The 70,956-nt window shown below is 36.7% G+C and overlaps 6 protein-coding genes across 8 annotated transcripts; 2 read left to right on the forward strand and 4 right to left on the reverse strand.

Moving 5' to 3' along the window:
* Positions 1-3,319: 3,319 nt before the first annotated feature.
* LOC126608868 (protein NETWORKED 1D-like) lies at positions 3,320-11,690 on the forward strand. 2 transcript variants are annotated; one of them, XM_050276884.1, is made up of 5 exons: positions 3,320-3,554; positions 3,682-3,705; positions 4,150-4,375; positions 5,142-9,787; positions 10,263-11,690. In XM_050276884.1, exons 3-5 carry the CDS (start codon positions 4,276-4,278, stop codon positions 11,460-11,462), a joined length of 5,946 nt encoding a protein of 1,981 aa, XP_050132841.1. In that variant the 5' UTR covers positions 3,320-3,554; positions 3,682-3,705; positions 4,150-4,275; the 3' UTR covers positions 11,463-11,690. The 2 variants fall into 2 exon arrangements, with proteins under 2 accessions (XP_050132841.1, XP_050132842.1); XM_050276885.1 differs by lacking the exon at positions 3,320-3,554 and having other exon boundaries at positions 3,561-3,705.
* A 2,230-nt stretch (positions 11,691-13,920) lies between these two features.
* On the reverse strand, positions 13,921-16,184 carry LOC126608875 (40S ribosomal protein S3a-2-like). Its single transcript, XM_050276892.1, has 7 exons — positions 16,022-16,184; positions 15,888-15,935; positions 15,624-15,729; positions 14,975-15,112; positions 14,696-14,881; positions 14,294-14,494; positions 13,921-14,175 (listed from the first exon to the last, which is right to left on the reverse strand). The coding sequence occupies exons 1-7, from the start codon at positions 16,030-16,032 to the stop codon at positions 14,086-14,088; spliced, it is 780 nt and encodes a 259-aa protein (XP_050132849.1). The 5' UTR covers positions 16,033-16,184; the 3' UTR covers positions 13,921-14,085.
* A 943-nt stretch (positions 16,185-17,127) lies between these two features.
* Positions 17,128-18,468, reverse strand: LOC126608872 (leucine-rich repeat extensin-like protein 6). The gene has a single exon (XM_050276890.1). The coding sequence runs from the start codon at positions 18,466-18,468 to the stop codon at positions 17,353-17,355; it is 1,116 nt and encodes a 371-aa protein (XP_050132847.1). The 3' UTR covers positions 17,128-17,352.
* Positions 18,469-20,111: 1,643 nt separating this feature from the next.
* Positions 20,112-25,280, forward strand: LOC126608873 (U-box domain-containing protein 70-like). The gene is made up of 8 exons (XM_050276891.1): positions 20,112-20,425; positions 22,003-22,096; positions 22,225-22,275; positions 22,378-22,551; positions 22,878-23,057; positions 23,281-23,400; positions 24,025-24,158; positions 24,692-25,280. Exons 1-8 carry the CDS (start codon positions 20,250-20,252, stop codon positions 24,759-24,761), a joined length of 999 nt encoding a protein of 332 aa, XP_050132848.1. The 5' UTR covers positions 20,112-20,249; the 3' UTR covers positions 24,762-25,280.
* Positions 25,281-25,659: 379 nt separating this feature from the next.
* Positions 25,660-31,285, reverse strand: LOC126608870 (sulfate transporter 3.1-like). Its single transcript, XM_050276888.1, has 12 exons — positions 30,704-31,285; positions 30,255-30,462; positions 29,968-30,139; positions 29,251-29,316; positions 27,937-28,050; positions 27,681-27,797; positions 27,421-27,547; positions 26,934-27,220; positions 26,650-26,840; positions 26,472-26,557; positions 26,297-26,373; positions 25,660-26,187 (listed from the first exon to the last, which is right to left on the reverse strand). Exons 1-12 carry the CDS (start codon positions 31,017-31,019, stop codon positions 25,969-25,971), a joined length of 1,980 nt encoding a protein of 659 aa, XP_050132845.1. The 5' UTR covers positions 31,020-31,285; the 3' UTR covers positions 25,660-25,968.
* Positions 31,286-58,502: 27,217 nt separating this feature from the next.
* Positions 58,503-61,071, reverse strand: LOC126606419 (protein IQ-DOMAIN 19-like). Of its 2 annotated transcripts, none has more exons than XM_050273802.1 (4): positions 60,325-61,071; positions 59,818-60,147; positions 59,005-59,706; positions 58,503-58,915 (listed from the first exon to the last, which is right to left on the reverse strand). In XM_050273802.1, exons 1-4 carry the CDS (start codon positions 60,775-60,777, stop codon positions 58,895-58,897), a joined length of 1,506 nt encoding a protein of 501 aa, XP_050129759.1. In that variant the 5' UTR covers positions 60,778-61,071; the 3' UTR covers positions 58,503-58,894. The 2 variants fall into 2 exon arrangements, with proteins under 2 accessions (XP_050129759.1, XP_050129760.1); XM_050273803.1 differs by having other exon boundaries at positions 59,911-60,147; positions 60,325-61,045.
* Positions 61,072-70,956: the final 9,885 nt, after the last annotated feature.

Here is a 70,956-nt window from a genome sequence, read left to right on the forward strand (position 1 = left end):
CATGATTTTTCCTTTCTATTTTAGCATTATGGTGGGTATGCATTTGCTATCATGCTACTCACTTTCTTTGTACTGCTAGAAACTGTTGATGGATGTGTTCCATCGATCACACATTTTATTATACAATTTGAGTAATCTTCTCGTCTAACGATTAAATACATATTAGATTGTTGTTAAGAGTGTACTGCAAAAGAGAGACTATAAATGAGCGCATTGTCATTTCAACCGTAAGAATATATGTAATATCGAGAGTAAAGCTTAGAAACACAAGGGAGGTACCAACATAATTAACTATTGTAAATTAATTAGTATCCAACACCATTTCTCATATGAATTGATTTATAAACATAAAGTAAAAGTAGTTGTATTGTTAACGTATTACACCTAAGGCAGGAATGGAGGAATAATATTTAGGGTTTATGTGTTTCTAGCAAGCTGGTAATTGCTTCCGCTGTAGGGTTATGCTGTAGCTGTAGAGTTGTAGGAAGGATGGAGACAGGGGGTGGCTGAGGCTCCACCGTCCAGTCCAACCGGTCCACCATGAAAAGCTGACGGCCCACCTGAAAAAAGGTGACGGAAATCCTCCACAATCTAATTACCAATAATTTTATATAAGAATCTGAATGTGGGCTAGTCTAATTTTTCAGCCAACAACAACAACAACAACAACAACAAAGCCTTTTCCCACTAAGTGGGGTCGGCTATATGAATCCTAGAACGCCATTGCGCTCGGTTTTGTGTCATGTCCTCCGTTAGATCCAAGTACTCTAAGTCTTTTCTTAGAGTCTCTTCCAAAGTTGTCATAGGTCTTCCTCTACCCCTTCGGCCCTGAACCTCTGTCCCATAGTCACATCTTCGAACCGGAGCGTCAGTCAGCCTTCTTTGCACATGTTCAAAATCACCGGAGCCGATTTTCTCTCATCTTTCCTACAATTTTGGCTACTCCTACTTTACCTCGGATATCCTCATTCCCAATCTTATCCTTTCTCGTGTGCCCACACATCCCACGAAGCATCCAAAGTTCGTGGGATTGTTTTTCAGCCAAGAGTATCTAAATTCCAAAGTTCCAATTTGGTGTTGTTTGCAACTTTTAGAAGAAAATATCGACAGTTTGCGATTGTTTTAAGCAAAGTTCTTTCATTTTTTTGGTGGGGTGGGGGTCGAAAGTTTCGACAGGTGCACTTGTTCCATTCTTTATGGAAGCTAGCAGGAGCATCCCACATATTTTTCTTTTCCTTTTTTTGTACATAGTTTATTAGATAATTCCATATGTTTATTGTGCCCATTAATTCGTTGCAGTTAGAAATGCATGTGAGCTTTACTAGACAATTACAAATTGTTGATTTGATTATTTGGTTTCCTAAAGTAGTATGATCTGCCATTGAATTTCTAATCTAACAAGACCGCTAGACAAAATTATTGGTAATTAAATAGTTTCATTTCATATTTACCACTTAAATGACATAACTACTAGGGTAGCTAATAAAGGAAAACTATGCATAAAAGTAGTATGTGCATATTTAGAAGATTGGTGCAAAAATAAGACTGGCAATTCAGCCAAAAATTGGAAAATAACAACATACATGTAATTAAGGTAAGAGTTATATAACAAAATATATGGATGTAAATGTGAAAGAATTATTGTATGGTGCTGAAATATTGTTCACATTGTATACTAAATTTTGATTTAGAGCAGTGCTTCATGATTGTCCTACCGAAGAAGAAAAAAAAAACAAAATGAAAAACATTGATAAATATTGTGTTAGGGCGAGACCAACAATTGGCCCGACCATGTAGGATTAATTGCCTTATGTGTGACACTTTTTTTACTACCCTGAAATTTTGTTCCATGTGGTTTTCTTTGGATTTTTTTTTATTGGAGCTCACTTGGTTTTTCTATTTTGTTTCCTATGATACTTTTCGAGCACCATATCATTGTAAGATGCAATTTTTATTCCCGATATTCACATAAGGTTTTAAAGTTGTCATTTCTGACTATCCATTGTACTATCATATGATGCTCATCTAATACTCCAACAAAAAGAAAAATTATTTGAAATTATTAGCCTTCTTAGTGTACAGAAATATAAACTCAAATATATTTTAGTTTATTGGACTTCATTGAACCTGTAGTTGAATTTTAGAGAAAGAATACATTGATCCCGAATTGAGCCTATAAATGGATTTAGAGAACTTATTACGAATTGGACCTATAAACGAATTTTAGAAAAAGAATACATTGATCCTGAATTAAGCCTATAAATGGAATTAGAGAACTTATCATGAATTGAACTTATAAACGAATTTTAGAGAACAAAAAAAACACTTATCATAAATTGAACCTATAAATAGATTTTAGAGATAAAATACAGTTCTGACGAATTGAACCTATGAACGGATTTTAAGGAAAAAATAATACTTCTAGTAAATTAAACCTATAAACAAATTTTATAGAAAAAAATACATTATCGTGAATTGAAGTTATAAACAGATTTAACTTATTGGACTTCGTTGACTACAAGCTTGTTGGACTTTATTTTTGTAATTATGTGATACATGATATGCTAATCAACAACACATATTTGGTGTATTACGATCCCGAAACATAGAATTACAACAAAAGACACCAAAAGTAAGTAGCAAGAGCAATGCAATGATGCCACGAGGAAGAGACGTAAAAGATTAGTAATTTGGTTCCCTTAGACGACAAACGTCAGCATAACTCTTGCAGTATTATATTATTTCTTAAATCATCACTCTGATTTTTCAATTTTCAATTTAGTAGTGTTTTAGTTAATTAGTATTATAGTAAGTAAAAAATTTTAAGTCGATTCTATTTAAAGGTGAATTTGAATCACATTATTGCTAGTCCATTATGAGATTAAGTTTATCCCTCCTCTTATTGTAGATTATATCGTTTATTCAAAATAAAAAATTATAATAGTATCACGATCTATTGTTATTTCTATTCACTTGTAAATTAGATTCTCATTAAAAGTAAATTTGAACCATATTATTACTTATCCATTATTAAGACTTAACTTAACTCCCTTCTTCTTAAAAGAAAATTAAAGATTTTACAGTAAATAATATCATTTATTTAGAAGAAAAAAAATTACAATAGTGTTTCCAAGAGCATGAAAATATTTTCAATTACATTTTTCTTACTTTTTTAACTTCCTCATTCTCTCTTTCTGGCCTTTTACAGTGTCATCAAACAGCCTCGTTCCAAATCTGTCAAATATACTGCACAAAACCCAATAAAGAGAGAAGAGTAGTGACAGAGTTTTCTGTTTGAGAGAGAGAGAGAGAGAGAGAGAGAGAGAGAGAGAGAGAGAATGGGGTGAACTTGTGATGTATGCAGCTGGAGTTTTCCAATCATAGCTGCTGATCAGAATACAAGTTTTTCATTCTTCTGGCATTACTTGATCCAAACAGAGTTGAAAAAATCTATCTTTTTTTTTTTTTTTTCAATATGTATTAAAAAACCCCAATGGTTTTAATGGGAGATTTTGATGTTCTGTCAGAAGCCCACCTCTGAAATCATTCATCGAGTAAGTTTTTAATCTCATGAGTTCACAAAGGTTGAAGCTTTTGCAGTTTTTATGATGACCCATCGCTTAAAACTGATGCATTTACGATGTTTCCTTTGATTTATCACTTGCTGATTGAAAATCCCAGCACCGGCTAGCAGTGAATCTACTGGTAAGTTCTTGATCATATGGTTAATAAAATAGAGGAAACGAAAAGTCAACCCTTTAATCTTTCTCTCTTGTTGTTTTGGAACTGATTTGCAAAATCTCCCATCTTTGATTTGTTCATTTTTCATGAACTCTTTCTGTAGTTGATCTATTGAGGTGGTATATGCTTTTTGGCTTCTTGTTTTATGAATTTTAAAAAATTTAAAAAAGCTGCTGTGTACTGGTTTTCCACATGATTTTTGATTTCTTATACACTGAAGAAAACTTCAGTTTTCCACATTGTTTTTGTTTTTGTTGATGTCTTCTTGGATCAATTGTATCTGTCTAATACAGCAGGCAGTATGCAATTTTGTATCGTTTGTTTTGTCTTGATACCTTCTTGCTGGTGTGAACTTCATTCCATTCCGACAATCTTTGTAAAACTTTCTTTGATGATTTTGGTGTACAGGTGAAAGGAGTGAGAGACAGAACCACACATTTTCGTCTGGAATACTGAGGGGTGGAAGTTCATTGAACTGATAATCTGGCCTTTCCCTACTCAAAACAAGTTCTGTTGTTGTGCTGCGCCGGGGTCATGGCAACCATGTTACACTCCGAGTCCAGACGCTTATATTCTTGGTGGTGGGATAGTCACATTCCAAAGAATTCAAAGTGGCTTCAGGAGAATCTTACAGGTCTTGATATTTTTCATACAATTTTGTTAGCAGGATTTGGATTGAAATCAATTTTGTTCAGATGCAGATATAAGCTCTCAGTTTTATGCACTAAGCATATAGCCTCTAATCATGTCTGATGCCAAGTAATACCAACAAGACACAGCATTTTCGTTGTTATGCATGGTTGCCAACATAGGATCTTAAGTAAAGTAGTTGCCTATATTGTTCTCTTTCGGATGCATGGATGAAGTCATGCCAATAGGATACAGCTTTTTTGTATTTAGATTAAGATGAAAGGGGAGAGAAGAGGTTGACAGATGAGGGACGAGAGTATATAGAACTAACACTAGATACTGAAAACTGTTCTTTGCGTGGCCAGTTGCATTCGCACGCCTGGTTTGTATTTGCTTGACCAACATAGGACAGTATAACTGCATAAGTTTTTCATGTCCAGTTACTTTTCTGTGAAACTACGGTCATTAACATTCACATTAATTTGAACATGAAACTAGATGAAGCTAGACCAAAAATGAACGGAAACAAAATATGGTGGATCTCAAGTTTTGTGATCTATGGTATTAGCATGATATAATGTCAAGCATATGAAATATGTTTTAAAAGAAATTTTGAGGTCAGTGTAGAAAAAAAAATCAGTTTCCTTGGAATTTTGTCATTCGATTCCTCTCTTTCTCCTCAGCATGTGCAATTGAGTGTATTTTTGCAGATGGATGTCCTTGGATTTTTCATGCTACATTCGTAATTGACCCGAAATCTTATTATGCAGACATGGATTCCAAAGTCAAAGCAATGATCAAGCTCATTGAAGAAGATGCAGATTCTTTTGCAAGGAGGGCAGAAATGTACTACAAGAAACGCCCGGAGCTCATGAAACTGGTGGAGGAGTTCTATCGAGCATATCGTGCATTAGCAGAGAGGTACGATCATGCAACTGTAGAGCTGCGACACGCTCATCGAACCATGGCAGAAGCATTTCCCAACCAAGTACCTTATGTATTGGCTGATGAATTGCCCTCAGGCTCTTCTGGCCCAGATGTTGGACCTCATACACCAGAAATGCCACATCCAGTTCGTTCCTTATTTAACCCTGATGACTTGCATAAGGATACATTGGGTCTCTCGTCAACCAATTTACAAGCTTTGAAAAGGAATGGAGGAAACTCAGCAGACTCCAACTCTGGAATAAGCAGAAGGGGTCTAAAACAGTTCACCGAGATGTTCACTCCAGGAGAAGTGCCAAATAGCTCAAAGGGTGCAGTAGAGGGAAGGATGAGAGAGGGCTTAAATTTTCATGAGGAAGAAGATATCAAACATCAGTTCCAAAATGGGTACTTTCAATTAACTAGTGAGAACCACAGTCTCAAGACCCAGGTTCTTTCTCAATCTGAGCGTGCTGCAAAAGCAGAAACTGAAGTTCAAGCCTTAAAGAAAACTCTAGATGAGATACAATCTGAAAAAGACGCAGTCCTTCTTCAGTACGAGCAGAGTTTGGAGAAGTTGTCTACACTGGGGAGGGAACTAGATGATGCACAAACGGCTGTTGGAGGGCTCGATGAACGAGCAAGCAAAGCTGATATTGAAACTAAAATATTGAAGGAAGCCCTTGTGGAGTTAGAAGCAGAGAGGGATGCTGGTCTTCTTCAGTACAATCATTGTTTGGAAAGGATATCTAGCCTGGAGACCATGTTATCATTTTCTCAAAGGGATGCAAAAGGACTTAACGAGCGGGCTGTTAAAGCAGAAACTGAAGCTCAAAAGCTCAAGCAAGAACTTTCAAAACTACAGGCTGAAAAGGAAGATTTTTTTCTTCAGTACAAGCAATGCCTCGAGAAGATATCTGCTTTGGAGACTAAAATCTCAGTTTCTGAGGAAAATGTGAGAATGCTTAATGAACAAATTGAAAGAGCTGAAGGCGAAGTCAAAACTCTGAAAGAATCTCTGGCTATACTGATGGAAGAGAAAGAAGCTGCAGCTCTTCAATACGAGCGGTGCATGGATACAATAGCTAAAATGGAAAGTGAAAATTCTCAGGCTCAAGCAGATGCCAAACGACTAAACAGTGAAGTTTTGACAGGGGCTGCAAAATTGAAGAGTGCCGAAGAACAATGTGATCTCTTGGAGAGATCAAATCACTCTCTGCGGTTAGAGGCGGATGGTCTGTTGAAGAAGATTACAAGTAAAGATCAAGAACTTTCAGAGAAGAATGACCAGATGGAGAAACTTCAGATTCTGATGCAAGAGGAGCACTTACAGTTTGTGCAAGCTGAAGCCACTCTCCAAGCTCTTCAGAAGTTGCATTGTCAATCCCAAGAGGATCAGAAAGCTTTAGCTCTGGAGTTCAAAAATGGGCTTCAAATGTTGAAGGACTTGGAGATACGCAAAAATGGTATGGAGGATGATGCCCAACGGGTTAAGGAGGAAAACAAGAGCCTAAGTGAATTGAATCTCTCTTGCACTGTGTCAATAAAGAATCTGCAAGATGAAATCTTCAACATCAAAGAGATGAAAGAGAAACTTGAACAGGAGGTTGCGGTAAAATCAGACCAAAGCAATGCCCTCCAGCAACATATTTTACATTTGGAGGAGGAAATTAAGGGATTGAATAGAAGATATCAAGCTATGGTGAAGCAGGTGGAGTCAGCAGGATTAAATCCTGAATGCTTTGAATCATCTGTGAAAGACTTGCAAAGTGAAAAATCGAAGCTAGAAGATATATGCACAGGGGAGAAAGAACAAAGAGAACTTCTTTATGAGAAGTTGAAGGATATGGGTAAACTTTCAAAGGAGAATGCTATTTTGGAGAGCTCGCTGTTGGGGTTGAACACTGAGTTGGAGGGTTTGAGAGAGGCTGTCAAACAATTGCAAGCGTCTTGCCAGTTTCTTCAGGGAGAAAAATCCACTCTTGTTGCTGAGAAAGCTCTCCTGCTTTCACAGTTACAAATTATCACTCAGAATATGCAGACGCTTTTTGAGAGGAACACCTTGCTGGACAATTCCCTCTCTGTTGCAAACATTGAGCTTGAACGGTTCAGAGCAAGATCGAACAGCTTAGAAGAGTTGTGCCAGTCTCTCAATAATGAGAAATCCAATCTTCTTAATGAGAGAGGCACCCTGGTATTTCAGTTAAAAGATGTTGAAGAGAGACTGCGAAACCTGGAAAAGCGGTTTACAAAATTGGAGAAGAAATATTCTAATTTGGAGAAGGAGAAAGGATCCACACTCAATGCACTCGAAGAACTACGGGGTTCCCTCCTTGCAGAAAAACGAGAGCGTGCAAGTTATATACGTTCAAGTGAGGCCCGATTCGCAGGTTTGGAAAACAATGTCCATCTGATGCAGGAAGAAAGAAAGCTGGGAAAGAAAGATTTTGAAGAAGAACTAGATAAAGCTTTAAATGCCCAGATCGAGATCTTTATCCTTCAGAAGTTTATAGAAGATCTGGAAGAGAAGAATTTGTCCTTATTCATCGAGTGTCAGAGACACGTTGAGAAATCCAAGTTTTCTAGTAAGCTGATCTCAGAGTTGGAGAATGAAAATCTTGAACTACAGGTGGAAGAACAATTCTTGGTGGAAGAAATCGACAAGTTGAGGTTGGGAATTCGTCAAGTGCTCAGGGCTCTTGAGGTTGAACCAGATAGGCACGACGATAAGACTGAACCAGGGAAAGTAAATATGCCGCACGTTTTGAATACTATCAAGGACTTGAAAACTTCTTTGTTACGTAGCAAGGATGAGGAACAGCAGTTGCTTGTTGAGAAGTCAGTGCTCTTAAGTGTACTTGGGCAGATGAGATTAGAGGGTGCAGAGACAGAGACGGAAAAGCAATTCTTTGAGGGGGAGTATGAGATCATGATAAACCATTGTTCTATGCTACAAAAAGAGAAGCATGACCTTCTAGAGATGACAAGGGAGTTGAGGTTGGAAGTGACCGAGAAAGAGCACAAGGAGGAAATATTAGAGGCTCAACTGGTAACTCTTCAACGTAAGCTGGCAAATTTGGAGAACAATTACGTGGTTTTGCAAGAAGAAAATTACAAGGTGCTTGAAGATAAGAGATCTTTGCTTAAGGATCTTTTGGAACTCAAAGAGGAAAATCAAATGCTTGAAGAGGATAATATTGTTAATTTCCATGAAGCACTAGCTTTCAGCACCCTCTCATTGGTTTTAGAGAGCTTCGCAACCGAGAAAGCTGCAGAACTAAAAGCACTTACTGAAGATCTCAACAGTCAATTTGTAATTAACAACGACCTCAAACAGGCTGTTGGGATATTGGAGGAGCAGTTAGTGATGAAAGAAGTAGAAAATCTGCATCTGAGCGAGACAGTCGAATTGTTGGACAAGGAACTGTGTGACTCCAAGGACTTAAATGGTCAACTAAGCCATCAGATCTCAGTTGGAAACGATTCTCTGAAACAGAAAACCATGAAGCTCTTGGACGCAGAAGAGAAGCTTAAAAGGACAGAGGACTTGAATGTGGAATTGTGCAGAAGAGTTCAGGAACTGAAGATGGATATTGAAGAGTCAAAACTAATGCAACAAAATTGCAAGAAGCAGATTCTTGAACTATCTGAAGATAGCACAAGCCAGAAAAAGGAAATCAATAGCCTTTGTGAAGCAAATGAAATTCTGAAGAATGAAATCTTGTCTAACGTAATTGAAAAAGAAGTAGAAAATCTACATCTGAACGAGACAGCTCAATTGTTGCACGAGGAACTGCGTGAAGTCAAGGACTCGAAAGATCAGCTAAACCATCAAATTTTAGCTGGAAAGGATTCTCTGAAGCAGAAAACCATGGAGCTCTCAGAAGTAGAAGAGAAGCTTAGAAAGGCCGAGGACTTGAATGTGGAATTATGCAGAACTGTTCAGGAGCTGATGATGGAACATGAAGATTCAAATCTTCTGAGAGAAAATTGTGAGAGGCAGATTCTAGAACTATCCAAAGATAACTCGAATCAGAAAAATGAAATTGAGATCCTTCGTGAAGCAAATGAAACTCTGGAGAAGAAAGTGGGTATGTTAAGTGAAGTAATTGAAGAATATAGAAGTAGAGAAGAGTATCTGAGTTCCGAGCTACAAGAGAGAAGCAATGACTTTGAACTCTGGGAGGCTGAGGCTGCGACATTCTTCTTTGATCTTCAAGTTTCTGCTGTCCGTGAAGCTTTTCTTGAAAATACGGTTCATGAGCTCACTGATGTTTGTGAGAGTCTTAAAGATGAAGGTGCTGCAAAATCTGTGGAGGTCAAACAAATGAAAGAAAGTGTTAGCTCCTTGGAAGGTGAAGTTGGGGAGCTGATGGGCCAGTTGTCTGCATATGTACCTGTCGTAGCCTCATTGAGAGAGAATGTAGCATCTCTTCAGCACAATACTGTACTTAGATCGAAGCTTCTTGTGGAAAGAAATCAACAATATAAGGTAATATTTTCCGTCTCTTTAGAAATTTAGAAACATTGATGATTGTGATGATCAATCAGTTAGAGTCTGAGCTAGGTAGATCGACTCATTTTTGGTTTTGACAGCCTAACCCCAAATTTTCAATAACGTAGAAGTGTGTTTGTGTGTGTTTTTGGCCTTATTGGTATGGATAAAATGTGTATCTATTAACTGCTATTGTAAGTGTACATGAAAGTTCGAGTTAGTTCTAATTTTAAGTGTCCTGCTTGTAACTGAAATTTAACGCTAAAATTAAAACATTCTTATTCTAGCAAAGGCCTTCCTAACAGAAACAGATGTAGATCACTAGTTTGCAACTTGTCTTCTGTGGATAATTGAAGTTTAATGCTAAAACTTGATAATTAACATGTTTGTGTCTTATTGGACCACTCTGACCATCACCATTGCTTGCTTATGCTCTTCTTCTATCTACTAATTATCATGTTTGTGCCTCTAGGGTGTGGAACCGCCAAATCATCTACATGAAAATAGCTGTCAACATTCCACAGCATCGGTACCACACGGAATTTCAGAATTGGCAGAAATGCAAACAATGATCAAAGAAGTTGAAAAGATGTTTGTCGAGGAAACGGAAAGGCTTGTGATGGAACCATTTGAAAAGGCAATGGTGGAAGAAATTGAAAGGCTTTCAACTCAGGAAAGTACAAAAAACAGCAACGTCTCTGTGGAGATTGAAGAGTTACAATCAAACGGTACCTCACTTCAAGAAAAATGCAGTAAAAGTGAAGAGATGAAACTTGGAAAGGAGTTCACTGGTGAAAATCTCAAGTTGCTGAAGACAAAATCTGATAATGGGATTTGGATGAAAGACATTCCGCTTGATCATGTTTCTGATTGTTCATCCCATGGAAAAAGCAGGAGAGGTACTGGTGGGGCTGATAATCAGATGCTTGAGTTATGGGAAACTGGCGAACAATACGGTCACCAGGATCCTGTTCCCAATGAGAAACAAAATCAGGCATCTGCACGCATGGAAGATCTTACCCCTAGCCATCGGTTTACAGATTCTGAGCCGATGATTCAGAATTTTACTTCAGAAGTTCAGGCTGAGAAGGAGTTGGGAATTGATAAGCGGGAAGTGTCATTTCGAAGGCCACATCATGAAAGCAAGAAGGAAAAAATCCTGGAGAGACTTGCTTCTGATGCGCAGAAACTGACGAGTCTGCAAACGATTGCTCGGGATTTGGATAAGAAGATGGAGACAAGCAAGAAGGGTAAAAGGGCCAACGGCATTGAATATGAAACAGTCAAAAGACACTTGGTTGAAGTTGAGGAGGCAGTTGTGCAGCTAGTGGAAACTAATGATCAACTGAAAAAGAACATTGAGGAGTCTCCGTCTTTGGACGAGCAGACTTCCATAGAGTTGGAGGAGGCTGGAAATGTCCGCAGAGAGAGAGTAGTGAAAGAGGCAAGTAAAGGGTCTGAGAAGATCGGAAGGCTGCAGTTTGAGTTGCAGAACATCCACTACATTTTGCTGAAACTGGAGGACGAGAATAAGAAGAAAGGGAGGCATGGATTTTACGTAAGCAGAACAGGCGTTCTCCTGAGGGATTTTATTTACAGCGGAAGAAATAGCGAGAGGCGCAAGAAGGGTTGTGTGTGTGGCTGCATGAGACCGTCCACGAATGGAGAATGACGAGGTAGTAATCACTTAGAGGGAAGCATATTTTATTTCCTTGAATGATCCTAATATTATGTTTAGCGAATCATTTCACAGATTAGTTAGCGAAAGCAGAAGTGTATTAGCTCGGATTCTCTGTAAAATAGGCTTTGATCTAATCAAAATAAGCTGCTTCCTTCATCTTGTCACCTCCCAATAACCATTGAAACAGCCTCATTATTATTTGAGAAAATTTTAGTACAAGCCACTTGTTTTCTTCTTTTTTTACTTCAGATGTTTCAGTAACATTCGGAATGGCTGGTTGTGTGGAATGTATGCTTTGGATAAGTCGGAAAATGGCCGTCTTCATATATTAACCGGATTTTGGAACTGCCGGAGAGGGATGGGGGCTCGAGTGTGATCAACTTCCGAACCAAGACCTTTCTTAGGTGTTGTGTAACATCTGAAGCAGGAACGCTAATAGAAGCCTACTGTCGAAAAAACCTTGCCTACCAAATTATAATAAAATTAAAACTTTCTTAGGTGTTGAGTATATGGAGTTAACCAAAGAGTTTTAATGGAAAGACTCAACATATTTTCAACTTGCTTGTTAATCTTAACAAATATTTCAAGCACTTGAGATTTATTTTTCATGGGAAATATCTAAGAATAGCAAGAATAATCATCAACAAACAATAAATAATAACGATAACTTTCTAACTAAAATAATAGGAGAACACCAAACATCTGAATGCGGAAGTTGTAGAGGAAATTTAGAGACAAACTCCAACCTACTAATGGACATAAATGACAAAAAGTTAAATCAAAAGCGCCATTAACTGGTACTTGTTTATTTGAAATTAAAAGCTTAACTATTGGAGAAGCAGGATGACCAAGGTGGAAATGCTACTTCTGAGCAGACACTCGAACTCCTATAAATGCTGAAAAATGATGATTGGATAATCTACTGCCATTTGGAAATGGGTATAACAAATTCTCACACCTCTCTTGGACAAGCGTCCTCCGAGTCTTGAGGTCCTTAAATATTACAAGGTAACAAAGGTTATCGGTGGTAAACGGAATGGGCAGATATTATACTGGTAGAGGCAGATGGGCGCTGTAATATGAGCATTTGCTCCAAGAGTAATATGAGGCATTTGCTCCAGTATCAAGAAGCCAGGGGCCATTGTTTTGGCGATTAAATATGATTGGCAGATGTTGTTCCCAAGAGGTTGTCTGCACCATTGTTTCAAACCCATTGCTTCAATCTCAGGCTTGGAAAGTCCAAACCTGTGATCGAGGGGGAATGTTAACAGTAATAGACTTGTGATCCAATGGTTGGTTAGTATGAGTGTCAATAATCTGTGAACTCATGTTAGCTTAAGCTGTAAGCAAGGTAGTTAGACATATACATCCTAAGCTTCCTCTGTTGTTTTTGCTCCTCTCCACTCTTTTCCTCTCTACCTCTGTCTTCCACTCTTGCTTATATTTGGCAGCCTTGGCCGCCGTCGCCCACCTGTGCAGTGTGCGCCCTTACCGCGAGCGCGGAGTATTGCAGAGCCAGGTTTGGCTGTCCTTACTTCCGATCTCAAGGAAGTGATAAATGCATGCAGCAGTGCGAGATGAAAATGAGTGAAACTTGGCAGAAGGATCAATGTAAAACACAGTGCAAGCAGCACGGAGTTTACCAATATCAGGGGCAGGGGAAGCAGCAGTGCGAGCAGGCTTGCCAGGGCCAGGGACAGCAGTGCCAGGAGTTGTGCCAAGAGACGATGAGGCAGCTATATCAGTGCCTGGATCAGTGCCAGAAGCAGGGGCAACCGCAAGAGCGATGCCAACAGATGTGTTGGCAGCAGCTTGAACAAGGGCAAGGAATAAAAATGGCGGTCAACTAGTCATCTAAAATTGCATGTGTAGAAGCAGCATGCAGTAGTTACGCTTTGCTAGAGTTTAAAAGTAGTACCACTACTACTAGTCCACTAGTATGTTGCTCATGTAAAGTCAGCTTTATCTTAAGTTTGTGTGTGTTAAATAAGGATGCTGGAGATCTAGCTTTCTGCAATTAATCAACCAATTAAAGTTTATGCCTACATATAGTTTTTCAATATAGATTTATACAAGTACTTAGTAGTAGTACTACGATCTAATGATATTCATCTTTACCAATGATATTCTTCTTCACTACTTGCAAGTAAAAAGTTTTAAGTTTGATTCTCACAAAAAACCGTAATTTTAATAGTCCATTTTAAGTGAAAGATTTTAGATTTTAATGTTAGATAATATCAGATTTTAGGTTTTAATGTTAGATAATATCGTATGTTAAAAAAAAAAAAAAAAACCGACATTAGTGGTACCATTTTAAAGGGAAAAAACCCATCGAAACCAATACCGAGCACAAAACCTCTACCAAATTTCGGTCCGGATGTGTATGATACGGCTGGTACAGTAGAGCCACCGTGGGTGTCAACGGAAACGGTGAATAACCAAACAGGAATAAAAGAATGGAAATTTAGTATTTAGATTAAAAGCACAAAATTTCGGTCAAGCAAGTTTAATCTTCTCAAAAGCTAGAACAAAACAAGCAGCAAGTAACATGGTCTTCTAAGTTGACAAAAACATAAACTGCACTCTACTTAAAAGGAAATAGCAGAGGCAGCACTTAAGCACCAACGATCTCTTGCTGCACCTCAGGCGCTGCTTCTTCGGCAGGCCTCTCAACCTTCACACCAACGTCTTCGCCACCGTAAACCTAGTTACACCAAACCCATTTCATTAAAGTTGGCATACAGCCACAAAATCAACAACTATAGATTTTTAAGTATCGGTCCACCGAACATGTTACAGCAGAAAGAGCAGAAGGGGCGTACCTCCATGAGCTTGGTGAGATCAAACTTGGGTGCCTTCAAGATCTTAACCTTCCTAATGAAGACATTTTGCAATGGATAGATGCTCATTGTAGCCTTCTCAATCTCTTTACCAATGCTCTCTGCAATGAACTTGCTGACCAAGCCCTTAAGATCACTGGATGTTGCCTGGGCAATCATGATCTCGCTCATCTTGCGGCGGATCTGACAATAAACGTAGAATTATGGCATAAAAAACAAACCTTACTATGCATAAGACACAATTCATGGTAAGTTCTGATACATCAAGCAAGTTATTAAAGTAGAGCATTGCTTACCCGCACATTTTTTTTCAAGTAAATATCAACCGTTCACTTGTGAAGAAAAATGTGCGTGGGAGTATTTACATATTAAGGTATACATTACCTGTCTGACTTGGCTAGACTGTGCATAGCAGGTCCTCTTGACCTGATTTGGACGTCTCTTGGTAAAGCCAATGCAGAACATCCTCAGGGTATAGTTGTCAGTGGTCTTCACATCCACATGAGCTTCAATCAAAGTTTGCCATTTACGCACCAAAGACCTAAGTTTGTCCGTGGTGAAGTTCATTCCCTGAATTAGTCAATAATTCATGAGCACCGGTTCATTAGAAATCATACAAAAGATACCTAAAATATACATATGAACATAAAAATTGAAGCATACCCAGAAATTGGTCAGAACAGTCTTCCCTTGGACATCTTCAGCTCTCAACCGCATCTTTCTGTAAGCATGTTCCTCATCACCCTGAAGGTCAGCGAGTGATACCTCAAAGACTCTATGTTTGAGTCCTTCCGAAGCAATCTGTTAAACCACAACACTTGTTAAAAGCATGAACTATGTCAACAATAACAATACATACAGAGTGTTATCATGTGGGAAAAAATGCTAATGCTCAACTGATGTACAAATTTTTTGCACAAGCAATAATACATTTAAAAGTTTTGTCCAATAACTAATGATGCATGGAAATATTTCTCAAACTGAGATACTGCAATATTCTACGTAAAAAGGCAAGCGATATCCGCACATCCCTGTTCTACCCTTCCGCACTAGAATAAACAGAGTGCAGAAGGAGAACACGGTATGCGGAAACCATTTGACAAAATAAACTGAATACTGCAAGCACAAAACCCAAATCGCCACTCCAAATCCCAGCCATCCAGAAAAGACAAAATCAGGCCGTCCTAAAACTCTAAACAAGAGTATAACCAACACATTTGCAATCCATGAGCAGAAAAAAGCAGGGCACAACAAATGCACCATTCATCAATAACCGCAATCTAAAACAAAGATTGCTAGATAAAAACAATACCTTTGTACCCTGAGTACGGGAGACGAGGGTTTTGCCCACATTCTGGTGGTTGAACAGTTTTGGGGCCTTGATGTCGTACCAATCCTTCTTGGCAAACGGATCAACCCTATATTTTCATTTCACAAATACAAATTAATTAATAAATAAGCAGGATTATCACAAAATTAGCAAAGCATACGAAATGATAAATAAAAACAAAACGGGAAGCCAGATCTGTACAAGTCAGTGTATACGTATAGATGTAAAAAAAAAATATGAGCTTACGCTTTCTTCTTTCCTCCTTTCTTCGACTTGGAGATTCTCTTGTTCTTTCTGTGTCATAACAAGGGTTAATGTGTCAGTGAAAGATTCAGAAATCCAAGAGCTGAAATATGTTAGTGTGTGTAGAGAGAGAGTACCCGACGGCCATGGCTGGAACTGGAGGAGCTCAAGCTCGGGGTACCTGCAGAGAGATGAAGTGAAAGGCGGCAGAGAGAGCAAACCCTTGTCTTTGTAAAACACAAAACCCTAACACTCTGTTTATATGAAAATGGGATACGATCTTGGGCTTAGGTTATGCTCGGCCCACACTTTGTTGTTTTCAAATATAATGTATGGGCTCTCTTGTTGCGTCTGGACCAAAATCCGGAGTTTGTTTATAGCGTCCAAGTTCTAGTCCAACTACTTAGGTTTCAAGCGGAGGTGTAAATAAAAAGTGTATATATGTTAGTGTAAATAATATCGTATGTAATAAAAAAATTATTTAAAGTTATTTAGTATTATAGTCTAATGATATTTATCTTCACTTAGTGAGAGATCGTAGGTTCGACTCAGAAATAACAAGCAAGTTCACAACTAATTGATTCCCGTGTGAATGCAAGTCCAACGTTCAAGGGGCAACGCCTTAGTTCAAAGGCTTCAGATTTGTGGTATATCCTAAGGTAAGATATATTTCAATCGTAGGATATTAACATGATAAGGGATGGATCTATACATGGATCAAAGTGGTCCTAGGACTCTCCAAAAGTTCAAAGAAGCGCGTGTGAAGACCCACAATGACGAGAAATTTTTCATTGTGACGGGAACACGGATGATACACTAGATTACATGACAATCTGAGTGAGTGCAAGGGTTTTAAATAAAAATAAAATGTGATATTAATTAACATAAAAAAGAATACTGAAATCCTTTTTCGTCTCCGACGCCGCACAACCGTTCTTCCTCTTATTTCTTTTTCGGCCTTTTCCTTTTGTTTCTGTAATCTTTTTTTCTTTTTTTTGGAAGCAGAACCGTTGTTCTTTGATATGCATATCTCTAATTCGAGGTTTATTCTAATTAATTCATCATCCAAATCGACCCCATTTCTATTTCGTGAAATTTACAGTGAAACTTGAAGGATCCAGAAGAGTAATGAGATTTTGATCCGGCCGCAAGGTACCCTTGCAACGTTTGGTTCCTGAAATTGCTTTTGAGCGAAGGCTACCAATTCTCTTACTGATAAACTACTAATTCGAAAGAAGTTCATTCATGCGTTTAATAAATGCAAAAGTCGTGTATTTCGAGTCAAAGAGAAAATTAAATGCGATTTTTTTTTTTTTTTTGGGATTTCAAGTTAACAATCCCTCCAATACAAAGCAACAATTAGCTAGCATGAAAAAAAATTCTTATTCTCTATGATCATCGATAATGATAAGCCACACGAGGCCAAGGAGGAGGCGGTGGTGAGCGTGGTGGTGGCGGGCTTGGACTTCTAGCTAGGTTTGCAGCCAAAGGCATCACAATTGACCAGATTTGCATAAAATGTCGCACACTCTTTTGGTGATCGTTGCAATTGCCTATATGGAATACAATTCTTCCTGTCATCTTGTTCTTGCAACTTCATGCACGTTGGTGGTTGAGTACAGAAATAGTTATAAGAATAGGTAAAGTTCTCCAACTTAGGTAAAGAGCAAATACTTGCCGGAACCTTCCCGGAAAATTTGTTATTTGCCACGTTTAGCTGCTCCAAACTCTTCATCCCACCCGTAGATTCTGGCAACGCGCCCACTAGGTCATTGTTGCTTATATCAAACACTTTGACTTTGTCCAATAGCCCTAAATTTGATGGCAAACAACCCCTTAGTCCACTATTCATGAGTATAACTTCGTCTAATGTGTCCTTCAAATTTGCAAAACTTGAAGGGATGCAACCCTTGAGATCATTATTTGCCAAGACAATCACAGATAGTGAGGAGTTGCCGATGTTTTGTGGCAATGAGAATTGGAACTTGTTGTTGTTGACGAACAACGCATCGAGTTTTAAATCGAAGAGCGTAGATGGAATTTCTCCCCGAAAATTATTGTACCTGACATCTAAGAATTTGAGTGATAGAAGGTAAAGAACAGACAAAGGAAATTGGCCTGAGAATTGGTTGTTGCTAATGTCGAGCTCGTGGAGAAGGTGAAGGTAACGAAAGCTATATGGAACAGTGCCATAGAAGCGATTGGAGTTGACGTGGAAGAGAGCTAGGTCAGTTAAGAGGCCAAGCTCTTCAGGCAATGAACCGACGATGTTGGCATGGTTAAGGTCTATGCCGGACACTGTGACAGTGTGAGGGTCATCGGGGGCTTGTGCGCAGTAGACACCGGTGTAGTTGCAAACATTTAGGCCGCACCAGTTGGCGGTGAAGTTGTTGGGGTCGGAGGTGATGACATGTTTCCATGCTTGGAGGGCTGTGTAAGCCTTTAGAAGTCTAGGGTTGGGGAGGGGTGGAGGAGGATTAGAAGCCTGATGAGAGGGTTTGGAGAGGAATATGAAAGAGAGGAGGAGAGAGAGGGCTAGAGTGAGATTAGGGGTTTTCATCGTTTTGAGAAGCTTGTTTATCATTATCTGTTCGCTGATGTTTTAGCAAATGGAATATATATATATGGATATTGAGAGGGTAGTATTGACTTATATCTTCTATCAATGTAGGAAAAATGAGCTAAGTAATATATAATTGTTTAGTTGGAGTAGTACAGTATACGCAGGGCTTTCTGCAACACCGACTTCATTGGTCAATTAGTAGGTAACAAGAATGTTCCTTCGTTTTGCATGCAATGTTTTGGCATGCATGGAAAGGATAGAGAGAGAGAGAGATATATATATATATATATATATATATATATATATATATATATATATATATATGATTGTTTCTTGTAGAGAGTCTAGAGACTAAAGAGGGTTGGCAGGAAATTAGCAGCAAGATGCTACCAAACACACGGTTTTTACCAGCTCGGCTTTAAATTAATGTCTACTCGAAAAGTACGTAGAATTGTTCAACAGATTAAGAAACATATATTTTTGCTATTTTAAAGTTCTACATAATTGCATTTGATGTCGCTATACTTATTGAGAAAACTTGTAGCGTGAAAATCACACTATCACGTGATATTATCAATTACTGTTATTATAAGACATGTTTCTATTTATTTATAGATCTGTGAAATATCAATCATATTGTACTTCTACTTATAATGAATAACATTATATGACTGTGTGACTGTCTTCTATAAAAGTGAATCCATATCCCAAAGCACGTAATTAGTTAAGCCTCGAGGAAGATATCAAAGTCACACGACAGAGCAGGTGGATTTAAAAATTTAAAAGGATAGAGCGCGTAGTTGCATAGTCATTCAAACATGCTTTCTTTTGATTTATGTTTTCTTTTGGAATTGGTTTTTCTTTTGATTAAACTGGTGATTAATTTAAACCCACTAATTTGTAAGTGGAAACTTGATGAGGATGGGCGAAGATAATTCAAGTCATAATATGAGACAAGTAATAATATTGAAGACATAATTCGGAAACACACAGAGTGAAGTTAGTAAATATACAATTGTGAATGTCATGCGAAAAATTGAATTGTGATAGATATAAAAGATTAAAAGGGAGATAGATATAATTCAAGGAGAGATTTTGGACTTGACCCTAGATCCTAGCTAGACTATGACCTCAAAACCGAAGCTCGAGCTCTGGGCTTCAAACTTAGGTCATATAACCTAGACCCTATAACCTGAACTCGTATTTATACTGTGCAATTGAGTTGTGTACCTCGTATGTAGCTTTAAACTCGAGCTCGGGTTGTGAATGCTAGAACCACAAATCGTAAACTCTAAATTTGAAATCAGACCCAAAGTCCTAAAAATGAGCTCAACACACAACCCAAACTCAAGATTTAATTGTAAAAGAACTTCTAAATGTATTTAACTATTCTAAAACAAGTTCTTAAATGTTGCAAAATAGGTTAATCAATGTAAAGTTGTTTCCATAAAAAATAAAAAATAAAAAAAAATAAAAAAAGGGTTCAATGTAAGGTTGAGCTCAACTTGAACAACGCGAACCTAACCCTAATTTTCCAAGTCTAAATTATAATATCTTTGGGCCGAGCCCTTTTAAATTCGAAAAATCTTTCTGACCCAATTAGATATGAAGCGGTTTAAACCCAAGCCGGACAAAACAGCCCGACCCATTTTCACTTTTGAAGTCCAGGTGAAACTATCGGTCACGGTTCTTGAAACGTAACAGAGGAACCAATGAGGGGTTTAATCGCAGGAGAGAGGAGCTTTACTTGCAGTAATTCATAAACCCCAGTGAGCAGTGACAGTCAGTAGAAGTATATAAGAATGGCGGAAGCAGAGGGGGGAGGATCAGGTAGGGCGGGCGCATCGGCTGGAGGTGGAGGAGCTGACTCTCTGAAAGATAAAGGAAATGAGCAGTTCAAAGCAGGGAACTACCTCAAAGCCGCTGCGCTCTACACTCAGGCAATCAAGCAAGACCCCAATAACCCCACTCTCTATAGGTACATACATTAACCACCTCAAATATCCTTTTTTTTTTTAATTTGTTTATTTATTTATTGGGATTTTGTAGTTTTGAATTTTTTTGGTCAAACGATAGATTTTTGTTAAATTAGATGTTAGATTAGCCACCAACAGGATTTAAACTCATGCCGTCATGCAAGAGCTCAACTCATTTCGAACACTGTGGTAAAGGGCCACTTACTTGAAGTTGTGTACTTTGTTTATGTGGAAACCAGATGAATGTTCTATTGTTATGTTGTATATGTATGCTCTTTTGAACTCCCCTAGAATTTTGTAATCTTTATGAACTTCGAAGTTACATGAGGTTCGGAGTTGATATACTGAGTTTGTTGTTCGTTATTTTGATTAACAAAAGTTATGGTATTCAGATACAGAATGAATTCCTTTCATACGTTACCGGAAGAATTTCAGCGACTTTGGTAGACAAGATATAGATTTTGTAACCGAAAATGTCTGCATAACCGTACAAGTATTAGTAACATAGCAAAAATGTGTTCCTCATCATTAATATGTTTGCTCGCGGTAATTGTGGCCTCTCGGGCGAATCGATGACTGCATCTTTGATGCACTTGCTGGTACATCTGAGAATTATTAATTGGATAGTTGTAAATAGCCCCAGACTGTGGAACAAAGGATTATCCCGGACCTACGCCAAGGTATTGATGGTGATTCCCAAATATCGCAGAACAGAATGTGATACGATGAGATAGAATCCAATAGAAACAAAGACTTATGGTAGATGAAATTTTTTAGTTGATATAAGATGAGATGAGATGACGACATCAGCAGGCTGGAATAGAAGCCTCAGCTTTCCTGCGCTTGAGTGGCATCAAAACTTCTGGATTATTTGAACAAAAAAATGGTATTGTTTCGGTAGAGAATTTTAGATTTTGGTTAGCTTTTCACTTATTTGTGTGGAAAAATATTCTTAGGTCTTATGAAATATGGAATTTATAGAAGAAAGCAAGGCCATTAGGAATAAAAACTGGGATATAAATTTGAAAACAAAACCTTGTTGGGGCAAGAATATCTACTTTGGTACCACATTCAGGATGTCAAAGTGTGACTATGGTCTCTTTATATCCAAGTAAACGTGAAAAGAAAATCTGGTCCATTATGTCAAATGCTACGATTGTTTCAGGGTCTATTATGTATTTTTCCTGCTTCAAGTGCTACCACATGCGTAGTGTTTATACTATTTGTTAAAACAAAGGGTTGATCTGTGAAAGATGTTAGAGAAAGCTTAGGGTAATCTTGTAATGGTTTTTGAATAGTTCGGTAGCCTGCTGCTTTCATAATACTGAATGATTATTGGTCGACTTTCTTTATGTATATTTTTCATTATTTTGTATATAAGCTAGGGTTGTTTTTGCTGTTTACTGTTATTTAAAGGATCTTAATTCAAACACTGAAGTTTTCCATATGAAGTAGCATATGAGTAATGAAAAATTAACATTTCCAAGGATACACTGTCTTGGCTGAACTTTCTCGTGTAACAATCATTGCAAGGATACTGATGCATCTCCTTTCATTTTGATGTTCCATTGTTGGCCAGCAACCGTGCTGCAGCATTTCTTCGATTGGTTAAGCTTAGCAAAGCCCTTGCTGATGCAGAGACAACAATTAAGTTGAACCCCCAGTGGGAGAAGGTACTGTTATCTTATTGTATCTTTTCTAAAATCCTATTTTGCTTCAACAAGCTTTTACTTTTAGAAATCCAAAAGTCTTGATTTTTGTTATTTCTTCCTTTAAAAGAATCTTTTGTATGCATCTTCAGGGATATTTTAGGAAAGGTTGCGTACTAGAGGCCTTGGAACAATATGATGATGTATGTCTAGAAGTTCTTTCACTCATCCCAATTTTATGGCCTTCTGGACAAGATCACACGAAATTGGTTTGCTGATATCCTACTGTTCATCACATGTTGTAGGCTTTGGCTGCTTTCGAAACAGCTTTGCAATATAACTCGCAAAGCACAGAAGTATCAAGAAAGATAAAAAGGATTTATCAGTTGGCGAGAGATAAAACGCGTGCAGAAGAGGTGGAGAAAATGAGATCCAATGTTGATATGGCGACGCATTTAGATAAACTGAAATCTGAAATGGTGAGTGTATTTCTCAAGGATTCGTGATTTTCAGAAAACACTGTACACTATTATTCTCACTTTGATGCCTTCTATTATCTTTGTGCGTGAGTGAGAAATATAATTGCTCAGTCATTTATATAAATTATTCTTGTTTCAATCTGCTTTATCTTTCTTCCCCTGAATGGTGCGACTTGCCAACTTTCATATATTATATGTAGAAGCATTCTTAGCCCCCTGAAGGTTTAACACATTGAGTTCCAGAAGCTTATATAAAGACTTAAGATCACCTGCACTTGGACTGTTTCAGTCAGTCCTAATAATTAAGTCACCCTTTCTCTTTGCAGTCTGTGAAGCGTGGATCTGAAGAATGTTGGGAAGAAATGTTTTCTTTCCTTGTTGAGACAATGGAGTCAGCTGTAAAATCATGGCATGAAACTTCTAAAGTGGAGGCTAGAGTTTACTTTCTCCTAGATAAGGAAACAACAGACACCGAGAAATATGCTCCAGCTGTGAATATTGATAAGGTATTAAATTTAGAGCTTTCATTTTTTTTTCAAAGTATCCCTTTTCTGATTGGTTGAAAAGTAAGCATTTTTGGTCCTATGACCCCTTTTTTGCTGTTATGATAAAACGATTTATTGCATTAAGTATATTCTTTTTGAACTGTGAGCCATCATTCTGCTACCGTTATCCATACTAACAGGTGAATTTTTTGTTTAACTAATCAATGCTTGCCCGTTATTCCAGGCCTTTGAATCACCCCATACACATGGTAGTTGTTTTTCATTTCTTAGGCAGTATGCTGAGGATTCTTTCTCCAGAGCAGCTTGCTTGGTGACTCCCAAAAGTATCATGTCATATCCACAGGTACATTTTTCACTTCATTTGTATTTACACCGGGTGTAAATTTGATTCTGTTGGGAAGACAATTATTAAGGTTCATCGTGTGACATGATGGAGAACTTTCTTTAGATGATAAGCACGTAGGCAAATCTTAACATGTTTCAATTTGAATTTGGGTGCTTGCAAAGGCCCAAGAAAAAGCTGCTCATAGATGCTTTTGCAATGTGCCATGGAGCATCTGTCATGCATTTTCAATCGTTACCTTCTTGAGTTATTTATAGTTAAGGAATTAATGAGCATTTTCTTCTCAAAGAAAAAAAAGAAGGAATGTAATGAGCATTTATCATAAGTCGTGACTTGTTCGTGCCACATGTGCGTGTTACATGTGCCTAAGTGTCTGTATCTTTGTGTGGGGTGTAGGTGTGTGTGTGTGCAAGACTACAAGTGTTTTAATTACTTATTGGTATGTCTCAGAAAAAAAAAAGTTGTTGATTGGTCTGTTTCAGATGTCACTAGCTCTCTCTGGTTCCAATTTGCTAAATCCAACTTTCATTCGCAGGTGATCTAATCTAGGGCGGAGTATTGACTGAATCAATAAAAGGTTTTTGTTGTTAACAAAGAATTTTATTGATCAAATACTTTTTGCAGGTTTGGAAAGGTCAAGGATCAAGGAAATGGAAACACGGGCAACATGATGGTTTCTTTGTGCAATTTGAGACCCCTTTCCTGCGGAAGCTGTGGTTTATTTCTAGTTCTAGTGAACTGGGCCAGACATTGTGCAGGTCTCTCTCTCTCTCACACACACACACACAATCTGTTTATGAGGAAGTGCCAATTTGTAACTAAATACGAGCTCAAGTATGGATGACTTTTAATTTTATTATTTAAATTACCAAGAATGTATTGCAAAGTCTGAAGCTTCATAACACATCATGTGCTTCATCAAAACTTAAGCTTCATAACGATTGAAGTATTGTCCACTTTGCTTTTAAGAGAATGAATAAATGGAAAGTTTGAACATATGGATGTGAAAAATAATAGTGGGAGGTGGGTTTTTGTTTTTTTTTTTGTTTTTTTTTTTTTTACTTTAATCTATGTAAGTTTCAGGAGGCTTGTAGGAAATTTTCAGGTAAGCAGGCTCAGTGTGGTTGCTCACTTAATATTTGTTATAATAATGTCCAACTAACCTAATGTACAAAACCTATCTGTTAGAATATTTTTTTTTGTTTTTCTCATTTCATATCTGTTTGAATATTTGATCACATCAACGGTAGTGTTTTGGAGCTAGGGAATCTAATGTCTCTGTTTCTTTTAGGGATCCGGAGGAGTTAGACATCGGTGCCCATGAATTGATTCCGTGCCTATTCAAACAGTCCAATTCATAAGTTCCTTTATTTGGAATTTGATGGAGGAAAGTCTCAGGCCCATTATAGTGAGGAGATTGTGTATTCTAAAGAGCGGACAGCACTGGCGACAGTCTTTTGCGTTGACTCAGTTTGCAAGGTTTTCTTTGGCCCTGCTTATTTGCAAGAAGGTGCTTTCTATAATCATAACATGCGCTTACTCAAGGTTTTGTCTCTTTCTAAAATTTTCAAGCCTTTTTGTTTTGAGTGATTGTGTTTTGCGGAGAGATCCATTACTGTGAAGTTGTTAGCCTGTTTTTCCAGAGCAAGGAGTAGTTTGGCGCTTGAATTAAGTTGGATTGTTTCCAATATTTACTCTCTGTCTGCTGCATATGTATGAAACCGAAAACTTGAATTAGGTAGTACCGAACTGATTTTATTTGTAATTGTCCAAATAGCAGTGTAACTGTTGAATAGGTTTCATGCATCTTTGCTGCCCTGTATGAATGCTCTATGTATGGTTCTTTTATTATTCTAATGCGAGTTACACCATTGTTCAAATATCTTGATGGATGCATAGTTCATGAGCACGAGTCATGACGCTTGTTTATGCATTACCTTGACATTGCTTGACAGTGACACTGTCTTTTCCTTGGATGAGTAACAGCGAAGACTTCTTTGTATAATGCATTTGGTAATTGCTGGACAATTCATCGAATAGCTGGTCATTAAAATCATAAAGGAAGCTAGCTTTTAGTAATTAGGAGTTTTAGTCCAATGATTTATTTTTCTTATGTTTTTTCCCCTTCAGATTGTGTGGCTTGAACATGAACTGCTGTGTTTGTTGAGAAGCTTACACAAGTTTCTGTGTGATCTTGCCTACGATTTACGACCGAAGTTTTGTAAAATGTGTCTTTGCTGGTGTTAGTGCCAAACTACCTTGATTTATAAATGAAGCTTCATTGATAAGGGATTATTACACCGTTAAACGATCTGCACAGAAGGCCCTCAGGCTTGATTAATATAGAAGCCTGGCCTCGAATATCATCTGCATTCTTCATAATCGCTTAATTTTGTGTATCACAACAACAATAATACATAAGCTTAATACTTAATAAGCACCCTAGCTATGTCTTCATCTGCAAGAAAACCCTCCTTCCTCCAACCATGCGGATCAATTATGTTCGGTGTATACAGTAATTCTCTTTCTGTTAAAACCGCCGATCGTTGAGGTCGGAGCTCTTTAGCCCTAAAAACTTTCATCCATTTGGTCATCATAGATTAAACATTGCTCTTGTCTGTTTGTTTCTATTTCTCCGGGCTTCGGCTTGCAGGTGTGCAGCATAAAGTTACATGCCGATACAGCCTCTGCCACTGTAAGGTAGATCCATTCCCGACCAATTTTCTCGATGAACTTGGACTTCTCGAGCTTCTTGATCACCTCACTTCGGGGGTTTGCTAGTACAAGCTGATAGATCAAAAGAAAGATTAAAACATAAGTATAAGCACATGATCAAGCAAAACTATGAACGAAACTATCGAACAGCTTACAGAACTAGTCTACCATAATGTCATACCTTGAGACCCTTACTGTCAACGTTTTTCTGGACCTCTTCAAGCATGGTGGTCCCGCTCGTATCGATGCTTCCAACCGCTGTAATTTGATTTTAATTTTAGCATTAGACTCATAATAAAACTTAACGCCAGAGATCATAAATGTTAATTTGTGACTCCTGCAGATTGATCACTTACTGCCAATGTCTAGTATAACATAGTGCAAGCTTGTTTCTCCAGAAGATTTTATCTTGTCTTCCTCCTCGTATATCCATCTTGAGATCCTGTGAACCAGATTTTGAGCACAGTTTAAGAATCTATTATGCTGACTACGTCGTTTTCGTGAATTGATATCTAACTTAAGAAGTTTATTTACCTTTCCCTTAAATAGTTTGCATTAGCAAAGTAGATTGGTGCATCAATTTGAAGAATGAGAACTCCTGGAATATTGTTTGCAACCGGGTACTGATCGATGCTTCTATAAATCGATGAGTTTGGAATGTTGCCTAAAGCGAAAGTCCGTGGCCTCGCTACAAATAGCAGCACCCTTAGCAATGAAACTGTAACCTGCAAATACATAAACGTTATGTGAGCAGAAATGTCGAAGCAACCATTTCTTGTAACACAAGAAAAAGAAAACCCTTCCTATGCTCTACTTACTGCAATGACTAGGCCGATCTCAACACTGCCAAAGACAACACCGAAGTATGCACTCAGGCACACCATGCAATCCACCTTGTCTACTTTCCAGAGATGGATCATGGCTTTGTAATCTATGAGGCTGAGCATGGCAGCCATTATAATGGCGGAGAGCACCACAAGTGGAGTGTAATGGAACAATGGCGTCAAAAACAACAGTGTGATCATCACGGCAGTCGCCATTACAATGTTGGAGACTGCAGTTTTGCATCCTGCATTGAAGTTCACCGCAGTTCGCGAAAATGGCCCTGCAAATAATCACAGTCGTAACAAAACGTATGATTAATGAGCCCGACCAAAATTACTAGATAATAGTATATGCGTTTGATTAAAAATGTGTTGCTAGTTTATATTATCAGACTGTCAACCGACATCCAAACAAACGAGAGCGCAATTCCCTCCTTCACATATATAGTGAAGCTAGGTATGGCATGGAAATGGTATGTACCGGCGGTCAAGTAGCAAGAAGTGCAAGAGCCTGCAATGTTCATCATCCCGAAAGCGATCATTTCCTTGTTACCGTCAATGTGGTAGTTCTTCAACGCGGCAAAACTTCTTCCGACGGCTACTCCTTCCTGCACATTCACCATCAGCTCTAGCAATGTTAGCCTAAGCCCACGTTATATTAATTGAGTGCTAAACAGTACAGGCATGTTTGGGATGCAATTAGTGAGTGGCAAGTAAAATTTGAGGAATGCAGGGACTTACAGCAAGGCCTATGACACCAGTGATGATCCCAGTTTTAATGGCTGTTGAAAGATATGGCGACCCAAAAGCCAACTCAGACATGGATGGCGGGTTCAACCCTTTTTTAAGGTGTCCAATCTGCAAAAAACAAAGGATCTAATTAGCATACCATACAAATTAATCAAATAAAATGTTATTATGTGATGTAATGGTGTATAACGTATATATATGTTGGAGAGAGAGAGAGAGAGAGAGAGAGAGAGAGTGAAATGCTTACTACTTGAACGCCATGATTTTCAGCGTGGGTTAGGAAAACCAGTAGGCTTCCCAAGATCAGAGAGCACAGTGGCATCATTGCGTTTATCCAGAAGAAAGCCGGTTTTCTCTTGCTCTAATTGTCATAGGCACGGATAAGCATCCATCATCATTAGTACAAAAACTGATAATTGTACTGGGCCTTCAATTTCTGAAAGGCCCTCAATATTTTTCATCCTCCTATATATATTACATATCTACATGTATTTTCTAAATAAAAAATTGGATAAAAAGTTTTCGGTTACATATGACAATGAGTTTTTCTTTCCACTTCTTTTTCGTAAATCATAATTAAATGAAGTTTTCGATCGATATTTAGGTTGTAAGACCATCTCCATCCCAAAGGTATAAATCTTAAGTTCAGGACCTAAAAAAAAAATTTTGGCTTAATATCTTTTTGTCGCAACTCTACAGTATTAAAGTTTAGCATATGAGGTATATTAACGGTTGTATCCTGCTAAGAAATTATATAATGATGTTTATCAAACTGAATCTGAATTGGTAATTAAGTATCGATTGTTATTTGAATATGTGGTCCATATTCACAATATGTTAATATTTTTAAACAATATTATTGTTCTAATATAAGCTAAAGGAAGGGGATGATTTAAATTTGAAACACATTGAGTTAAAGATGAATTTCTTTTCAACTAGGGCAATCCACCAGTTGTAAATATTGTTAAAATTAACAAGAATCATGTTGGAAAGCGTTAGTCTTTTGGTTCAATGAACCTTTTTGCGACTTAAGAAGATCGAGTTAATTAATTACATGGTTCATGAAAGGGTGGTGTCATCCACTCCTTTTTACTTTTTACACACATCTCTCAATTTTTTATCATCAAATCAAATGAATTGAAAATGATCAAATGACAAAAATAAGATAACAAAGGGTGTGTGGAAGGTTAAAAAAAAAAGGTGTGTAGATAGCATCACCCTTCATGAAAAAACTGGAGTGATTATATAACTGGCATTGGTGCTTCAGGTGACGTTTTGTTAATAAAAAATGTTATTTTTAATATCTATTTATATCATCATTTGTACTATCTCTCTAACAGAAATATGGCTCATCTCTATTAAAGATATGGTACAAAAAGATGGTAACTGATAATTAAGTGTAGGATTACTCTTTATTAATTAGTTTTTACAGTAACAAGCTATAGTAAACGACATGCATGAAAAGTTTTTACATGAAAATAATTCCTTATCTTATAGTTAAAGGTTGAGCTTGGAATAATGGATTGTATGTATCTTAGATAGGTACGTGGTATATACTTACAAAGTATCTTGTGAGCAAGAGAAAGAAGAGGAAACAGCATCCCAGCACAGCGCTTTCCCACCTCCACTGCAACATAATTTACCTCCATTATTACCTCCATTATATAATATTGATAATGGAAACTTTTAAGGGAAGGGATTTTCATTTTTTTTTTTAAATGGGGATTAGTTGTAGGATTCACAACTTTAACGATATGAACTGTTTATTTTTCAAGTTGTACCTTATAAATCATCCTTACAAAATATTAGCCAAATCGGAAATATTTAAGACATCTAATTGGGTTCAAAGAAATGAAAGAATACTTTGTTATATAAGAAACAATGAAATTTGGTCTTGATAATTAAATGGGCAAATGGTTTCTGTTTGAATTGAATTTTTGCAAGGATGATCTATGAATCGAGACTTACAAAATAGACTGTTCGGATCGTTGAAATTCGATGTGGAGTGGGTCCCACACCTAATCTCCATTTTTTTTCAAAAATAAGGATCCATTTGCATAAAGGGTCTGTATTAATAATAATGTCCAAAAAGGCATATGTAAAAAAAGCGACAAAATATGTGGAAGTAGTAAAGCATTAGCAAGATTGGATTAGATTAAAAAGAGAATTGTATACTTCGTGCATTTGGAAAAAAGTTAGATTAGATTAAAAAGAGAATTGTATACCTCGTGCAATATTTGGTAAAAAATTAGAATAGATTAAAAAGAGAATTGTATACCTCATGCATTTGCGAAAATATAGATTTCATGACGGATACAACATCTGTCTCATGAGTGAAATGAATCAACCCTAGTACCCCTTTAAGCTGCTGAAGACATACAACAGTGGCTGCTCCACCCATGAAACCCACTATTGTTGCATGAGACAGAAAGTCCACGACAAACCCTAGTCTGCAAATACACATATAGTTCGTTTCAGAGGGTTGCTTCTTGATTGTTTTTTATTTTATTTATTTATATCAGAATTTAGTGCAAACATAAATTGGCAGCATATTAAATAACATACCTTAAGAAGCCAAGAGAAGCCTGGAAAGCTCCAGCAAAGAAGGTAGACGTGAGAGCCAACTGAACATAGAGCTTAGGGTTCTCAGTGGGGCTAACAACCTTCCCCAACATGGAAGATATGAGAAGGGATGCAACCGCTACGGTACCCACTGCCAAATCCTTTGAGCTTCCAAGCATGGCATACACCAATGGAGGCACAAAGCTCGAATCTGCATTCATTTTTCCAAAAAGAAAAAAAAATGACATTTTTGCAAACAAGATTCCACCATAAAGTACTTTTGTTGTTACTGTGAAACTAGAACACTGATCTTGCTAGCTCTCGTTCTTGAATGCATGACCAAGTAGATTAATAGTCTAACAACAAAAGCATTGGTCTAACAAGAAAATGTTATTCTATATGACATAAATTTATATAATACATGTGATAACTCATAATTTTTCAGGACTTACATAGGCCAATAATTGGGGGCAAGTTGGCTAAATTTGCATAGCTGATCCCTTGAGGAACTGCAAGACTGGCAATGGTGATTCCAGCAATGAGATCAGATTTGAAGAAGTCAAAAGTGTAGCTAGGAGCCCATTCGAGGATTGGCACAAAGTGTTGCAATCCCAGAACAAGTTTTCTAGACGTGGGTTGGTTCTTAAATTGCCTGAAAGGGTCATCGGGAAAGAAAGTTTCTTTCAGAGATGATTTCAGAGCCTTGAAAAATGGCTTGGAAGGAGGAATTTCAACACGGTGCGGGCACTCATAATCTGCGTTGCCCATTTTACCTAAAAAAAAACACTAGAGGCTAATTAGAGACAGCTAATTAAGTGAAGCTTAATTAAGAGCTGATCAAGTTTGGCTGATATTGCTAATTGTGGCAATGATGCGTAAGTAGGTTTTTGTTTAGGGTTTATGGTCTAGGTTGTATAGATTCGTAAGATATGGTTTCCATGCTAGCTAGTGAAGCAAATGGGTTTGCATCAGAGAGGTATAGTGGAGACAATTAGTGGTTAAAATGCTTAATTAGCTCTAGCTTGCAATGACACACATGGTGGACTGGGTATTATATAAGGTGGTGAATGTGACACAGAGGGAGAGGGAATGAAGAAACGAAGGATGGAGGGAAGGAATCTTTGAGTGCGTTGTGGGACCCACACGTGGTACATAGGTCCATTGACCAGAGCACACCCATCCTTACTAGGGTTCCTTTTATTTGTTAGGGTTTTAGGAGCGATGGGTGGCAGAATTTAAATACAAACAGCAAATGCGGATTAAGCCAAGTAATTAGTGTGGAGAATGAATTTTACATTAATGAGATTAGAGATTTTGTATGAACTTATAAGTTGGATTTTCCCATATTTTCAATTGGTTTAATGGTGGAACTACTTTATTTATGTTATCATAGCAGATTGTCGCACATGTGAAGCCTAATGACTATACGTGTTCCACATCACCCTGTTTGTGTTGTTCACGTGTTAGGCTTGAAATTCGACACACTTGAGGGGGCGTGTTGAGAATGAACATCACGTTGTTGGGAGGAGGGACATTGCATGGAGAAATTTTCAATATGCCGGGGCCACTGCCTAGTACACCAAGGTCATAATACAAGCGGTTTGGATATTATTTTTTTCAAGTATCCAACCACTTGTATATTATGACTCTTGTGTAACAGGTTGTGTTCTTGACACACCTAAAAAAATTCTTTTTTGCATAGGCGTAAAAGTAAATTGTGCTACTCTCCATATTGCCAAATTGGTTTTAGAATGCATCCTTTCTTTAATTAGTACAATAGATTTAATTAAGGGGTGTGCTATCCACAAACCCATTTTTACTTCTCACATACCCTTTGATTATTTATGTCCGTTGATCTTTTTCAATTTATCTGATACTGACAGCCGAAAATTAAAAGGGTATGTGAGAAGTAAAAAACGATGTGTGAATATCACACCCCTTAATTAATTAACACAGTATGCTTGCTGAATTATTTTCTGTAAATTAGAGTGCTTTAAACATTTGCTTTAATAAAAAATTGACCTATACTGAATTTAGTGAAGGTTTTCTAACATCGTAAGGGTAGTGCTATTTACACACCTATGTTTACGTCTTACATACTCTTGTTATTTATTATTGATTTTCTTTAATTCATTCTATCTGACGTCTGAAAATTAAGAGAAATGTGTACTGATTGTGTGGATAACTTTACCTTTTAACTGAACCTACCACCAATAACAAGAAAATAGGCAAATTGTATCGGAAGAGGATCCTCTCATGAACCACTTTGTGGGAATCCTAGGGATCCCTACATCCTAGCCGTTCATCATACATCGTATTGTTAATTTTTGTCAAATACTATTTGTGTTTAATTTTAATTTGAATCCGCAGAAGATGCTCTTTCAATTGTACCAGCTTACCATTAGGAGCTAGCGTGGCATGTAGGGCACGTGCTCCACTCTCATTGGGCTGGGGCAGTCAAACCCTACACATGTGTTAGGTCAATGATCTGGAGAACCTGTAAAGTTGGGGCCCTAGAGTTAGAAAAGATCTGCAAAATTTGGGAGAGGATCCTCCTTCTTCTTCCTTTTTCTCTGCAGATTTTCATCACCCTCATCCATTTTTTCCATCTGAAACATTATTTCCAGTCATCCGATTCAAAATACAGCATATATACACACACACACACGGGGAGGATAAAAATGGAAGAAAAAGAACTCAAATCTTCATACGTGGAGGAGTTAAAGAGATTATGCTCCCAAAAATTGAAGAAGCATAAGGAGGGGGCAGATTTGTAGAGTTTGGAGAGTTGACTGGAAATAGTGTTTCAACTGGAAAAAATGGATGAGGGTGATGAAAATCTGCAGAGAAGAAAGAAGAAGAAGGAGGATCCGGTGGGTTTGGACCCGGACCCGCAAAATTTATATACAATTAGCACTTTTGCAGTTGATATAATAAAATAATATTTTAAATCCCATTGCAAGTCGCTATCATTAAGATCATCTGTTTCCAAGTGGGCAGGATGGGAAATGTCGAGTTGTTTGCAGCTGTGCTTAACTTTTATAAGTGCTTGTGCCAAACAAACAACCACCAATTTTGATACCTAGAGAATGTTTGAGATCTTTGGAAATCACCTACCGGCCCATGCAATAACAGAATATTTTCAAACTAGCTGTGCTACCTTGATGGGAAACATTAAGGAAAATAATTTAGATTTTCATTTCAATTAATGGTAAGAATGCTTGTTTAATTTTTTTTTCTACCTTAATTTTTTTAAATGAAAAATACCAATTATTTTATTACAAACGATATTCTATACTATCTACAATAGGAAAAGAAAAAAGATTTGGATTCGAAACGTAGTACGACGTAGAATGACCTACAATCCACTACTTAAAATTATTATTTTTAATATGGTTGAGATTAAAAGTGAGGAATGCTAATTCAGACAAAAACGAGACGAAAATCCCTTTCTGTAATTTGCTTTCTCTACTTTTAGCAGAAAAAAGATGCAGAGTCCATGCATCCATCCATGTTAGGAAGGGAATATTATTTTAACATCCTTCATCAGGAGGAATTTTTAGTTATAATGGGAACACGGATGATATATCATGTGTTTTTATGTAAGTCATGAGAAATTTTATTTTTTAAATTATTAACTTTTTAACACACATATCCCATCATTTATTTAACGACACATAGTGTACCACTCCGTCTGATGGTCACACTAAAAAATCTCTCTTTCACCAGAGTCAGGTGGCCTGTGCCCATCGTAATCGGCATTATGGTTTACCATTCACCAGTCACCATTGTGAAGATAGCAGAATGTATGAACTTAAGAAGAGCAGAGAAATTGTATGAAATATTGAGAGAGATTGATAGATGTAAATGTATTATTTTTCCTTTGTTTTACAATCCACACTTATATAAGTGTTTCCACAACTAAATCTTACAGAGTAAGTAAACCTCCTTTTAACTACCTCCTTATGTCAACCGAATATCTCCTTATTCCAACTAACTATATGTCTAACAACTAAGATTCCAACTAATATACCAGCCTTTGTAGTCTCTTGACATGTGGCATTGGTTTAATCACTGATATCCTTTTCACTTGGACCACTATTTTCCACTTCATTCTTCTTACATCCCCCCTCAATCTGATGCTTGAGAGCATTGAGCATGAGATTGGCACAATGCTGCTGAAACAAAGGTGTAGACAAACCCTTTGTAAGTATGTCCGCAGACTGATCAGCAGATGACACATGTTGAACCTAAAGATCTCCACGAGTGACCCTCTCCCGAACAAAATGATAGTCTATTTCAATGTGTTTGGACTTAGCATGGAACACAGGATTTGTAGATAGGGCAATAGCAGATATATTATCACAATAGATCATGGAAGAAAAAGGTAAAGAGATATGCATATCACAAAAGAGCTGTCGAATCCAAGCAAGTTCAGCAGCTATAATTGCGAGGGCATGGTACTCAGCTTCTGTGGAAGATCGAGATACAGTGTGTTGTTTCTTCGACGCCCACGAAATAGAGTTTGAACCAAGAAACACAACAAAACCTGAAGTGGATCACCTATCGTTTGGATCACCTGCCCAATATTCATCACTATAAGATTGCAGATGCAGGGGTCCTAGTTTGAGATGAATACCAAAGGTAGATGTGCCTTTGAGATATCGAATGATTCTCTTTAGAACAATGACATGAGAGACCATAGGATTATGCATAAATTGACAAGCCTGATTAACTACAAACGCTATGTGAGGTCTTGTAAATGTGAGATATTGAAGTGCACTAACAACACTCCTATATTGCTCAGGACTGTGATAAGGTTGTCCATCATCCTTAAGTAACCTGTGATAGGGTAGACATGGTGTGCTACATGGTTTAGAATCCTTTAAATCCACTTTATCAACCAACTCAGTGATGTACTTTGTTTATGATACAAACAAGCCTTCTGATGTATAAGTAATCTGCAATCCCAGAAAGAAATGCAACTGTCCCAAGTCCTTCATTTCAAATTCTTGAGTAAGAGCTTGGATGACTTGACTGATTAATTGTGAACTGCTACCAGTGAGAATAACATCATCAACATATAAGAGTAATAACACTGTCCCCTTTGAAAAGTGTTGCACAAATAATGAAGGATCTGCATAAGAGACTTGAAACCCGAGACTTGGTAAAAAACTGGTAAATCTCTCATTCCAGGCTCTAGGAGCCTGTTTTAACCCATATAATGACTTCTGGAGCTTGCATACATAATGTGAAGGATGTGTGGCACTTTCAAATCCTGGAGGTTGGGCCATATAAACTTCCTCTTGAAGTATGCCATGTAAAAAAACATTCTTTACATCGAGTTGTCTAAGAGACCACTTGAATTGAGTAGCCAATGCAAAAATAAGTCTTATAGTTGTAGGTTTGACAACAGGACTGAATGTTTCCAGGTAATCAACACCCTCCTCTTGACTATACCCTTGGCCATAAGTCTAGCCTTATACCTTACCATTGACCCATCTGCATGTTTCTTTATTTTTTAAATCCATTTGCATCCAACTAAGTTCTTATCAGGTGGTAATGGAACTAAAGACCAAGTCTTTTGAGAGTGAAGAGCAACTATTTCCTCTTTCATTGCAACCTTCCATTTTGAAACTTGAGATGCCGATTTGAATGTTTTGGGTTCTGAAGTAATAGTAGCAGTAAAAGCTTTCTTTTTGAACACCCCATTCTTAGATCGGGTTTGCATAGGATGTATATTAATTGGTATTGGGAGAACAACACTTAGTTGTTCTTGTTGAAAGTCAGGATCCATAGGGAAAATGGTGTGGTGTTGTGGAGCTGGTTGGATGGATTGCAGGGTCACAAGATATATGTGATGGAGGAATATGATTTGTGGGACAAGAAACACATTCTGGATCATTAGATGCAACTGTTTCCAAGGAATATGAGGCTCTGGATGTAGACAATGAATCTGAGGCACTAGATGAATGCATAGGCAATAAGTTTGTAGTTCGAGATGACAATGAATGAGATGAAGGTGTAGATGCTTGATTGTTTAATGTAATGATGGGAGTGACAGATGAGGAATGAATGTGAGCATGTGATTCATTCAATGGAGATGATGCAGAAACCAATTTTGACTGTTGACACATACTAGAAGTGGAATATGGAAAGCTATTTGCATCAAATAATGCATGCCTAGACACAAGAATTTTACCAGTTGCAATGTTAAGACAAATAAACCCCTTATATTGACCTGTATACCCCAGAAACACACAAGTTGCAGTTTTAGGTTGAAGTTTAGAAGTGTTGTAAGGTTTTAAGAGTGGAAAACATGCACACCCAAAAACTCTGAGATGTTTAATATCGGGGACTTTGTTGTATAGTGTTTGAAATGGTGATTGCATATGTAAAGAAGCACAAGGCATCCTATTAATCAAATAAGAAGCAGTACTACATGCATGAAACTAGAATTGGGTTGACACTTTTGCAGTTTGAAGAAGTGTAATTGCTGTTTCTACAATGTGTCTATGTTTTCTTTCTGCCAATCCATTATGTTCAGGTGTGTAAGGACATGATTTTTGATGTAAAATACCATGGTGTGATAGAAATTGTTGAAACTTAGTGCTTGTAAATTCACCACCCCCATCAGATTGGAAGACTTTAACTATAGCAGAGAATTGTGTACACAAATAGGCATGGAAATGAACAAAGGTTGCAAACACTTCTGATTTATTTCTTAATGGAAAAATCCATGTGTATCGAGTACAATCATTTATGAAGGTTACATAATACCTAAATCCTTTATAAGAAAGTAAAAGGCAGGTCCCCATACATCACTGTGTATTTTCTCCAATGGTATGACAAATTTGTGTACAGGAAAATCAAATGGTAAATTGGTAAATTTACCCTCTAAACATGGTGTGCAGATCGATGAACATGGATCTATTGATGTAGAGACTTGAGATTGATGTAGAATTGCAGAAGTGATTGCATTGGATGTGTGTCCTAGTATTTTGTGCCATATGCTTGACTGAATTGGTTTTGCAAGAAAACATGAATGTGATGCAAGTAGGGTAGATGATGTCTTCTGTGAAATGTTGAATGGTATAGAGTAATAACCAGCTCTACACAGCCCTTTGAGTAGGATTTTCCCTGTGGATTTGTCCTGAATCTAGAAAGAAACATCATCACAAATGAATATGCATTTATTGTCTTTGCAGAGTTGATAGATAGATAATAGGTGTTGTGAAAGTTTTGGAACATGTAGAACATTCCTAAGTGTAAGAGAGTGTCGTGGAACTACCAATTTAGAGGTACTAATATTGGAAATACTCAAACCTGCACCACTTGCAGTGGTAATGGTGTCTGTGCCCTGATATGGAGTAGATAGCTCCAAGTTTGCCAACTCAGATGTCATATGTGATGTAACACCAGTGTCTGCAATCCAAAACTGTTCAGATGGTGCTGATGGTTGATGATTTACATGCATTGCAGAGAGATGAGCAGTTGGAGACTTTCCTTGATATGCAAAATTGCCCCTGTGATAACATTGAAGTGCTGTGTGCCCATATTTCCAGCAAATTTGACATTGAGTAGAAGTAGGAGAACTCGAGGTTGGAGTAGTATGCCTTTGAAAACAGTCTGCAGCAACATGACCCTTTTTATTGCATATTTGACAAATAGGAATGTCAGCTGAATGATCTGGGCAGTGAGATTGGTATGGTTTGGGAGTACCAAGAATACCAGGATTACCATTTGAAAATCTTGGACCACTAGTATATTGAAATCTCCTTCTGCCTTTGCCTCTGAAATTATTCCCTTTATATCCTCCATAGTTAGAATAACCACCATTGAAATTGTTATATGACCCATGTCCATGACTATGATTAACAGAACTTGATCCTCTATTTGACTTGAATGACTGATCAGAAGAGGACCTTGGTTGATCTTGATCGAGAACAAGAGTTTTCCCTTTATCGGATTGAGTGCTAGCAACCATGGCATTGCCAAAAGACAATCCAGAGGAACTGTCAAAAGATTGCTTAATGATAGCTTCTTCTGCCAATAGTTGAGACCAAAAATCTTTGAGAGATATACCATTTTCTCTTCCTCTGATCACACATCGAAATGTGTTGAAGTCTGCAGATAAACCTTTCAACGCTAGGATGATAATATCATCATCATAAAAAATTACCCTAGCTGCAGCAAGATGATCTCTTGCATCTTTGATTTTTTGAAGATAAACAGACACAAATTCTGACCCTTTCTTGATGATCTGAAGTTCAGCCTTCATCTGAAAGATTGTAGCCTTTGTAACAACAGAAAACCTTTCGGTGAGATTGAGCCACATCTCACAAGAACTCTTACTCCCAATGATGCATGACATGGCAGTCGAAGACAGTGTAGCAATAAGTAACTGTATTAATGCACGATCGTGCATCTTCCAGACCAGGTATTCATCGTTTTCGACCCCTTCAGCATTCGAATCATTATTAAATCTTGATGGACACTTTCTTGAACCATCCATAAATCCCATAATCCCATGACTTTCTAGAAGCAATTGAACCTGAAAACTCCAAGTAAGATAGTTGGAGTCATCCAATTTCACTGTGACCGAAGTGGATATTGTGGAGAGAAGATTGGTGATGGGTGATTGAACAATCTGCAACTGAGCAACTGTAACCATTTTTGCAAATTCTTGAAGAACACGTTCACTGATGTGTTTAATCAAGCAGTTGGTGGGCAGACGAAAAGAAACCAACTTTCTAAGCACCTTGTATATTACCTGATGCCAAAATTCACACAGAAATTCAAACTAGAGGGTGTAGAAGAGAAAGAAATGTGTTAGAGATTGAGCGGAAGCACCGAATCGATCAGCCGACGATGATACCATGTGAAGATAGCAGAATGTATGAACTTGAGAAGAACAAAGAAATTGTATGAAATATTGAGAGAGATTGATAGACTAAATGTATTCTTTTTCCTTTCTTTGTATTGTTTTACAATCCACACTTATATAAGTGTTTCCACAACTAAATCTTACAGAGTAAGTAAACCTTCTTTTAACTACCTCCTTATGTCAACCGAATATCTCCTTATTCCAACTAACTATATCTCTAACAACTAAGATTCCAACTAATATACTAGCCTTTGTAGTCTCTTGACATGTGGCATTGGTTTAATCACTGATATCCTTTTCACTTGGACCACTATTTTCCACTTCATTCTTCTTACAACCATTCGCTTCTTGGTATTAACAATCAAACTTATCAACCTACAATTCGAGAGATTTTTCAGTGTGACTGGTACACAGGATGATACATCACGTGTCACTATACAAATTGTGGAATATGTGTGCTAAAAAGTTAATAACTTAAAAAATAAAATTTCCCATCATTCCTATTAAAACATGTAGTGTACCACTTGTGTTCCCGTCACAACTAAAAATTTCTCTTACAATTCATCAACCAATTATTACACAAGAGGGCTCTAGTTGTCATGAAGATTCTTTGTAAAAGGAAAATGTTTTGTATCTTAATGAAAAAAAAGACGGTGCTTAAAAAAAAATAATGAAAAAAAAGGATGATGTTTAACTGAATCAAAAATTAAGAAATAAAAAGAGGGCTCTAGTATTTCAAAATACTGAGATTTACTAGATTAGATCATATTTGCGTAAACAAACGTTTCAGGAAGAATTTGACAATTATAGCAATTAAAATAATACAATCAGACACATATATTCATTGATTTTTTTAAGATCAAATAAGATTTTATTATGAATGATCAATAACTAAAAAGCACATATGTGGAAATAAAGTAGTGTATATTACAAGTCTTTTCTCATTTCTCTTTTCTCTCCGTTTGTGAGAGCTTCTCTCTCCGTCCGTGAGAGTCCTTCTCACCTTTGCGTGAGTGCATCCAGTCTTTGAAGATTCACGTCGCCGCCGGCTCTAGCTATGGCTAGGGTTGGTGGTAGTCCCATGGTTTTCCTTTGTTTTTTTTTTCTTGTCATTTTCTTCTTGTTGTTTGCTTGCTTATCCTCCTTGTTTCCATCCGGTTCTTTTCCTCCTTCCATCATCACTACGCTGCCCTATTTTCCGTTTGATCCTACCATCTTTAACCCCAATTCCACATCACCCGTTTCCTCCATATCCCTCTCCATCATTTTCATCAATGGGTTCGATCATCTTTCCAACCATCTACAATTTCGACCGATTGCCGTCTATTTTCTTCGCGATTCGTTGCACAATCTTGGGAGGGTGTGTAGAGTTTCAGCTCTGGTGTTCGCATCACCACCTTTGTTGGCCCGAGTTGGTCCTTCCTCCCTGTTCGCCTTTGTTGGCAATGTTGATCGTGAGATTTGTCTTCCTGTGGTCTTCCTTTAGCTACAGAGTCTGTATCGTCTTAAATATGTGGTGGCGATCGTTGTTGTGGTGGTCTCGGAAGGATGCTGCAACCTTTCTCTTAATCAGATTTGGGGTTTGTGTTGGTGTGATTGCAGGGCATTGAAGGGGGCGACTAATCGGGTTGCTTATGGTGTGGAGCGAGAAGTATGCTGCGGCGGTGATGGCTACAAGGACTGTAGCTGTGTTAGGGTTTTTCTGTTTGTTGTTTTCTATATGCTGGGCTCCAAAACTATCTTTGGGCCATTTTGTGTTTTATGGTCCATCTTATTTCTGTACTTCTCTTCTATCTGGACCTTTTGTTTTGTAATTAGAGGTGTTGGTGATAAATTTATCCTTTGACAAAAAAAAAAAAAAAACTTCTCATGTTTATAATTCTAATTCTCAGCCACAGAGGACCGCATCTGACCTACATGAGATAACACTCATGAGGACTAAACTTTGCATATTGCTGATTTACCATAAAGACACCATGAGAAAAAAACTGCATCACCCTATAATGGTATTGTAGTCATCAGCAAAGAAACATTGCTATGAGTTATCTGTAACAAAGATCGAGCTTCCTCTTTACAGTCTTTTGTCATGTGCGCACCTGAACTCTGAACAATTGCTCAAATAAGTTTGAGTCGTAAGTTATAGACGCTGTAGACTATTTTAAATAGAGCAAAAGAACTGCCACAACCAGAAGATAAAAGTGATTAAAAATGAGAATAACATAAAGAGAGCTAAGAAAGGCTTAAGAGAAATTGCCGTCAACCAAAACCAAAGGCAAAAGTCCATAACCTAGGTATCTTTTCTCTGTTTTTAACTTCAATGGCTAGGTTTTTTTTGTTTATTTTTTATTTATATATGTTCAATTGATATTTAGTTTATAGATTACATTGATATTTCAGCGGCTAGTGTTTAGTTTATAGAGAAAATTGTAGTAACGGTTTCTTAACTTTAACTCAATTAGAGCAATGATCTCTCAATTAAAAATTCATGACCATTGATCCCTTAATTCATTAAAAAGTGCAACTATGACCTTTTTCGTCAACTCCGTCAAAATTTCATCAAAATGACTTATGTTGGAAGGACCATTGATACAATTAGGTTGGAGTTGAGGGACTATTGCTACAATTGAGTTAAAGTTGAGGGATCATTGCTACAATTTTTTTCATTTAGTTTTTCATATTTGTCCCTTGATTTAATTTCATGTGCGTGACACGTGACTTATTTTGACGGAAGTTCTAACGAAATTGACAAAAACAACCATATATGCACATTTTGATGAGTTAAAGGATCACTAATCATAAATTTTTATTTAAAAGATTATTATTTCAATTTGGTTAAAGTTAATAGACTATTACTACAATTTCCTGCCGTTTATATATTCCATTGATATTTAGGCCATCTCTAACCGAAGGGTCCAGAGGGCCAAAGGGCCGAAAATAGCCCTAAAACCGTCTCCAACCGAGGGCTAGGCCAGAGGGCTCAGGAATCTGGGAGGGTCCCACGGGATCGGAGAGGGCTGGAGGGCTGGAGGGCTGGCTGCTGGCTGGCTTTTTTTTTTTTTAATGTTTCTCATTTCTGTCGGTTATAACCGACAGAAATAACAATTTGAATTCAAACTTCCAACGGCTAGCGCCACTAGCCGTTGTAAACCTTTTTTTTTTTATGAATTTAAACCTTTTTTTTTTCTTATTTTTTTCTATAACTTCCTATAACTTCTATTTTACAAAATTTGTTTCAATTTTTTTTTAATTCTATTTTTTTCCTATAACTTATATTTTACAAAATTTGGTTCATATTTTTTTCATATAACTTCTATTTTACAAAATTTGTTTCATATTTTTTTTTAAATTCCATTTTTTTCCTATAACTTCTATTTCACAAAATTTGTTTCATATTTTTTTTAAATTCTATTTTTTTCCTATAACTTCCTAACCCATTATACAACATTAAATTAAATTAAGTAACATGAAACAATATTAAACAATATGAAACAACATTAAATAACATTAACCAACATAAAAATTATACAACACTAACCAACATGATTTTTAAATAAAATTAAGTTGTAGTTTTTAAATAATAAATTATGTTTGGCCCTATGGCCCTTTGACCCTCGGTTGGAGACGGTTTTTTGTGACAGGGCTAAAACGAGCCCTCTGGCCCTCTGGCCCTCGGTTGGAGACGGAGACAAATATGGCCCTGTACTGTTCATTAAAGTATTAATATCTTGGAGAATCTTGGAGGGCCAGAGGGCTAAAACGAGTCATCTGGCCAGCCCTCGGTTAGAGATGGCCTTAGTAGTGAACTTGCGATACTTGTCCTGTATCAGCTATCACTTATCAGCAAGTTGGACGGTTTGAACTGTTTATATAATTGACATGTGGTCCAGTTTTCCAAATCCAAGTTCTTCATCCTAAAATTAGAAAAGTTGACCAAAGTCCTACATTATTAGGGAGGGTCAGAGTCTCAGAGACACTTGTCAACAAGATAATTGTGAGGCTGGTTTTTAGGTATATACCAACCTTTCTCCATTGTTTGTTTCATCTTTCCGTGTAAAATCAAATCAATTTGTTTCTCTATAATTTCTTTACTTAAATATCATGCACCTTGTAAATGGGTCTAAACGTCTTAAGCAGCAGCAAAAAGGCAAGTTCTTGGTACTCCATCTTTTACATCAATGTAGGTACATGCACTTTTTAAAACGTGGATATATTTGTGTATATTATTAGTACAATCGATACATACATAATATGAAATATGTATTTGTATATATATCGATCTTACAATTATTAATATGTGGTTTATATGAGTGTTGATATTTGTCAATAAACTTGAGTGCACTTAAAAAATGCCAAGTGCAGTTAATCGCATTAATGAATCATATTTTCTTTTAACATATGTAACTTAGTATAATTTAAGAAGATAAGACACATATGGTTCATTTGACATTATTATTTCTTGTGATATAATACAAATTTAAGATGATAAGACACATGCGCTACATTTAACATAGTTACTATTTGATGGTACATTGAATTGACTTAATGAGAGTTTTGTAACGGAAAGGGATTCTCTCCGAATCCCTTCCACCAAGTCCTCCTCATCAACTTATCTGAGCCGTTGAAATTTGATCCAACGATTACAAACAGGGCCCACTTTAAAAGTTATAATAACTTTAACCGTTAGATCAAATTTTAACGGATCAGATAAGTTGATGAGAAGAACTTGGTGGAAGGGATCCGGGATCCCTTTCCTTTTGTAACCTACAAATGTTCAGAGCTATATATTTTGATCTTTTCTCTCTTCTTTTCTTCACTAACACTCAAATAGAGCTGAATAAATGGATGAGCACGTTTATGCGGAGAATCGTTGTGACTTAGAAAAGAAGGTTCTTCACGGGACGCCATGGAAACGTTAAGAATGTGCTAAACTTGATGCGTATGATTTCACGTGGAGGGGAGTTGATGATGGATTTTAAGGAGGTCACAATCAACAGTGGAGTTTGTTTGACCTATTCATAAAAAGCTAGAGGAATAGAGCATTCCCCTTTTTTCTTTTCTTCTCCATTACCCTTAAATCATGGCAAGAAAGATTGGTCATATATTTCCACATTCATCTCTCCAAGTCAGACATGCAAATTAAGACTTGTTTGATAATTATTTAGAGCCGGTTTAATAATCATTTTGTTAAAAAAATTATTTTCATTTTATTTTCTCTATATCTTCTTCTGCCTCCCACCACCATTCTTCAATTATCATTTCTCCTATATAATTTTCTCATACCTATAGCACAAAAAGTAAAAAGTTAAAAAACAAAATTGTAGCACCAAAGGGCCTTAAGAAGAAGTCACTCATTCTTCATTTAGTCCTATAAAGATTGCTATTAACGTATCCAATTCCATGGTTAAGTATGGGAAGTTTTCACGCACACCCAATTTGTCATCCTGCATGTCATCTTAGAACATTAATTTCTAGTTAAATAGGAGCATCATCTCACTGATCTTGATGAAATATATATATATATATATACACACAGAGAGCTTAAGGGGAGGGATCCCCATTTTCTGAAAAAAATGGGGATTAGGTGTGGGGCCTACTTCACATTAAATTTCAACGATCCAAATCGTCTATTTTGTTAGTCTCAATTCATAGATCATCCTTGCAAAAATTCAATTCAATCTGAAACCATTTGCCTATTTAATTATCAATATCAAATTTCATATTTTCTTATATAACAAAGTATTCGTTCATTTCCTTGAACCCAATTAGATGTCTTAAACATTTCCAATTTAGCTAATATTTTGCAAGGATGATCTATGAATTGAGACTAACAAAATAGACGGTTCGGATCGTTGAAATTAGATGTGAAGTGGGCCCCACACCTAATCCCCATTTTTTTCAAAAAATGGGGATCCCTCCCCTTAAGCTCTGTGTGTGTGTGTGTATATATATATATATATATATATATATATATATATAGAGAGAGAGAGAGAGAGAGAGAGAGAGAGAGAGAGAGAGAGAGAGAGAGAGAGAGAGAGAGAGAGAGAGAGAGAGAGAGAGAGAGAGAGAGAGAGAGAGAGATGAGTTATGAGCATAAACAAGAGCTTATTTACACTATTAGACAACTAATTACAAGAGGATTGGTAGTAAATCACTTTTATGTATATTTCGCCTTTTCAAATCAGAATGATTGTTGATTAACAAATTATCTTCGCATTGCATTGCATTAGTGGACCTTCTTAAGCTAAATTTTATCTAGTTAGCACATCCAGCAGTAATAGTAAATTCCATTACCTTATTAGTTATCAATCCTAGATTAGTTTGATCTCTTCTACCTCTCTTAAGTACTCTTTTATTTTGCTTTAAAGGGAACCAAATTGTTAACTTGTGCCAAATGGATTAGCTAGGTATCAAAGATCCCCGCGTGCAGGAATTAAGAAACAATTATATATAATGATCTTTATAATTAACAATGTTTGACCTTAATGAATCATACGTAAAAAATGGCCACATAAGAGTTTCGTAAGTTGATGACACCATGGATCACACAAAGTATCATTAATAATTGATCTGAAATCTTGATTATTCTATTAAATTTGCAAAGACGAGGAAGGTTTAAATGCACTATAAAAGAAATAATTGCAGCATCATTGAAAACATGCTCATCACATGATTGAAAACATACAAAAAGTAAGATGGAAAAATTAAAATACAGGTAACTTTCTTGAGTACTTTTCATGGAACATCGTTGAAATTAAGTTCCCACTCAACGTGATATTGTTTTTATAAGAGGGATAAGGGTTATTGACTTCCATATGAAGACATCACAAGTTAAGAACCTCCCCAGAAGAAACCTATTGTTCCCAGCTCTCTCTCTCTCTCTCTCTCTCTCTCTCTCTCTCTCTCTCTCTCTCTCTCTCTCTCTCTCTCTCTCTCTCATATAAGCGGACTAACAAAGTCCACTAATGCTAATGTACGTGTTTAAGGATGGCTCTTTGAGCAACGCGAGCTACAGTCCCTTTATATGTATTTTTCCTTCTATACATACCTTCTTCATTATTCTTTGTCAATTAGCAAAGTGTTCTGATTATCGGGACGTCCATTCCCTAAACCACGTTTTATTTATGAGTAATCTAGGGAAACCAAAATTTTAAACTAAATTCGCAAACCAAGTGATGTGTTACTAATAGGAAATAAGCATGTTAATCAATGTTTAAATAATAATCCAATCATAGCAATAACATCATTTGGTTTATAAAATTTGGTCTCCCTAGTATTATCCTTTATTAAAACATCAAACCGCATGAAAACTTGTTTAGTCTTTTATTGGTTTACGTATACGGTACTCTTTAAAATAAAAAAAAGTACTGGTACCCCTTCTATCCAACGGTGTTTTTGTAATGTATTTACATCCACGCATTAAACTCTACCTTGGAAGTGTAATACAACGTCTATAGCATAAAATCCAACCTTGTTACAGTAATAATAATACTATTATTTGATATTAACTATAACCCTACCGTTCTGTAATTTTAGATTGTAAAGTTTGACGAATTATAAGGTATCCTTACCTCTTTGTACTGCAGAGAGTGAGTGTTAGAATCATGTTGTAAGACCATTAAACATGAAGTTAGAGAGTACAAAAGTGAGCGACGATAACGGATAATTTCATGACCACTTAGGATTAACGTATCTTTACCGTACGAACATCATAATTGAAACCTCTTTATCATTATCTAAAGATCATGTGTTCCTCTCATGTGGGAACCTATTTGTCCCTCCACTTATGATTAACGTATCTTCACCTTACGAACATCATATTGGAACCATTCGTTCTCTTATATCATCTGAAGATCATATATGCAAAAAATCATTTAATTTGGACCATTCCTATGCATCAAACAAATGGAAGGTTCATCATGAGGATGTTACTTGCTAAGAAAAATGTTGATTGGTTTGACGCGTGTGGATGGGTTAACAATCTCCAATTTAATGATTTTTACATATATGACATTTAGATGATGATAAAAAGAATGAATGGTTCCGATTATGATGGTCGTACCATGAAAATACGACAATTGTAAGTGGAAGAAAAAGTAGGTTCCACTATAGAGGAACACAAGCATTATCCATTAATATAGTTGTACAATAAATTTTGACGATTATAATGTAATTTGATTAAAGCAAAAGTACTAGTATTATTTTTTTCTTAAAGGTACCGTAGAATTTCTCGTCTTCTAATTGTTACCAAATAACTAGACGAACCCCTAATTAAGGTATATCACCATTATGATGCAATCAACTTCAAGGATGTTAATTGTAGAGTTGAAGAAAACTTTACTAAACTTGAAAAAGTTCATCCTGCACTTAACTATATAAAACCACAAAAAAATTTGTAAAAGAAATAGTGCATGATAGCATTTTTTAAGTGCCTATAATTATGATGTTAATGCAAAAAAGGAAAACAAATTGGTTTATGTGTGCATCCAAGCGGACCAATTTTATTTTATTTTATTTTTTTTGTCGAGTTGATAGCAGATGGTTAAGGATGAAGAGAGAACAAGTTTCGTATTCTACCTTGGGAGATGATATATAAGAGAAATTAGATTTATCTATAACCGTATTTGGTTTCATGCTAAATTTAATTGTATTACTATACAAATTCTTTTTGCCCAGAAAACAAAAACTATAAATAATTTTTTTTAAGACCACAAATTCTTCTTTAATAATTTTTGGAGTAGGGCAGACTGCAGTGAGAGCAGAAAATGCGATTGTGGGGTTAGAAGTAACATACTAGAACCACAAAGAGAATTCTGAAAGGAATATGTGACACAAAGTTAATAAGAGATCATGAGAATTCATATCAAATCATCAATAGCTGAGTTTCTTCCCATTCAATTGTGGGAAGCACTGTTTTGTGCATCACCATATGAAATTATTTGCTTAAAAGGATGAAACGAAGGCCCTGTGCAATTATGTCTTCTTGAATTTGATTTACAATGAGAGTCAAATAGGTAATAGGAATTTAATTTTATTGATAAGTATCATATATATTGATATTGATGTGGAGCTGCAAATTAAGGACAACCACATTTGTTAAATTGAGGTGGTAAAATGAGTGACCATATTGTGTCAACTTTCAACATTTTAGAATAGCCATATATAACTAGTCCCTTATCACAAGTGCGGCACATGCAATAATATTGCAAGGGGAGAATTTTTGTGTGGATCAGCTGGTTGCTCGCTGCAGAAAGGCTTATTAGTAGTCACTGCTGCAAGGCAATGCATCCGTATATGTAGTCCCTCTTTGATTCCTCAAGAACTTATGGTCGGACAATGAGAGGAGGATAATTAAGGGCACTGCATCTCACACCCCTAGTTTTTCCTTCAGCTCTTCTTCTTTGTTTACATACTTTAATTCTTTGAAGAAGGAAAAGGAGTGCATAAATCATTTTCAAAGTTAGTGCTTATATTCCTTCCATAAGAATAAATTTTTTCCATAAAATTTGAAGAGTTACTTCTCTGGCAATATTGAGTGTATCCACTCGCTGATGTATAATGGGATATACAATATACATACATCTTTTGTTGGCCGGGAAGCTCTTCAATGGGACACAATACTCATCTTGATAGAAATATGCAAATGAGATGCAAATGTAATTTTTAGATTTTAAATTTTCATCTCTCTATTAGAGATACTTTTAGCTTTGTATTTATAAGCTTAATCATATATAATCCACGTATGGATGTACAAACAAACTTATTGTATGTCAAATAAAAAATTGTTTGATATTGAATACCAATTACTTGGCCACTATGTTGATGCAATATTGACTATATACAAGTTATTGTAACTTGACAATCAATACTAGCCAATCAAACTCTAAATTTATATTGGACCTATAAAGTTCTCATATTAATTAAATACGCTTAATATGTCTCCAAATAATGCAAAACATGCCACATTGTAGGAACATGGAGATTCCTATAAAGTGCTTTGTATTCTTGATATAATATAGCATTTTAAAATACATGGTATGATCTATTTTGTTTAAAGATGCATGATTCAGTTGAGGAATAGTACTGGACCAATGTAAAGCCACAGAAAAAGGTCCAAGAGAAATGGTGAGTGGAGCAAACTGCGATGTGCTAAAAGGGAAGACAAAAGTTAGTGATGGACACAGAGCATGCCAAATTATTCACATGCTGCTGCCATCCCTTTGTCCTTGTCATTCTCTCACAATTCCCTAAGGTGTTGTCAGCCTCTAACAAGTCAGACCTAGGGATCCTTTTTTTTTTAACAAAGACCTGGGGATCTCATATGTCATATTTCTAATGATATATGATCCCCAAAATATATGTACATATTAATGTAATAATACAAATAATTTGGGCCATAATTAAATTAAAGCTTGCTATGGAGCCAATTTATTTTTATTTACACATGCAAGCTCTACGACTCTGACCCACCTACTTTAAAGTTCAATCTAAAATCATATTCTAGGGCTCAGACAATCATCTCATGTCATTTCAACCCGTCTGAGGGCTCGGCTCGGACATGGTTCTCCAGAAGCGCCTCTATTACGCAGACAACTAAGACCGGGAATATCTTGCCTCCTTAAATGTCAATAAACGGGTCATACGACAAGTTGATGTCACCACAACAATCATGTGAATTGCCACGAGACACAGTTGAATTTAACCAACCAGGAATTATAGTCACCATCACCAAATGACCGATCTACCCCTACTCCAGTTCAGAGATAAGATCGAAATTGCTCCTTATCCACTACCTATAAATAAAACCAAAGGCATGACGTAGCTAAAACTATACTCAAGGATCAATAAGTATTACTTTTTTTGTCGACAATGTATTATATTTGGTAGATCATCGACAAGTACCAAAGTTAAGATAATGAAATCGAAATACTTTAGTGTTTCTTTATGTGGAAGTTAGTATTTTATTTATATAAGTAACATGGAGGGAGAATACGTAGAATGGAAAACATGACTGTAGTGCAACGTTAGCTACTCTTAATTGCGTGCATGGAGCCAGCTTAGTTATCCTTTACATGAAAGTTTCACTTGAGGCTAAATTTTTAGCTTTAGAAGCAATTTACCTTTGAGTTTAAAGATTACAAAATCTATCCTTCCACTAATATAGAAAGAGGTATTATAAAATGTTTCAACCCAAATATGTGCGGAACAGTTTTATGTATGATAGAGCTAGTCTTACATAATCAAGATAGGTTCTTCCAAAGTGATCTTTATGTAGAAATGCAGAAATGCAGAAGGTAAAAGCTACAGATGAAGATTGAAGAACAAAGAGATTGAATATTGAAGAAGAAGAATATCTGTTCTCTATTTCATTAACTCAGATGACTGAATTAGAAGAGTATATATAGTTTCCTTTTCTTAATAATCACTAAGTAAACTCAGCTTACAAACTGAGCTAGCTAGCATAATAACTATCAGCTTATCTATTGACACTTGGGACCATCTCAAGCTTCGATTGCCTTTATATCTTTACACTCTATGGTTCGATTTAAGCAAACAAAGGTTATATTTAACATGTATAAACACAAGACATAAAATGCATCAATACAATATCAGTTCAAGACTTGACGAACATAAAACATATGCAGTTCATCTGTATCAGTTGAAACAAAACAAAAGACAGACAAACAAATGTTTGTTGTTGGCTGTCAGAGAACATTAAAAATATATAATCAATATTCCAAGCAAAATAAATGACAAAGGAAAGTATGAGAGCTCAAATCAAATCAATTTGTCTTGTCCAAAACCTTGACAACCGATCCAGCTAGAGTTAACATTTCTTAGGTTATAGCAGTCATGAGTGCACATAAGAATACTCCTGAGCCTTGACGATGAATGTAGACATTTAAAAGGCAACGAGGTGACATTTCTAACCATCCATGAGTATATATAGATAAGAACATAACACTGTTCAGCTTCAGAGAATGCTAAATGCTTTATCCTACAAGCTCCTGGGATTCAGCTTCAGGTTTTAGGTTATGAGCTTCTGATATATTGCAGAAACAATTATATCATATCATTTATGTCAGTCTGTATATACTTCATTTAAAGAAAGTGTTGCCAAATGCTCCATGCTGTTGTAACAAAACATTCTCAATTATATTCCACCAATACCCCAATGTTGTTCAAGAGCGGAACCAAGTATGGGCTGTAGCGGTGTAGTCCATTAATTATGGATTTTGAACAAAAGAAATTTGTATTAATTTTTGTTAATTATTTAGCCCAAAGTTGCTCAAAAGAAGATTTAGGAAGTTTAATTTAGGTTAATAAATAATTTTATATTTCAATATAGGTCAATCTTCATTTTGTTTTTTAGCATAGGTCAATTGAAACAATTCTACTCTTAAATTAAGGTAAAAAAACAATTTTCCTCTCTAACTGAGGCCAATAGCACTTACTAGAATTTTTCTTATTGACCTCTCCTTAAAAAGCATAAATGTTGATTAACTTAATTCTAATAATGAAATTATTTTGTTGTTAAATCAAGCAATGTTCTACGCTACAACAACAACAACAAAGCATTTTCCCACTAAGTGGGGTCGGCTATATGAATCCTAGAACGCCATTGCGCTCGGTTCTGTGTCATGTCATCCGTTACATCCAAGTACTCTAAGTCTTTTCTTAGAGTCTCTTCCAAAGTTTTCCTAGGTCTTCCTCTACCCCTTCGGTCCTGGACCTCTATCCCGTAGTCACATCTTCTAATCGGAGCGCCAGTAGGCCTTCTTTGCACATGTCCAAACCACTGTAATTGATTTTCTCTCATCTTTCCTTCAATTTCGGCTACTCCTACTTTACCTCGGATATCTTCATTCCTAATCTTATCCTTTCTTGTATGCCCACACATCCAATGAAGTATCCTTATCTCCGCTACACCCATTTTATGTACGTGTTGATGCTTCACCGCCCAACATTCTGTGCCATACAACATTGCCGGCTTTATTGCCGTCCTATAAAATTTTCCCTTGAGCTTCAGTGGCATACAAAGGTCATACAACACGCTGGATGCACACTTCCACTTCATCCATCCATCTTGTATTCTATGGTTGAGGTTTCCATCTAATTCTCCGTTCTTTTGCAAGATAGATCCTAGGTAGCGAAAGCGGTCGCTCTTTGGTACTTCCTGATCTCCGATCCTCACCCCTAACTCATTTTGGCCTCCATTTGCATTGAACTTGCACTTCATATATTCTGTCTTTGATCGGCTTAGGCGAAGACCTTTATATTCCAACACTTCTCTCCAAAGGTTAAGCTTCGCATTTACCCATTCCAGAGTTTTATCTATCAACATTATATCGTCTGCGAAAAGCATACACCAAAGAATATCATTTTGACTATGCCCCGTTAATTCATCCATTACCAATGCAAAAAGGTAAAGACTTAAGGATGAGCCTTGATCTAACCCAACAATTATGGGGAAGCTTTCGGTTTGTCCTTCATGAGTTCTTATGGCAGTCTTTGCTCCATCATACATATCCTTTGTAGCTTGGATATATGCTACTCATACTCCTTTCTTCTCTAAAATCCTCCAAAGAATGTCATTTGGGACCTTATCATATGTTTTTCCAAATCTATAAAGATCATGTGTAAATCCTTTTCCTATCTCTATATCTTTCCATCAATCTTCGTAAGAGATAGATTGTCTCCATGGTTGAGCACCCTAACATGAACCCGAATTGGTTGTCCGAAACCCGTGTCTCTTGCCTCAATCTATGCTCAATGACTCTCTCCTAGAGCTTCATTGTATGACTCATTAGCTTAATACCCTTATAGTTCATGCAATTTTGTACGTCGCCCTTATTCTTGTAGATAGGCACCAACATGCTCTTTCGCCACTCATTTGGCATCTTCTTCGTTTTCAAAATCCTATTGAAAAGGTCTGTGAGCCATGCTATACTTGTCTCTCCCAAGACTTTCCACACTTCGATTGGTATATCATCTGGGCCCATTGCTTTTCTATGCTTCATCTTTTTCAAAGCTACAACCACTTTTTCCTTCCTGATTTAGCGGTAAAATGAGTAGTTTCTACACTGTTCTGAGTTACTCAACTCCTCCAAAGAAGTACTTCTTTCATGTCTTTCATTGAAAAGATTATGAAAATAACCTCTCCATCTATCTTTGACCGCGTTCTCTGTAGCAAGAACTTTTCCATCCTCATCCTTGATACACCTCACTTGGTTTAGGTCCCTTGTTTTCTTTTCCCTTACTTTAGCTAGTTTATAGATATCCAACTCTCATTCTTTGGTGTCTAGTCGCTTATACATATCGTCATAAGCCGCTAGCTTAGCTTCTCTCATAGCTTTCTGGCCTCCTGCTTCGCTATTCTATATCTTTCACCATTTTCATTAGTCCTATCCTTGTATAAGGCTTTAAAACATTCTTTCTTAGCCTTCACCTTTGTTTGTACCTCCTCATTCCACCACCAAGATTCCTTTTGGTGTAGAGCAAAGCCCTTGGACTCTCCTAATACCTCTTTTGCTACGTTTCAGATACAACTAGCCATGGAATCCCACTTTTGGCTAGCTTCCCTTTCTCTCTCCCACACGCATTGGGTGATTACTTTCTCTTTGAAAATGGCTTGTTTTTCTCCTTTTAGATTTCACCATCTAGTCCTTGGGCACTTCCAGGTCTTGTTCTTTTTTTTTCTCTCTTTTGATATGTACATCCATCACCAACAAGGGATATTGATTGGCTAAGCTCTCTCCCGGTATAACTTTGCAATCCTTACAAGTTATATGATCCCCTTTCCTCATTAGAAGAAAATCTATTTGTGTTTTTGCCGACCCACTCTTGTAGGTGATCACATTTTCTTCTCTATTCTTAAAGAAAATGTTGGCTAAGAAGAGATTATATGCCATTGTAAAATCCAAGATGGCTTCCCCATCCTCGTTTCTCTCCCCAAAACCATGGCCACCATGAAAACCTCCATAGTTGCCTGTCTCCTTACCCACGTGTCCATTTCAATCTCCTCCTATAAATACCTTCTCCATCTGAGCAATTCCTTGCAACAAGTCTCTAAGATCTTCCCAAAATTTCTCCTTGAAACTAGTGTCCAACCCTACTTGAGGTGCGTACGCACTAATCATATTGATGAGTTCTTGTCCTATTACAATCTTGATTGCCATGATTCTATCTCCTACCCTTTTGACATCTACAACATCTTGTGTCAAGGTCTTATCCACGATGATGCCAACACCTTTTAACATTCTATTTGTGCCTGAATACCAAAGTTTAAAACCTGAGTTTTCTAGATCTTTTGCCTTAAGACCAACCTACTTAGTTTCTTGTAGGCACATAATACTTATCTTTCTCCTCACCATAACTTCAACTACTTCCATAGATTTTCCCGTTAAGGTTCCTATATTCCACGTTCCTAAACGCATTCTACTCTCTTGAACTCTACCCTTAATGTCCTAGCTTCTTCACCCTCCCTCGTCTAATAGGATCAAAGCACTTCTTTTGTGTGTCTTGTGTAAAGTTGATAGGAGCATATGCTTCCAAACATATTTGAGTGGAGTCGTTCAAAAATAAGTTTCTATGACCCCCTTGCTCATTTAACATTGCATCTGGGTGCCGATAGAGATACAACAACCCTTACTCATTTATCACTGTGCTCGGGCCACACAGCGCTCCACTTATGGGTGACGCCCTAGCTTTAGCGTGATTTCGTTCTGGATTCATTTTCATAAGGATTTGACGTAACCTAGGAGTGCCGGCTATCGACTACCTGACGCCCTACCCCTCCTCCTTTATCCGGGCTTGAGACTGGCAATGTAAGATAAACTTACACAAACGGAGTTAAGCAATGTTCTATGCTAATTCATCTAAATTTTTTTAGTGCCATTTGAACTTACGTTCAAATAGAGAAGTACATTGCTCTTGATAACTTGGTTAAACTTAGGTGTGCAACACATTCTATGTCAAGTTTACTAAGAATGAAGGAAACTTTTGCTTTACATGCCTATCTAATCTAGGATCGTTCATGGTGAAAAGTTTATTCTTGGTCATAGGGTTTTGACACACGTATCATTTTTTCTTTGGGGATCTAACCTATCCCTCGAAAGGCGCCAATTGTTCTTCTTGTGCTTTGGTTTTCTCCTTGGTTTTCTGGGATTAAACCTAATACAAATGGTTTGTCTAAAGGAAATCCTGGTCCTGCTGCTTGTGGAGGAGTTTTCACAAATTGTCATGGCAATTTCTGCCAAGGGCTAGGTCATCGCAACTCTTTCATTGCATAATTATCAACAATTATTATTGGTGTAGAGTTTGTATATCAACTGAGTTGACATTGTCTTTGGTTGGAAATTGACTCTTTTAGTGTTATTTCTGCTCTCCAATCGTCTGATTTTGATCCTCATTGGCATCTTTGTACACAATGGTCTATTTGTTTGGATCACATTCAGAATATGACTTTCTACTCTTCTCACATATATCGCGAGCGAAATGTTGTTGCAGGCAATTTTGCTAACATGGGTTTGTCTTCTCCAACTTTGGTATGGCACGATTCTCCTCCAGTGGCATCTCATGATGCTTTGTTTTCAAACTATATTGGCCTTCTTGGCTTCCGCTTTTCAAATTAATGTGCATCACGACATACATGTTTGTCTGACTTTCTTATTTTCTTTACTTAACCAGTTATGTTGCTTAATCTGTTTTGCAGGTTTAGACCTTTATGTTTGGCTTTAGAAGTGTTAGGTTTTATGTCCCCCCCTTTCCCTATATCATTATTGTTTTCATTTCTAGAAGGGTAAGGTTTATGTCCCCCCTTTTTTTTTCATGTATTTTTTTAATCTTTTTTTTTTCTTGTACTACGAGAGATTAGATTTATGTTTCTCTGACTAGTGTAATTTCTTGTTTTCATTATCAATAAAATTCTCTCGTACCGTCAAAATTTTAAAATAATAATAATAATAATAATAAAATTCCCCACGTTCTACGAGCAACAATTACTTTTGGAGACATCAGCTAGATAGTGCTCGGTAGGTCAGATGGCAACTAGTATGCGGCTTGGGATGCTTCTTGACGAAAACACCTATTGGCAACTACTCATGCCAATGTTTATACTTATATTTGGCACCTTATAGCATGATTATCATCTTGAATTGACTATAGCATTGAACGAGGAAATTAGTTGCAAATTTGAAGATTGAGTGAAATATATTTTGATTTTGTAGCGGAAAGAAATCAATGCTCAAGAGGCAATTAAGAGAAAGACATCAAGAATGGATGCTATCGCTACTGTAAATAAGATTCTCTAACTGATAGTTAGTGATCCTCGACCACACATTTATAACTTATCTTTTTAGTTTCTCTACACCCCACGTGCTTTGATCTTATTTTTGTATTAAAAATGTATCCCTAATTAGATTGTATTTCATATTAATCTTTAATTCCCACAAATTATTTTTTTACAGTTAGAATAATTTATATTTTACCGCAATTTATTTTCTCACAATTTACTTTTTTGAAATTTATTTTCTTGCAATTTATTTTCTCGGATTTTTTTATCACAATACATTATTGTAACGTAATTACTTATCAATTCGATCCATTCGACAAGTTCAATTGGGTTGGTGCGATTCACCTCCTCATGCATACATTATTAGCATCTCAATCACCAAACTTGCTTCCATCCATCCATTCACTAATTATGTCAGCACGAACAACACCCATCTCAACCTACAAAAAAGTTCTTAGGAATCCACCGTTGTTGTTTTTCCTTTTTTTAGTCGATTATTTTCAAATATAACTCTCGACATTCTTGAGAATTTTCTTCGTGTTGGAGCTCAAAGTATCCTCCTATACCACACGTGAATTTAGAGGAAACTAATTAATATTGAAGGCCATAACAACTTTACAACCCAGAAGCAAGTCTGATCCATTTATAAAACCAGGCGCATGAAGCATTCTATTGTCCACACTATCTGTTATCCACTATCTCCATTCAACAGTAGAAAGGCAGTAACCCAAAGCTCAAACAAGAAAACAAATATTCCAAAAACAAAGTAACAAGCAAACAACGTTGAGGAAGCCCATTTTACAGAAAGAAGATGGTATACTTTTAAAACAAGCTATCGTCACTGGGTGATAAAAAAATACATTTTTATACAACTCAATCGGATACTATATACGAGAATAACGATACGTTAGTAGTAATATATTGCCGTAATGTCATACGTCTATTTAAATTAACACTAGAATGCATTTGTGATTCATTATTTAGGTAGGATATAAATATAATAAATACATGTGTGTTATAATTTGAATGAACTCGAAGCACCATGTGAACTTGCCATGCATGGACATTAATTTCTCCAATTTACCTTTTATTGACTTGTAATAAAGTTGAAGAAAGAAAAGTAAGAGATATGTAGAAGTAGAAGGGTTTATTAAGGGGCCCAACATTCTTTCTTTCAAGTAAAATCATGATAAGGGGAAGAAAGATGGATTACAACGTCTCGTTGTTTTGTCACTTACTATTACAGTTTAGTAATTTTCTCGACTTGCTGTATATCAGTTAACAAGTAACATGCCGTTTTGCTTTCATGACTTGTAAGATATTTGCCAAGTCTTGTAATGCCATTTAATGATATAATATTCTCATAGATGGCGACGTCGCCCACATGTCGATTAGCCACTTATTTGATAAGAGGGAAAGGGATCTTCTCCGGATCTCTTCCATCAAATCCACCCAATCAATCAATCCGGGTTCTTGAAATTTGATCCAACGGTTACATACAGGGGACCCCTTTAAAAGTTATAATAACTTTAACTGTTGGATCAAATTTCAAAGACCCGAATTAGGTGATTGGGTGAATTTGGTGGAAGTGATCACTTTCCTGATAAGAGTACAGACGAAAGTGAGTAATGCAGGGAATAATCAAACAACGTGTCATTTAGTTTTACCAATAGTTGAATTATGGGTCACTATTGTTCCTTTCTTTTGTCTGGCCAAAACCCATTCTGCCCTTATCCAAGTCTTCACCTTACAATTTTTTTTTTCTTTCAATTTTATGTCCTGCAATGTAAGTTTAATTTTAAGGTAACTGTATAGTTTATTTATTAAAAATTAATCAAATAAAAAATCGTTTAGTTATTTAATTGTTATAAGCAATGCGAGCGAATTTAGTGTTTTAATTGAACTTTGAATTTTTCTATATTAAACAAATCACTGATTGATTTATAATTTTAAAATTTGAGTGTAAAGTGTTTATTTATGAGTTGAAGGATGAGAGTTTAGTTCTTAACATCCTATCTTCTGATTTTTCTTGTTGCCATAGATTAGACATTAATCTAGGAATATACGTTCTGAATTTCTATATAGACAGATTCAATAAAATCTGCTCATAAGTTTAGTTAAACATATAAACTCACCAACACATTTAGCCACAATGTCTACAAACATCAAATGCAAAATGGGACACTACATAAGGAAGGAACAAAATAAATCACACATTCTTACGACATAAAGATTCTGCTTTATCACTAGGTGCATATCCGATGACACACAAGATTTTCTCGTTACAATGACACACGAACCGAAAGAAGTTAAAAGAAAATAATAAATAAAAAGAGGTCGTTGCACCACCTAGAGGAAGTTCTTCACTGTATTTGTCCATTCCATATTGGAGTTTGCATTCTTCTAATTACCCTATGCCTAGTCTTATGCTTTGGGCCAAGCATAATTATTGGAATGGATGAGTTGTTAGTACCTATTTCTATGTGCCTGCAAAACCCAAAAAATGTTTAAACCTGATCAGATATTAGATTTGAAGATTTATCAAATATTATGATTTTATGTTGAGCAATACTCACTTCATATGCAACAAGAGATCTGCAGTAATCGGTGTCTGTGAGCACTGTACTGCCGGAGCCACACTCACTTTCTTTGAGTGAAACTGTGGACCTATCAAGCTTGGTATACCAAGGGTATTGATAACCCTGAGCAGTTGAACTCACATGAGAAGATGACCTCTGCATCCTCACAGCCCTTGGGATGTTCCTTCCCTCCATTGAAGCCCTCCGCTGCCGGCTTGGCGGCCTCTCAACTGTATCAATAGGCCTTTGCTTCGGTGCACTCTGCCATCGGGCTTTCGCCCTTGAAGATAGTGTGTTGGCCATGTAGTTTGGGAACCAAGGGTAGTCATAGGACAAGGGCTCTCCATAATCCGGCCTAGGGAAGGCGAAAGGAGCTTTTGAGGGATCAATTTTGGACATGGCAGAATAGCACTGAGGCCTGCCTTGAGCTGTTCCAAAAGAGTAGTCCTCAAAATGTGCACTGCAGGCTCCCGGGCTCCTATCAGTCAACGTTGATGGAGCCGGAGAGGCCTGCTGGTAGGTTTCTTGGTTTGAGTATGCTTGATTTGGTGCATACTGAGTTGAAAATCTATGTTGTTCTGTTCTCTCTGTTTGCGAGTGATTTGAATAGCTGCTCCTTCTGCTCTTCAAAATTCCTTTTGATTCACCAAGATCCATCTCCACAGTCTTAATGTTCTCTTCAATTCCTCTGGCCATTTCCTACATTTATAAATAACCACATCGCAAAACATTAGTCTAATGAGAAATTTATGCAATAAGAGAAACAACACTGAAATTCGAAGCTAAACTCAGTTGGTTAAGAGCGTTTACCCATGCACTTGCAGTTCTGATTCTATCATTTGTATCATGAAACAATAAAATCAAAACAAAACAAAGAGCATTGAGTTGGATCATTGAATTTACGTTATACGTATGCCTGGACCGGTTTTCCTGTAAAGATCTTCTGGGGGTGGAATGTCTAGGATTGACAGTATTTTTGTCTTCGACCATCCGGATCCTCTGAGCTCGAGCTCGAGCCTGAGCGGTCACCAATGCCTGCATGTACCTTAGAGTAGCTTTGGCCTGTTTTCTCACCAGGTGACCCCTCACCAATGCCTGCAACTTCACTAGTCCTTTCAACGCACACAGTGCTTTTCTTGCCTGTAACAAATCCAATGCAATAGTACTCATTTCATTTTCTCGACATTTGATCATTTACAGTACCTAAAAAGAGTCAGAGCATCCAACGCAAAATCAATTGGAAATAAAAGCAGAGTCCTAGAACCGCCAGATGGAATTTAAATTCTCAACATCAATAGGGAATCAAGAGTTGCATACCAAATATGAACGGAAGACGGATTGAATTTTTATTGCAGCTGCTTCTTCACTTGCACCGGCCTTCTCGTTGGCAGCTGCTGTTAGCCGCAGCACAGCAGCTGCGGCTTGTGCAGCAACCACAGCCGCATCAGCAACCGCTGCTGTAGCTGCCGCCATAGCCATGGCATGCTTTTTCTGCTCATAATTCTCAGACTCCAATGTGCTCATGCATACAGGTGGTGGTGTGGCCGGCACTGCATCTACACAATTGGAGTCCTTTGGAGCAGCTGCTGTGGCTGATGATCTTCTGAAACTCCATCTCTTCTTCTCTTTTGGCGTTGTCTCTGAAGAATTGGAAATTGGACTGGTGAGATTTTCATGACTTGCAACTGAAGAATTCTGATTTGTGGGGTTTTTTTCCTTGTCTTTCTTCCCTGTCAGGATGCTTTTAATCCATTTGCCTGTCTTTCCCATCTCTGTTAGCTCTCGTTGTTCTTCTAAGCTGCCATTGATTGACCAACAACGTAGAATGAAGAAAGCAACAAATGAGAAATTATAGGCAGATGAGATAGATCTCTTCTTTGATATGTAGCTTTCAACAGTGTAGTTAGAAGACACCAGTTAATTGCTAATCTCCCTTAAACAGGTTGGGGAAGCTGCCCAGTAGGCTAGTAGCAGTTTATCTCATGGAACATATACAATTGGCGGAGATTCCTTGCCTTTCATTTCAGATATATTATAAGCTAGTAACCTTTTTTTTTTTCCTTGAGGTAATTCTGATTTTGACATCACCATAGATATTATTAGATTTCCGTATCGTTAGGCACTCGTATATATTTAGTGGTTTGTTTGTTTTTTTTTTTTTTGGGGGGGGGGAATTGTTCAACTTCTAAACGAACATGTTGATTGATGCCAATGCTTTTTGAGCGAGCATGTCGACAAATGCCAACATATGCCAATAACACCGTAAACAAAGACATGAGACAAGCAGCCACATAGGCAATTCATCGAGCAGTTAGATAATAACTTTCAAGGGCATCTTAGATTTTTAAAAGGAAAAACCCAGCTCTTTCATGAAAGATTTCTAAGTTTAAGAGTTTAGTTGCCTCAATAAATCAATTCCTAATAATATGTTATTTTATGATTTATTCAATTAAAAATAAAAAATAAACACTTAACATCCGAAGAAAAAAGGTACATGTAAATTTCTTCCCATCATGTATAGTCATCAAGGAAATAACATATATAGAATGGGACGGATCAGAAAGCATGTGAAAATAGGTCGAGCCCAGGCAGCATCCTTGTAAAAAACTCATTTTTCTTGTTCTTTTTAAACGGGGTGGGGGATGTGTCCACTCGGAGGTTCATGATTGGGTATCTGATTTTTATAAATAAATTTGATAGGGCCATATGCGGGGTGTGGGTTCCACGTACGAAGTGTTGTGAGTTAAGGGGGTTCTGGTTTTATCACGTGCTCGTGCAAAATCCCAGCCGTTGGAGTTTTTGCTACGGTTTTCTATTCTTTTGGTCCATCCCAAGTGAAAGTGGAGAGCTGAGCTATGAATCTGTGATTGTGAGAAGGTTAGATTTTGATTCCAAAACCACCCACCAAGTATGCGTCCTATTGACTTTATGCTTGATATATATAATACTAAGATTATAGGTAGTGGTGGATCTAGAATTCTTATATCGGGTGGTCCTAATTAAGGTAAGCGAGGTGCTTAGCACTGATCAAATGGTAAACTTACGCCTAGCGCCTATATGCCTAGACGGTCTTAGGCGGATTTAAGTAAAATTTTATATATCATAGATTTATACAAACGGGTGTGTAAACTTGTATTTTAGTGAATTTGATGGTATGAGATGACAGTTCAAGTGATTACGATTTCGTAGTACCTTATGAAATATTTTTCTTATGTCTTATGAATAAATAGGGAATTTAAAGAAAATGACAGTGTCAGACATATAGTATAAAAAGTATTGGTAGAGTAATACATCATCTTATATTAATTAAAATGCTAAGTGGCACAATCCCATTAGACAAAATTAAAAAAGAAAAATAAAATGGGGAGTTGGTTACGTGTGAAATGGAGAAAGAAAGTTATTTTCTCTTTCTTCTTCGTTCAAGCCAAAGTCGAAGAACAATAGAGCCATGTTGGTCTTCTGTTTGTTCATTTTCGTATGAAATTAGATTTTTTTTTTGTTCAAAACTTTTATTGCACATCATGTACATAGTCATAGTGGTCTTCCTTCTTCCACCACCTACCTAAACCGTTGGATAACAACGTGTCAATCCTAGCAAATCCTACAACGTTTATCTCTAGCAATGATTATTTGGTCATAAAGAATGCTATGTATAGTGTTGAACATAAGGAAGTTTTTTTTTGCTGGAAAAACCCACATTTGGGTTAAAAAAATAGGGGACTCTCCACTGAGTCCAATCCACTAGTATATTCAAGGTTCATACAAAGACCACACAAGTTCAATTCTTAGATCCCTATCTACATAGTAGCTTTACCTTTGTGCAACATTGCCTTACATGAGATGAATTCCTTCGGACTTCATGAAGTGGCAGCTCCTCCTAAGCTTTTCACCTTGTGGCACCGATATAGTGTTGTCTCCAGTCATCACAAGATAGCAGCTCCTCCTGAACTCTTCACCTTGTGGCACCAAAACCAACACACAAACTATGCATATGATGATATGGCAATGATATGCAAATCTGGATTCGATGTCTAGTTAGTTTCACCAGTCAAACACTTGAAAGATGAAACTCACGAGAATTCAAATACAAGCCAGTTCATAGATTTGAAACTTGGGAAAAATTTGACCTAAAACAGAAATAAAAAACATAAAAACAATGCTACCCTAATGTGCAATGATGTGGGTATTTAGTGCATGAGTGTGATTTTATGGCTTGGGTTTTCAAGTAAGAACACAAGAGGTAACTCAAAACTAAAGTCAACTCTTTTCTAAAAAAGTAAAACTCCTAGCCAAAACAAATGAGCATATGAAACGAATTTAAGCAAGCAAATTCAAAGATAGGTTTAGAAATATTTAATGAAGAACACTACCCATAAAATATGCTTGATGCTCCTAAGAGATCTGAGATGGAGATAAAGAATAAAGCTTTCAAAAATTTCCAATCTCAAACCCCAAAAACAAATGAACCCTAGATTAGCTTTTAAAGAGGGCTTGATGTTCTGACAAAAAGAGGACCATAAAAGCCACGTGTCAGGTGCAAAATGAAGGGAAAACTATGAGATTCATGGATGAGATTTTTAAATGACTATCATGCATATACAAATCAAATTTAATATACGAAAGCAGCGGAAGCATTTATAACAAATTATCAAAGCTATAGTCATGCAAATCCCCTTCAAGGTTCATAGGTTTATATATAATGCATCAAATAAAATTTTAGAGAAAAAGAACAAAGTGAAGGTTTAGTCTTATACCTCTTGATCTAGACTTGAGACCAAGGATGGACCACCTCCAAGCCTTTTGTTCCTTGAACTCCTTGAGCCTAGCTTCCTTCCTTGCCTCCTCCACTTTGTTACAATGAGTGCTCCTAGGTTCTCTTCAAGTTCCCAAAGTAGGAAACCTCTAAAGATCCTCACCCACTAGTGTAGTGAGAAGGATGAAGGAATAACCAAAAGGGTGAAAGATTGTTAGCTAAATCACCCTCTTTGGTGGCCGGCCTTTGTAGTGATTTTAGAGAGATATTCTTTTGCCTCTTTGTTGTTTTAACCACACAAAAACCCTAATGAACAATATCTTATAAAGTTCCTTATATAGACAAAAGAAAACTTAGTCAACACTTGACTAAATATCTCACCCTTTCCACCTTAAAGTGGCCGGCCTCTTTGTTGTTTGTTTGGGCTTTGGGCTTTTATTATTTCAAGTCATCCAATGCTTGAATAAAAGTCCAATGGGTTTAGGCCCAATGGGCCCAATTAAACCCGAACGTTTCTTAAGCCCAAAACGATCTTTATCGCTTTTATGATTTCTTTAGACTTTCTAAATTAATCACAACAATTAATTAATCCAATTAATTATTTCCATCATCCATTAGTTACTCACTACAATAGTGTATTGGTGAACAATCTTTTAGGTTCTAATTAGCAAGGCAGTGAGGTGATTGGCACCAATCCAATTTAATTCAATCACTTAGTGAATTGAAACTTCATTTCAATTCACCTTTCTTCTTTGATGACTACATTTAATCATCTAGAAGAACTCACAAGCTATGAGTGACATCTAACCATATGTCATAGCTACCCAAGCTAATGTAGAAGTTTATTCGGAGAACCTATTCAGTTGGAATTACAATGTAATTCGATCATTCTCTAATACAATACTCTCAATCACATCATTAGGGTATGGATATATTATGTCAAACCCCTAATGTGATTATTCCTTCTTATATGATTCAATTGAGTCGTATAGGAACGCTTTCCTTTATTACGCTCGATACTTCGGCCGAAGATTCCCGAATCATATCTTAGAGTATTCTTCCTCTCTTATCGAGGATTAGAGATTCCTTGTTGCGCATACACTTGCCTTCATGACTAAGTGGCTTAACCCCAATTATGCCGTGGACACCCTCGAATGGGGAGACTTTGACATAATCAAAGATTAAATACTTAACCACAAGACAACGACGATGCCTCAGGTCTAAGGATTACTTACATCTTTCCAACCATTAGAGTTACTTGCTTGACATGTGAGTAGACCTCCATGCAAGTACTCTCGTTCGATTGTGTTCAGTGAACTCATTCCCCTAATGAGCACCTACATACTTGTCTTAGTGTCACAACACGAATGGGATGAGACTTTCCATCCTTCCAATTGAAGCAGACACAGTATGTACCGGTCTACGCATTGTCAGTATCCCTCCGACAATCCAACGACCAGGAACCTTTTTGGACATTTGGTTATGTGAAGAAGGTCTCTGTAGTCTAACATCATTAGATTACTTCTTCAATCGATCCACTGTCCATGGATACACTATTTAGGACATATATCGTTTATTGAGATAGTCCTAATTCGTGTCTTTGCCATTTGATGTATAAGAATCATCCATACATCAATTCATTTGTCCTGAAAGGTTTCTTCCAAAGATTGACTTTCAGGGCATATTTCCAACACAAAATCAATCTGGAAGGATCTAAGGCTGAAAATCCATTTTCGAGAAAAGGCTATAAGAAAGCCCATGTGTGTTGTCTTAAAGTGTGTGCCTAGCTCACGTGAAAGTAACGAGAAGTTTTGACTAGACAGAACCACTAGACATAATGAACTGGAAATAATGGCATGAAATGCATATGAATGAACAAACCTTTGATGAGAGAAGTTAAGCTCTTCAAATGATATTTCCAGCATCATGATCCTAATGTAGTATTTTAACCCTAAAACTAACTAGAGCATGTGTGGTACCATTTACAACAATTGACAAGGGAAGCCAAACAATAAATCTAAACTTCACAATCTCCTCATTTGGCTTTCCTTGACAAAATAACCCAAACTCTATAACTAAATTCACTCAACCTCACTTAAGAGAACACAAAGGACGAATCTTGCAAAAAAGAACTCTTGACAAAGAACAAGTGAAAATTTATCATGGTTAAAGCAATTGCAAGGAAGTAAATTGTTTAGCATATTGTACATGATTGCAACACAACACAAATTTTCAAATTTGCATTTTTCTCCCCCATTTTGTCATGGCAAAGACAAACGATGTTAAATGAATGATATGCCAATTTCATTAAACACAATAAATGTATATGTCAAGTAAGCTCAACAATGAAATATCCAACCACAAATGAAGTATATAAGAGCCAACAACAATGGAGTTTAAGCACAAGGTACAATTCTCAGTACCAAAATAATAAAAGCACAAGAGCATGTCAATGTAATCAGTTCAAAGCACCCATTTGTTCAAGAAAATCAACAACAGCGAAACCAAGAGTAGCACAACAAAGTCAGCAAAGGAGAGTTTCAAATACAAATAAAACACAACTGTCAAAAAGTAACGTAATAGATATTGAACTCGCCAAAGATTAGTACTCTCCTATGATACTAACTCTCAACTACTCATTCCTCCATAAGCAATACCTCAATGACTTTCAAGTTAAAACGCATGAGAGAAACAAAATTACATAACTCCAAAGAATAGAACTCGTCGTCAGAGATAGTTACCCAACGCAAACTAACTCGAGATTAGCACAAACAAAGTTCAACAGAAGAGAGGTTCAAAAACAACAAAGTCAAAATAGGTCAAGTTTATTTGAACACCTCCATAATTAACACTATCCTAGACACAAACTCCCTCATAAACCTAAAAGTCTACAAACTAAGTGGCGGCACTAGATCGGAAATGCCCAAATTTGCAGCAAATACATAATGCAAGGATAGCAAAAACACAACGCATAACAAAGAGTAATACATCATATGAGTACGCCCAAGCAAAGTGTAGTAACAATTAAGCATAGGTAAGTGAACCAACTCCCCACAAAGGATGCATGTGGTATAATTGAACTCTCCCAGAAATGTTGCTCTTCATATAAACAAACTCCCTTAGAAGCCAAGAACACGGTTTGAAACAAGCACCAATAGTGAAAACCTTAAAAGATTTCACTTTTTTTTTTTTTTTTACGAGGGACAATGACATAGCAAAAAGGAAGATGTCCAATTACAAATGGTTTTGTGCAAAAGCATAAAGCAATGTACTCAAACATATTTGTGCAAACACGTAAAAAGATAGAGGACATGATGACAGTTGTAATCATTGCACCAATGAGCAACAGTTAAACCACAAGCCATGAAGGGAATAAGAAATAGTTTGAGACCCCTTTTAAAAGTATGGAGTGAAGAATCAAATATCTAAAAGGCACATCAGAAAGAGACCATAGCATGCAAAACTTTTGGTTGCATCAAGAATTAGATTTCCATTATTTAAGACATGACTTGTAGGCTTGACCTTTTGACAGAGGAACAGTGGGGTCCTATTAGGCTTGACTATGGTAGGCTTTTATGTCATAGTGACAAGTGAACAACGTTGAAGGGTGTATACTAGCAACGGAGGTGAAAGTGAAACCCTAGAGATGTTAGAGAAGATAAATGCCTAGGATACTGTGAAGAGATCTGAACCAGAAGGGACATGAATTGGTTGGGATGAGGAAGTTAAAAACATAAAGATCATTGACAAAAATACCCTCAATATTTTTTACTTTTCTAACGAGAACCAGTGACTTGACAGAAGAGAAAATTGTCCATTTAAAAACAGTTTTTTGCACGAGCTCAAATCAAAGTATACAACCAATTGGGACACCGCTCAGAAGTAAAAAAGATCATAAAAGATAGTCATAAGCTTAGCACCAATAAACTACAGCTAACAAGACAAACCACAAAGGAAATTAATGAAGAAATAGCTTCAATATCTATGCTTCCAAGAGAGAGTAACAGAAAATAAGGACTTGAATTAGAAACATGCAATGCAACTCTCAATAGACAAATCTTCAAGGTCATACATGGATAATAATACTAAGATTAACACTTGCTCATGATGTAACAATGATGTGTCAAAGTATAGGAAGAGGGACATGTGATAGCCTTCTTGAAATCATAGCTCCATGCCACTAGGCCCAAAGTTAATTCAAAAGCTATCCAAACTTTGAATAATCTATTAAGCTTAAGAAACAACTCTCTTATACAACTCTCTCCCATTTTGAATTTTTTGTTTTGATTTAGGGATAAGACTAACAGAAGAAGAGAAATGACATATGGTCTAGATTATAGAGTAAGTAAAGTCATTATCACTCAATCAAGACCAAAGTGAACTTAACCCTCAAATCAACTCAAGCTTTTATGTGGTAAGAAAAATATTGTTCAGAGGCTATCTGAAGTAAAAAGGGAGAACCTTTGATATCACAGTGAAAAATTCTACAAGGTTTATCCATAAATTACTAACAATGTATGATAATCAAGATATGCATATAGAGATCAAAACTGAAGGAAAAATTTTGTCCTAGCTAAGAACAAGTATGAACATTTGAATACTCATGCAAGCTATTAACACTTTAAAGTAGGCATGCATTCAAAAACAATTCATAAAACCCATGACTTTCAAAGCCTAGTATATGGTGAACCAAAACAAACTCTTTAACAACATTAAAGATAAGTAAAGATTTAGTGATTCTTTACCCTTGAAGCTCATCCTTGATTACACAAGGGATTCACCCAAGTGGAGGGCCTTCAAGTCACCTCCAAGCTCTTTGAATCCTCCTTGTATTTTCCTCCCTTTAGTGCTCCTTTGATGATTTGAGGAAAAAGGATTTGTTCTCCAAAAAACATCAAAAGCTTGATGTCTCTAATCTCTTCACCAAGGTTGTATCTTGTGAAGATGATATGGATGACTAAGGAAAGAAGAGATTGCTAGATGTCCCTCCCCTTAGTGGCCGGCCTCCTTAGAAGAAAATGGAGAAAATGTTTCACCCAATTTCAACAAGAAGAACCCTAATTAGAAAATAGCTATAAAATGGTATTTATAACCTTTTCTTTGGTGAGTGGCAAACTTGTAATTAAGCAAACTTTGCCCATCCACCCTAATGGCCGGCCATCCTTTGTTATTGGGCTAATTTGCCCATTTTGTTTTAGTTGTCATATAACTTAAACATAATGGGCCTTGTGGACCAAAACGCTTTTGGGCCCCGAAACCCAAAACCAACATATAAGCCCAATACGAACCTTTCGTATAATTAATTAACTAATTAATTAATCTTGACCATTCTTCAATTAAACCATTTAATTGCTTGTCCATCTCATTTAATTTCTTCACATACATCCTTACTCGGTGTACGATCCATTAGGTTCTATTTAGCGAGGCAGTGGGCGATGTTACTCTTAACGATCGATTGTGAATTGAAACCATATTTCAATTCTCCCTTTTGTTGACTAGTGTTTGCTAACCATTAGGGCTTCCACAAACCATGAGTGACGCCTAGCAGCATATCATGATTACCCAAGCTAAGTAGAATTGGTTGGAGAACCTATCCAGTTACAACTACAATGCAATACGATCCTTCTCTAATACAATACTCTTAATCACATTGTTTAAGTGATAGTTTGTTTCATGTCTACTATCCAATGTGATACTTTCCTATATGATTCCCTTGAATATGATTTGGAACAAACTTCCTAAGTCATATTCATTTGCTTTGGCCAAAGACTTTAGAATCATATCTTAGAGTATTCTCCCTCCACCATGGAAGGTTAGAGATCCCTTGTTGTGCATTCATATGCCTACATGACTAGATAGCTTGACCCCAACAATGCCGTGGACACTCCAAAGGAATGCCGTTGACAGGATCAAAGATCAAGGACCTAATCATTAGACATCGATGATGCCTCAGGTCAAAGGACTACTTTGCATATTGCAACCTTAGAGTTCATACATGACATGTATGTTCGAACTCTCTTTTGATCGTCGTTCAGTGAACTCGAGTACTCTTTCGAGCACCTATGTGTTTGTCTTAGTGTCCAACACCAAATGACTTGAGACTAGTTATACTCACGATTGAGTCAACATAACACATACTAGCCTTAGCGGATTGTCAATGCCCAATTAGCAATCCTATGGCTAGGAACGTTTTAGGAATGAACATAAGAGAAAGGTCTCGATAATCTAACTCATTAGATCACTTATCTCTTAGAACAAATACATTCCTTGGATTCCCTTATTGCTTAAACACATGATACAATAAATAGTGATTAACAATAAGATTTGCCCTTCATTAAACATATAAAAGTTTAATACAATAAGTATTCCAAAAAGCTATTACATCAAATGAGTGGCTTTGTGGGCATACTTCCAACAAAAACAGTATTATCTGATGAGTTGATAGACAAGACAAACACAATCACAGAAACAAAACATGCTAGAAAAACGTGGAAGCATAGTTATTCAATCTATTCAATTAATAGCACAGAGACCAATAAACCGTCAAGGAATTTTAAGCCTTCGATTGTCAAAAGTACTTGTGAGATGGTTAGCTACATGTTTTCAATTGATACTGAGATTAGAACATAAATTTTCTTTCCATAGACCCTCCAAAGTTGTGAAATTGTGTTCCAAACAAAATTGATTGTTAAATGTTGGACAAGGTTCTTCCAAAAATTCAATTTCACACACATGACCACAGACTCACAATGGCAATGAATGGCTAATTGTTTCACCCCAAAATTATTGAATAGATATAACAACCACAACACAAAAACACAAGTAAACATGACAAGATCACAATTTGCATTCATATAAGAAAGAGAAGCATACCTGGGATTTTCAATACATCTAGTAATCAACATTGTCTTTATCTTAACACGAAACATCATTAAAGCTTGAGCACTGGGGATCATTTCAACCAAAAGATGAGCTTTGGAAATTCCAGTGTAAAAGACTCTTACCTTGAGGAAAAACAAGATTGCATCAATTATCCTTTGATCTTGGAACAACTAGCAAGTTCATTCCATTTTTAACAATAAATCTGCAACACTTCTTGGAGAAACACAGTTCATCAGCAACATCATTACAAAGCTGGCCGATGCTAAAAAGGCTTGTTGTCAAAGCAGCCTCATAATAAACATTTTCAAGCTGAG

This window comes from Malus sylvestris, chromosome 16 (assembly GCF_916048215.2).
Source record: "Malus sylvestris chromosome 16, drMalSylv7.2, whole genome shotgun sequence".
In the NCBI taxonomy this organism is placed as follows: Eukaryota; Viridiplantae; Streptophyta; class Magnoliopsida; order Rosales; family Rosaceae; genus Malus; species Malus sylvestris.

Excerpts from the sequence above, each read along its gene's own strand:
- LOC126608875 (XM_050276892.1), bottom strand. Across the intron at positions 15,113-15,623 it reads CCCGTACTCAGGGTACAAAG|ATTGCTTCGGAAGGACTCAA; the intron begins GTATTGTTTTTA and ends GTGGTTTAACAG. Across the intron at positions 14,882-14,974 it reads CTGTTCTGACCAATTTCTGG|GGAATGAACTTCACCACGGA; the intron begins GTATGCTTCAAT and ends TGACTAATTCAG.
- LOC126606419 (XM_050273802.1), bottom strand. The coding sequence starts at position 60,777 with ATGGGAAAGACAGGCAAATGGATTAAAAGCATCCTGACAGGGAAGAAA. Across the intron at positions 60,148-60,324 it reads CCGTCTTCCGTTCATATTTG|GCAAGAAAAGCACTGTGTGC; the intron begins GTATGCAACTCT and ends GATTTGTTACAG. Across the intron at positions 59,707-59,817 it reads TCAGAACTGCAAGTGCATGG|GAAATGGCCAGAGGAATTGA; the intron begins GTAAACGCTCTT and ends TTATAAATGTAG.
- LOC126608872 (XM_050276890.1), bottom strand. The coding sequence starts at position 18,468 with ATGATAAACAAGCTTCTCAAAACGATGAAAACCCCTAATCTCACTCTA.
- LOC126608868 (XM_050276884.1), top strand. The coding sequence starts at position 4,276 with ATGGCAACCATGTTACACTCCGAGTCCAGACGCTTATATTCTTGGTGG. Across the intron at positions 4,376-5,141 it reads GCTTCAGGAGAATCTTACAG|ACATGGATTCCAAAGTCAAA; the intron begins GTCTTGATATTT and ends CTTATTATGCAG. Across the intron at positions 9,788-10,262 it reads AAAGAAATCAACAATATAAG|GGTGTGGAACCGCCAAATCA; the intron begins GTAATATTTTCC and ends TTGTGCCTCTAG.
- LOC126608870 (XM_050276888.1), bottom strand. The coding sequence starts at position 31,019 with ATGGGCAACGCAGATTATGAGTGCCCGCACCGTGTTGAAATTCCTCCT. Across the intron at positions 27,548-27,680 it reads CTGGTGTCATAGGCCTTGCT|GAAGGAGTAGCCGTCGGAAG; the intron begins GTAAGTCCCTGC and ends GTGAATGTGCAG. Across the intron at positions 26,841-26,933 it reads AGATCGGCCTAGTCATTGCA|GTTACAGTTTCATTGCTAAG; the intron begins GTAAGTAGAGCA and ends ATGTATTTGCAG.
- LOC126608873 (XM_050276891.1), top strand. The coding sequence starts at position 20,250 with ATGGCGGAAGCAGAGGGGGGAGGATCAGGTAGGGCGGGCGCATCGGCT. Across the intron at positions 22,552-22,877 it reads ATAAACTGAAATCTGAAATG|TCTGTGAAGCGTGGATCTGA; the intron begins GTGAGTGTATTT and ends TTCTCTTTGCAG. Across the intron at positions 24,159-24,691 it reads CTGGGCCAGACATTGTGCAG|GGATCCGGAGGAGTTAGACA; the intron begins GTCTCTCTCTCT and ends TGTTTCTTTTAG.